This window comes from Bufo gargarizans, unplaced genomic scaffold (genome assembly GCF_014858855.1).
Source record: "Bufo gargarizans isolate SCDJY-AF-19 unplaced genomic scaffold, ASM1485885v1 original_scaffold_2051_pilon, whole genome shotgun sequence".
In the NCBI taxonomy this organism is placed as follows: Eukaryota; Metazoa; Chordata; class Amphibia; order Anura; family Bufonidae; genus Bufo; species Bufo gargarizans.
In genome coordinates, this window is record NW_025334622.1 from 61,818 (window position 1) to 133,906 (window position 72,089).

Here is a 72,089-nt window from a genome sequence, read left to right on the forward strand (position 1 = left end):
TGACATACCATGAAACTGCCTTGACCTCACACATGTTTCGATCACTATAAAAAGAGAGAACACAACATCTACACTTTATTATCTCCTCCGATGTCTCGTCTCATTGTCTCCAGTATTTGTATTTTACATGGGATTTTGAAGGATTTTCCATCGTATCATCTTCTTTCCTTTCAGGTTCCTACAATATAGGATCCTCTCAGTGGATATCTTCTATATGACATCAATCTCCTGATTGACCCTTCAAGGATGGATAGGGACAGGGACAAGATGGCGGAGAGTATAATAAATCTCACCCTAGAGGTCCTCTTCCGGCTTACTGGAGAGGTGAGAGATTATGACTGGAGAGGTGAGGGACTCTGGAGATGTATGGAGTGATATTTATTACTGTGTCTTTCCATAACCAGGACTACACAGTAGTGAAGAAGACCTCTAGTGAGTGCTGTCAGGACCCTGTGTCTGAAGGATGGGGAAGAACCCTGAGCCCAATCATGGGGCCTCCACCTTACCCCCTGATACATGAGGAAATCAATAGAGAGAAGATCCTAGAACTCATCAGCAAGATGATTGAGCTGCTGACTGGAGAGGTGACACTCCTGGGAATGCTGGGATGTTATACAGGAACGTTATGAATGGATCTGGGTGATGACTGTATCATTGTGTTGTCAGGTTCCTATGAGGTGTCAGGATGTCGCCATCTATTTCTCCATGGAGGAGTGGGAGTATTTAGAAGGACACAAGGATCTGTACAAGGGCATCATGATGGAGGATCACCATTCGCTCACATCACCAGGTAATAGACATGACTAAATACACACGTCCTCTCATTATCTGTGTGTAAGGGATGAATTTCAGTCACTGGATGTGTTTCCTACAGTTAAGGAAGAGAGAACAACACCAGAGATATGTCCCAGTCCTCTTCTTCCACAGGATGGTTCAGAAGAACATCACAATGTCCCACAGGATGATCAGGTAGATGGAGATAAGGTCTCATGAAATGTCCCCTATGATCTGTAGAAGGCTGTGAAGATCTTGTGTTCGGTTTTGTTTTATCCACCAGTATTATATGTTTTATCCTTGTATAATGAGAAAGATGGAGATGGCAGGATTACAGCTGACCATAGACATTACATGTTGTCTGGATCTTCTCACAATTTTCTGCCTATGGAGACTTTTAAGATGGCCTCCTCTGTAAACTGCTGCAGACCTTTTGTGGCTGCACAAGAGTGGCACAACAGTTTTCTGAGATTTCCTCGGCTGGGACCATTGAATAATACAAATGGTCAACCATAGTTGTGCTCGGATTGTCAGCTTGAACATGAACATCAGGAGATAAATGCATCATTATCTTCAGGGGTTTTGTAGTCTAGGGTGGCAGCACCAAGGCCATACCACGGATTCCATTCTAGCACATCTAGATACAAGTCACCCTTCTTACTTGCATAGAGTATAATATTGGCAGTTGATTAATGGAAAAGCTGTATATGATTATTTTCATCAGCACATATAACGTATTTTCTGCTTTCTAAGACCCCCCCCCCCCCCCCGAAGGGGGGGGGGGGGGAAATGGCTGTGTGTCTTATTATAAAGCGAATACAGCAGTATTACATGGCCGGCACATCGCAGGATCCCCCTATAACGCTGCCCTCCACAGATCCCCCCCCCCTATAACGCTGCCCTCCACAGATCCCCCTATAACGCTGCCCTCCACAGATCCCCCTATAACGCTGCCGTCCACAGATCCCCCTATAACGCTGCCGTCCACAGATCCCCCTATAACGCTGCCGTCCACAGATCCCCCTATAACGCTGCCGTCCACAGATCCCCCTATAACGCTGCCCTCCACAGATGCCCCCTATAACGCTGCCCTCCACAGATGCCCCCTATAACGCTGCCCTCCACAGATGCCCCCTATAACGCTGCCCTCCACAGATGCCCCCTATAACGCTGCCCTCCACAGATGCCCCCTATAACGCTGCCCTCCACAGATGCCCCCTATAACGCTGCCCTCCACAGATGCCCCCTATAACGCTGCCCTCCACAGATGCCCCCTATAACGCTGCCCTCCACAGATGCCCCTATAACGCTGCCCTCCACAGATGCCCCCTATAACGCTGCCCTCCACAGATGCCCCCCTATAACGCTGCCCTCCACAGATGCCCCCTATAACGCTGCCCTCCACAGATGCCCCCCCCCATAACGCTGCCCTCCACAGATCCCCCCATAACGCTGCCCTCCACAGATGCCCCCCCCCCCATAACGCTGCTCTCCACAGATGCCCCCTATAACGCTGCTCCTCCACAGATCCCCCTATAACGCTGCCTCCACAGATGCCCCCTATAACGCTGCCCCCACAGATGCCCCTATAACGCTGCCCTCCACAGATGCCCCCTATAACGCTGCCCTCCACAGATGCCCCCTATAACGCTGCCCTCCACAGATGCCCCCTATAACGCTGCCCTCCACAGATGCCCCCTATAACGCTGCCCTCCACAGATGCCCCCTATAACGCTGCCCTCCACAGATGCCCCCTATAACGCTGCCCTCCACAGATGCCCCCCCCCATAGACGCTGCTCTCCACAGATGCCCCCCCCCCCATAACGCTGCCTCTCCACGATGATCCCCCCCCCATAACGCTGCCCTCCCACAGATCCCCCCCCCATAACGCTGCTCTCCACAGATCCCCCCCCCCCATAACGCTGCTCTCCACAGATCCCCCCCCCATAACGCTGCTCTCCACAGATCCCCCCCCCCATAACGCTGCTCTCCACAGATCCCCCCCCCCCCATAACGCTGCTCTCCACAGATCCCCCCCCCCATAACGCTGCTCTCCACAGATCCCCCCCCCCATAACGCTGCTCTCCACAGATCCCCCCCCCCCCATAACGCTGCCCTCCACAGATCCCCCCCCCCCATAACGCTGCCCTCCACAGATCCCCCCCCCATAACGCTGCCCTCCACAGATCCCCCCCCCCATAACGCTGCTCTCCACAGATCCCCCCCCCCATAACGCTGCTCTCCACAGATCCCCCCCAAACGCTGCCCTCCACAGATCCCCCCCCCCATAACGCTGCCCTCCACAGATCCCCCCCCCCATAACGCTGCCCTCCACAGATCCCCCCCCCCATAACGCTGCCCTCCACAGATCCCCCCCCATAACGCTGCCCTCCACAGATCCCCCCCCCATAACGCTGCCTCCACAGATCCCCCCCCCATAACGCTGCTCTCCACAGATCCCCCCCCCCATAACGCTGCTCTCCACAGATCCCCCCCCCCATAACGCTGCTCTCCACAGATCCCCCCCCCATAACGCTGCTCTCCACAGATCCCCCCCCCCCATAACGCTGCTCTCCACAGATCCCCCCCCCCATAACGCTGCTCTCCACAGATCCCCCCCCCCCCATAACGCTGCTCTCCACAGATCCCCCCCCCCATAACGCTGCTCTCCACAGATCCCCCCCCCCCCCCCATAACGCTGCTCTCCACAGATCCCCCCCCCCCATACGCTGCTCTCCACAGATCCCCCCCCCCCCCCCATAACGCTGCTCTCCACAGATCCCCCCCCCCATAACGCTGCTCTCCACAGATCCCCCCCCATAACGCTGCTCTCCACAGATCCCCCCCCATAACGCTGCTCTCCACAGATCCCCCCCCCATAACGCTGCTGTCACAACCAGACAGCTGAGAAGCTCTGACAGAGGCCTTTCAGAACCTCCTCCTTGACTTTCTTTGTTGTGGTATTCAGTTTCTCATCTCGTTAGCCTCTCTCAGCTGTCATGTGTTGGACTAATTGCTTCCCTTTAAATTCCTCCCCAGAATGCTTTTCTGGGCGGCTTATACTTCTTCCTGGAGTGTGTGTGCATGCTCATCTGGTTCTCCTCTCTTCTACAAAGTTAAGTGTTGAACATTTATCTGTTATTTTCTGTTTGCTGGATCCCAGGTGACCCTGACTCCCTCCGTATCTTGTGTAGGGAGCTGGTGGTCGTGTCCCCTCACTATTGTAGGGTGCTCAGGGGTTATATAGTCAAGGTACGTGGATATGCAAACCTCCACCATTCAGGATCTTTGCATAGGCTGAGCAGCCAGGGAAAGTGCCAGGTCTTCTGCAGGGGTCTCCCTTTTGTTCCTTAGCTTTTGGATCCAGCGAGTCATTTATGCATGTTGTTTTGCCTTGTTTCCTGTACACCGTCCGTGACATTATAAGCCGCCATAACCGTCTCAAGCATGGATCCGGTTTCACTTTTGGCTGAACGCCTTCAGGGTCTTTCATTGGAGGTAGCTGATCTCCGCAGGACTTTTTCTCAGCTTCAAGTGACCGGTTCAGCTGGCGTTCATGGAGTTTGTTCTGAGCCTAAGATCTCGCTCCCGGATACGTTCTCCGGGGGTAGTGAGAATTTTGTGCATTTTAGAGAGGCTTGCAAACTCCATTTTCGCCTTCTTCCCCATTCCTCTGGTGATGAGGAACGGAGGGTGGGGATCATTATATCGCTGCTCAGGGGTAACGCTCAGTCCTGGGCCTTTTCGCTGCCGGAGGGGGCACGGCCCCTCCGTTCAGTGGATGAATTCTTTTTAGCCCTGGGTCAGATATATGATGATCCGAATCGTATTGCTCTGGCGGAGTCTAGACTACGTCTCTTATGCCAGGGTAAACAATCCGCAGAAATATACTGCTCAGAATTTCGGAGATGGGCAGCTGATACTGGTTGGAATGATGCTGCACTCCGAAGTCAATTTTGCCATGGTCTTTCAGAGGGATTGAAAGATGCAAATGCCTTTCATGAAAGGCCTATTTCTTTGGACTCTGCTATGTCTCAGGCCGTTCGTATTGACAGGCGTCTTAGAGAGAGAGGAGAGATGTCTCCTTCCTGTCATACTCGGTCCCAGGACTGTGCAGTGGTCCCATTCTGTGCGCAGGGGTCTCAGTCGCTGTCAGCCCCTTCTGAGCAGGAGCCCATGCAGCTGGGGTTGATTGCTTCTGACAATAGAAGATTCAGCCCGCATGGGAGGGTTTGTTTTTGTTGTGGAGGTATTAATCATTTGGCAAATATTTGTCCCTCTAGGAGATTCAGGCAGTTCTCTGGGAATAATAAAGAAACAAAGAGGAAAAAATCTTTTAAAAATGTTCCGTCTGTTACTATTGGCAGGGTTGAGGCGGAAATTGAAGGTTTTCCGTTTGCTTGTAGTTCCCGTTTTGTCCTGCCGGCTAGGGTGGCGCTAGAGAGCAAGAACATTTTTTGTGAGATTTTTGTGGATAGTGGAGCAGCGGTCAATCTCATTGATAATCAATTTGCGATAACTCATGGTTTCCAGGTGTGCACTTTGGGAAAGGATATTCCTGTTTTTGCTATCGATTCCGCTCCACTTTCTCAGAAATCATTAAAGGGCATAGTTCACAATATCCGTTTAATTGTGAGTGATGCTCATGTTGAGGATGTGTCATGTTTCGTCCTTAGCGGTTTGCCTACCCCTCTGGTGTTGGGGCTGCCCTGGCTCACTAAGCATAACCCCACCATTGATTGGCAAGCGAGGCAAATAAATGGTTGGAGTGACTTTTGCAGAGAGAATTGCCTCATGACATCTGTTTCTGAGGTTGCTACTAAGACTGTACCATCTTTTCTCTCTGAATTTTCGGATGTCTTCTCTGAACTGTGGAGTTCAGGATTTGCCCCCGCACAGGGAGTACGATTGCCCTATTAATCTCATCCCAGACGCCAAGCTGCCTAAATCTCGTTTATACAATCTTTCCCAACCTGAGAGGATCGCTATGCGTGCTTATATCTCTGAGAGTCTGAGAAAAGGACACATACGACCCTCGAAGTCACCTGTTGCCGCTGGTTTTTTCTTTGTTAAGAAAAAAGATGGTTCTTTAAGACCTTGTCTGGATTTCAGGGAGCTGAACAGTATCACAATTCGTGACCCTTATCCGCTTCCTCTGATCCCGGACCTGTTTAACCAGGTTGTTGGGGCTAAAGTCTTTTCCAAATTAGATCTAAGAGGGGCATACAACCTGGTCAGGGTCAGAGAAGGGGACGAATGGAAGACGGCCTTCAATACCCCTGAGGGCCATTTTGAAAATTTGGTTATGCCTTTTGGTTTGATGAATGCCCCAGCCGTTTTTCAGCATTTCGTGAACAGCATTTTTTATCATTTGATGGGAAAATTTGTATTGGTGTATTTGGATGACATTTTGATTTTTTTCTCCCGATTTCAAAACTCATAAGGAACATTTACGTCAGGTCTTGCTCATCCTGCGGGAGAATAAATTATATGCAAAACTGGAAAAATGTGTGTTTGCGGTTCCAGAAATTCAATTTCTGGGGTTTCTTCTCTCCGCTTCTGGTTTTCGCATGGACCCCGAGAAGGTCCGCGCTGTGCTTGAGTGGGAGCTTCCTGAGAATCAGAAGGCACTGATGCGTTTTTTGGGCTTTGCCAATTTTTACAGGAAGTTCATTTTGAATTATTCTTCTATTGTTAAACCACTCACTGATATGACCAGAAAGGGGGTAGATTTTTCTTCTTGGTCAGTAGAGGCGCGTAAGGCTTTTTCTGATATCAAGGAGAGTTTTGCTTCCGCTCCCATCTTGGTGCAACCTGATGTTTCTTTACCCTTCATAGTTGAGGTTGATGCTTCTGAGGTGGGTGTGGGGGCGGTCTTGTCTCAGGGTTCCTCTCCTGCCAATTGGCGACCGTGTGCCTTTTTCTCAAGAAAACTCTCCTCCGCAGAGAGAAATTACGATGTGGGAGATAGGGAATTGTTGGCCATCAAGTTGGCTTTTGAGGAATGGCGCCATTGGCTAGAGGGAGCCAGACACCCTATTACCGTATTTACTGACCATAAAAATCTGGCTTACTTGGAGTCAGCCAAGCGTCTGAACCCGAGACAGGCCAGATGGTCTTTGTTCTTTTCTAGGTTTAATTTTGTTGTCACGTTTCGCCCTGGAGTTAAGAATGTGAAGGCAGATGCCCTGTCACGTTGTTTTCCGGGAGGCGGGAATTTTGAAGACCCGGGTCCCATTTTGGCTGAAGGTGTGGTGGTCTCGGCTCTTTTTCCTGAATTGGAGGCAGAGGTGCAGGCAGCCCAGTCAGAGGCTCCTGATCTTTGTCCTCCTGGGAGGTTGTTTGTGCCTCTCGCTTTAAGACACAAGATTTTTAAAGAACACCACGATACGGTCCTTGCTGGGCACCCGGGGGTAAGAGCCACACTGGATCTCATCGCTCAGAGATTCTGGTGGCCTGCGCTTCGTAAGTCGGTTGAGGGTTTTGTGGCAGCCTGCGAGACTTGCGCTCGTGCCAAAGTCCCTCATTCACGGCCATCAGGTCCTCTCCTTCCCTTACCCATTCCTTCCCGTCCTTGGACACATCTGTCCATGGACTTCATAACGGACCTGCCTCGTTCCTCGGGGAAGACTGTGATTCTGGTGGTGGTGGACCGTTTTAGCAAAATGGTGCATTTCATCCCTTTTCCTGGTTTGCCCAATGCTAAGACGCTGGTGCAGGCATTTATTGATCACATTGTCAAATTGCACGGTATTCCTTCAGACATAGTCTCTGATAGGGGCACGCAGTTTGTTTCCAGATTCTGGAAGGCTTTCTGTTCTCGCTTGGGGGTTCGGTTGTCATTCTCTTCTGCTTTCCACCCGCAGTCGAATGGCCAGACAGAGCGCGTCAATCAGAATCTGGAGACATATCTGCGCTGTTTTGTGGCGGAGAATCAAGAGGATTGGTGTTCTTTTTTGTCCCTTGCTGAGTTTGCTTTAAATAACCGTCGTCAGGAGTCCTCTGATAAGTCACCATTTTTTGGTGCATATGGGTTTCATCCGCAGTTTGGGACTTTCTCGGGAGAGGGGTCTTCTGGTTTACCTGATGAGGACAGATTCTCCTCGTCTTTGTCATCTATTTGGCAAAAGATTCAGGATAATCTAAAGAGCATGAGTGAGAGATATAAGCGTGTGGCAGATAAGAGACGTGTGCTTGGTCCGGACCTGAATGTTGGTGATCTGGTGTGGTTGTCTACCAAGAATATCAAATTGAAGGTTCCCTCCTGGAAGTTGGGTCCTAGGTTTATTGGGCCTTACAAAATCCTGTCTGTCATCAATCCTGTTGCCTACCGTCTTGATCTTCCTCAGACTTGGAAGATCCATAATGTTTTTCATAAGTCCTTATTGAAACCTTATGTTCAACCCATTGTACCCTCGCCTTTGCCTCCTCCTCCGATTATGGTTGATGGGAATCTTGAATTTCAGGTCTCTAGGATTGTGGATTCTCGTCTTGTCCGCGGTTCTCTTCAGTACCTTGTTCATTGGGAGGGGTATGGTCCTGAGGAGAGGATGTGGGTCCCAGTGACAGACATTAAGGCCTCTCGTCTCATCAGGGCTTTCCATAGGTCCCATCCTGAGAAGGTGGGTTCTGAGTGTCCGGAGTCCACTCGTAGAGGGAGGGGTACTGTCACAACCAGACAGCTGAGAAGCTCTGACAGAGGCCTTTCAGAACCTCCTCCTTGACTTTCTTTGTTGTGGTATTCAGTTTCTCATCTCGTTAGCCTCTCTCAGCTGTCATGTGTTGGACTAATTGCTTCCCTTTAAATTCCTCCCCAGAATGCTGTTCTGGGCGGCTTATACTTCTTCCTGGAGTGTGTGTGCATGCTCATCTGGTTCTCCTCTCTTCTACAAAGTTAAGTGTTGAACATTTATCTGTTATTTTCTGTTTGCTGGATCCCAGGTGACCCTGACTCCCTCCGTATCTTGTGTAGGGAGCTGGTGGTCGTGTCCCCTCACTATTGTAGGGTGCTCAGGGGTTATATAGTCAAGGTACGTGGATATGCAAACCTCCACCATTCGGATCTTTGCATAGGCTGAGCAGCCAGGGAAAGTGCCAGGTCTTCTGCAGGGGTCTCCCTTTTGTTCCTTAGCTTTTGGATCCAGCGAGTCATTTATGCATGTTGTTTTGCCTTGTTTCCTGTACACCGTCCGTGACAGCTGCTCTCCACAGATCCCCCCCCCCCCCATAACGCTTCTCTCCACAGATCCCTCCCCTATAACGCTGCTCTCCACAGATCCCCCCCCTATAACTCTGCCCTCCACAGATCCCCCCCCCCCATAACGCTGCCCTCCACAGATCACTAACTGAACTGCCCCCCCCCCCCATTAGTTCAAAACCCACCAAAAGCACACCATTTAGTAAAAATATTTTTTTTCTTAATTTTCTCCTGATAAGACCAGGTCTTTTTATCAGTTACGTCGTATAAAGCGGAAAATACAGTAATTCTAACTCGCCAGCAGTTTTCTAAAGTTGCCCACACACACCCTTCCATCAGGAGGTAGATTCTGTAGGTCTGTCTGTCAGTAAGCACTATCCCGTGCCAGCGGTAGAATAGCGGTTCCCTGCCTAAAAAGGATGCCCAGGAGGAAACCCTCCTACATGTTTCACCAGGGCACTGGCTTCATCAGGGGAGTTTGGGTTGTGCTAAGGGGAAGCTCAAGGACCTGCCACATTTCATTGTAATCCTGCGCCCGCCTTTTGTTTTCTCAGCCAATAGTGAAGCCCCCAGGGCTCGGGAACCATTGGGAAAGCAGTATAGGATTATTTGTATCAGCACATAGAACCTCAACTCACCAGCAATTTTCTAGATGCTCAGATGCATCTGTACACAATGCTCTAGATTGCAACCAAAATGGTCGCCAATGCGACTAACAATTGCAAAATGGCGACAACACTGGCAGTGAATGGAAACCTTCAAGGTTACATTCGCAGACTGAATGTCCAGCCACAGTTACACAGCGATCAGCTTTAGAATTTGGGCAATCTTTCCTCCCTCTGAGAACAAAGAGAGGTTTTCATTCACTGACAGGCAAGCAGAGGTGTTGAGAATAAAGAGTAAAGCTCCTGAAGTATTATAATATTTTTTAAAATCTGCTTTAAATGGCTCATTCAGACGACCGTATGCTGTGCGCAAAAATGCGGATCCGTTTTTTTGCAGACAGTTCAGCATGTGCTCAAACAAAACGGATTGCATTCCGTTTTTTTGCTGATCCATAGACTTCAATAGGGCCATGTCCTGATTTTCACGGTAAAGTATAGGACATGTTTAATTTTTTTGCTGAGCCGTGCAATGGAAGAAAAGGACCCCATAGAAGTGAATGGGTCAGCATCTAATCTGCAAAAAAAACGGATCTGCATTTTTGCGGACAGCATACGGCAGTCTGAATGAGCCCTTATTATATTTTTTCTAAATGTAAAAAAGAAAAAAAAAGCTGTGTCTCCAGCCCACTGTCACGCTGGTCCTGTCAACACGTGATGCCCGCTGATGTCACTGGTTGCCGTGGCGACTGTGATTGGCCTTTTAAGGAGTGCAGTGGGGATAGTCCATTTTAACCCATTTTGTGTCGCATGTAGAATACTGGTTTGAAGCCCCCTTAAAAAATATTAACTCCTTAAAGGGTTTATATCCACTCATACTTACCTGATCCCCAGTGCCAAGGCCCAGCACCTAGGGATCAAGGAAGCATGGTCAGCAACACGAATCTGCATGTCTGAGAGGTCATGGAAATCGGTGCACAACCCCTTTAACTGTTGCTCCTAAGCATCCCAGTGTTTTTATTTATTGGAACACTACAGTAGCCATGTGGGTGAGAGTAGGTGGAGGAACAGTGAGGGGGTGTAATGACGTACAGTGAGCCTCATGATTGATGGGGTTAGACGAACGACTGAAAAGGAGAGACATGTGGCCAAGTACACAAGGTATGACATGTCTATTTTTTATTATGCCATAATTATATGTATTTTAAATTTGGCGACTAAAAAATTCATTTGGCTCCTAAATTATTCCGGCTACGAGCCAATGGCTCCTTGATATTTTATTTTAGTCTGGAAAACGGATCCATTTTATACCCTTTGATTATGGACACCTGTGATCTCCAGTCTGACCACCAGTCCGAGGCTTGCTGTCCTGTCCGACAGGAGATCAGTCTGTCCTGTGTGGCTGACGTCCTGTGAACTACAGGATCACAGCATCATTTATCAGATCCCTCTGGAGAGCTCCCTCCCCACCAGCTACTCCTCCTTGTCTTCTGTATCTCCCTAAACATAGCATGCTGCTGAAGATCTCATTCCTACATTATCCAATAACCTGGTGCAGCACGCCAGACCTGCAGGGTATTGCGATTGTGAGGTCACAGTTATGGGCAATCGAGGGTTTCTCACTTTTTAGAGAAGAACCCTGGGCAGGCATGCGGCAGTGAAGGAAAGGTAGACACAAGTTCCTCTGGGGCACACTCTAGATGTAGGGACCAGACCTGATGGTGTGTGAGGTGCCCTGGATGTTGCAGGTGTTTTGAGTGCCTGAGGCAAGGTCCCTTTAAGGATCGTGGTGCCAGTGCCTGTAACGGTGGCACACCGATTTATAGGAGTAGTAATTGAGGTACACAGCTGGTATGGTAAACCAAACGTTGCTTTACTTGGTAACAGTCCAACTTTGTACATACAGATGTTCATGCAGTCCCTTGAACCATACAGTTCACAAGCAGGCTTACTTTCAATAAATGGCAGGTAACAATCTTGCAAGATACTTGGAGGGTAAACAGTTAATGCTTCGCAGAACTAGGCTCCACTATCCCCTCAGCTGTTCTAGCTGGCTGGATCCCAAGGCCCGGATGCCTAAATGCTGGCTTTAATCCTTGGTAATAATTCTTCCTCCCGTATTGACCCTTGCTTCTATTTTGCAGTACCTCTGCCCATCAGCTTACTTATCTGAGCTGGTTGTATTGTTCCTGTTGTGAGGGAAGCTGCAGGTTTCTCCCAGGAGGTAACTTCTTCTGCTGGGGTGCTTCTTCTGAGCTAAGCTTAGACTCAGGAACTTCAGGCTGACTAGGTTACACTACTAGCCACCTGGACTGGACTAACTCTCCCCTGTCTGGGCCTACCTATATATACTTAGGGCTCTCTAGCTCCCTCTAGCGTCTAGGAGGCTAAACTACACCCTGACAGGCCTGACACCCAGATAATACAGGGAAATGAACAGTAAACATTACTTTAATGCAATAGACATGTTAAACCTTGTGTAGTGCCCACCTTTACCTAGTGGGACACTACATAAGGAAAGCACATATTTAAACGATAAGTCCCTGAAATTATTTCTGATCGGATTCAGTGAGAATTTAGCAAAAATTAATCTGCTTAGGGGTGTAGGAAAAGAGCAAGGGGAGACCCCAGTCGTGGAGGAGATCTCTCTTCAGACCTAGGTTCTGATAGGAGTTTGTATGTGTGATCTGAACGTACCTACTTCCCCTCTCTCCTTCCCCCGCTTAGGGGTGTAGAAAAGGAGTAAGGGGAGACCTCCGGAGTGGACACTCTCCACTATGTATGACTGCTCACTAAAGCGAGTATTCACTAAATTGAGTGCTCCGCCACTATTTTGGGAGAATCCAGTAGGTATCCTGCAGCCAGACCACACAGAGACCACAATTTTCTGGGTTATCAATCCTCTCATTCAGTTTTTGTCAAGATCCCCTCTACCGTGGAGCGCTCGTCCCTGCTGTGGTCACATGGTATACCTGGACTGCTTCAACTGTATCTATACCATGTGACCGCATGGAACTGGAAACATGTGACCATAGCGGGGACGAGCGCTCCACGGTAGAGCCACCGACACTAGTTTAAAAATCGTCTACAGAGTCCTTGGCGACGGAGACGAAATGTATTTGTTACGGGCAGTGGATGACAAGTTCAGGGACTGGATCACATGATCTTTGTGTAGAATTTACGCAGGGAAGAGAACGGAACCGGTGAATGAAGTATTAGTAGGTTAACATGAACAAACAAACCGCTGAACAAACAGCAGGTGGCATGAAGTACATTAGTAAGATAACATGAATATGAGGCCCTTCCAGTAATGTGCAATTGCTGAGCATAGCAGCAGAATGCTATTTGGGGTGCTGTGCTGGCAATAAGCCTATGTAGCAACTTGAGGTTTTAAAAAAGAAGTTATAACTATGCACTTACACAGTCCATCTGAGTGAAAGAAAAGTTTAGTTGCTCTATAATTGTGCCTTTATCTTTAAATTACAGAAAACACACTTGCAATTTTGCTAGTACCGTTTAATAATCTGTGTACAGAACCCCTGACTTTTCATTTATAGGTCTCATAATAATATGTCTGGAAAATGGGAGAGTTCAAAACGAAAGACCCATGCCTCGTCCTCCCAGAGTTAGAATGTGGGTGGTAGCAGCGGTATCAGTACCGGCCAGGAGTAGTAGTAGTAGTAGTAGTAGTTGGCCACAGTTCTCCCTGGCTCATTAAAAGTGCTAAATTATTATTGAGGACAAAGAGGATGGGATTGTGGACTGGGGGAAGTATGGGGGGCATTACTATTACTATTAGGTATTTTTAATACTGGTAACACAACCAGAGCATTATTATTGCTGGGTCCACTATAAGGGGACATTTAACTACTTGGACACCGTAGGGGGCTTTACAGGGGCTTTATAGCTATAAAGGTTTAGACGCTGTGAGTTTGTGTAGTGATCAGTGTCAGGGTACTACAACCTATTCAAACTTATTATGGGGAGAGGAAACCCTATCCAAAGTTTGCCCTGGGGCCCTTAGAACTCTAGTTACACCACTGTGTTCTCTCCTGTCCTTATACTATAGACAGTGATAATCAGGATGATCTAGTGGTGATAGATAATCAGTTCTCACCTCTCCTGTGTTCTCTCCTGTCCTTATACTATAGACAGTGATAATCAGGATGATCTAGTGGTGATAGATAATCAGTTCTCACCTCTCCTGTCTTTTCTCCTGTCCTTATACTATAGACAGTGATAATCGGGATGATCTAGTGGTGATAGATAATCAGTTCTCACCTCTCCTGTCTTTTCTCCTGTCCTTATACTATAGACAGTGATAATCAGGGTGATCTAGTGGTGATAGATAATCCGTTCTCACCTCTCCTGTCTTCTCCCCTGTCCCTTATACTAGGTACAGTATCTTCATGCCTGCAGTCATCCCAAAACTGGTAGACAGAACAGGAAGACCGTAATAAAGGGTTTGTTCAGGAATAAGTAACTTTTCACATCTGCCCGCAGCCTCTACTATGGAAAGAGTCATACGTACCTGCTACCCTCAGCTCTGGTTATGTGTGCCAGCTCCTGTGTGTCCATCTTCCAGTAAATGTTGTTTGCTTCCTCGCCGACACAGGCATGGTCACCTGCTTCCAGTCATTGGCTGCAGCAGAGCAGATGATTATGTCCATTCCGAGGAAGTAAACAAGCCATGGACCGAAAGAACTTTGGCTTACCGGCTTCACAATCCTGGGGCGGCCAGCAAGGGCAACAGGTTCACAAACAATGTAATGGTATATACACACAATGTAACATAGTACATAAGGGATGGAATATAAGGGCTCCTCTCCCTGCATTGCAAACTGGTTGTAATAACGAAGCTATCGGATTGGATTTATACAGGAGACCTGCAGATATTTGGGTCAGATAACTCCTGCTGTCCGGTCATTTTTGGTTGTCTTTTCAGGTCATATAAAACCTTCCACACGACTTCTCCAATTGTCTGGTGACTTCTACAATATTTCTTTCACAGCTTGTGAATCCGGGTGAAGATCTGAACAATATTAATCCTACAGAGACATATGTGATTGGTGATGAGCAGAGTACAGAGGACATTCCTACAGATAACCGCCCAGGTGAGTAGTGACCACTAAGTAAAGCAGAGAAGACTCACAGATTCTACTCCTTCACTGGATGATACCATTTTATGTTACATTTTTAGGTTTTCTCTTCTGTCTGTTTATTTTCTATTTTATTATTTATTGTTAACGCTTCTACAGTGACATATAAACATTCATTACAAATGTACAAGAGTATGAAATGCACAGATCAAATATTACTTTACAAATACAATGCATTACATGAAATGTGGTCTTTTGTTTCCGTACAACACTGTGTCAAATATATAGGTAAATTAGTCAACTAAATTTATTCAACAATTCTCTATTGCATATTACATAACTGAACTAAAGTGAACTATATGTCTCTACCATGACATTACTTTCATGATCAGTTGAATGATATGTTTAGGGCTGCAGTAAACGAATATTTTTGTAATCGAGTATTCTATCGATTATATTTCTCGATTCATCGAGTAATCTAATAAGAAAAAGCTACTTAAAATAACGTACGTAATTAGGTATGTATAAAGTTATTGGTTTGAAGGGGTTAATAACTTTATACATGCCCATTGGGTTTGGAGGGGTTAATGGAAGCACCTTGGCATTAGGCATGTATAAAGTTATTGGTCTGAAGAGGTTAATGAAAGCACCTTGGAGGTGCCTTCATTAACCCCTCTCTAAACCAATAACTTTATACATGCCAAGGTGGTGCTTGCAGCCTCCATTAACCACTCTCCATCTGCCTCCCCCCAGCCTCTGATCTGCTTGCTCCCAGCCTCTGATCTGCCTCCCCCCCCTCCCCCCTCCCCCCAGCCTCTGATCTGCCTCCCCCCTCCCCCAGCCTCTGATCTGCCTCTCTGCCTCCCCCCAGCCTCTGATCTGCCTCCCCCAGCCTCTGATCTGCCTCCCCCCAGCCTCTGATCTGCCTCCCCCCAGCCTCTGATCTGCCTCCCCCCAGCCTCTGATCTGCCTCCCCCCAGCCTCTGATCTGCCTCCCCCCAGCCTCTGATCTGCCTCCCCCCAGCCTCTGATCTGCCTCCCCCCAGCCTCTGATCTGCCTCCCCCCAGCCTCTGATCTGCCTCCCCCAGCCTCTGATCTGCCTCCCCCAGCCTCTGATCTGCCTCCCCCAGCCTCTGATCTGCCTCCCCCCAGCCTCTGATCTGCCTCCCCCCAGCCTCTGATTTACCTCCCCCCAGCCTCTGATCTGCCCCCCCCAGCCTCTGATCTGCCCCCCCCCCAGCCTCTGATCTGCCCCCCTCCAGCCTCTGATCTGCCTCCCCCCAGCCTCTGATCTGCCTCCCCCCTCCCCCAGCCTCTGATCTGCCTCCCCCCAGCCTCTGATCTGCCTCCCCCCAGCCTCTGATCTGCCTCCCCCCAGCCTCTGATCTGCCTCCCCCCAGCCTCTGATCTGCCTCCCCCCAGCCTCTGATCTGCCTCCCCCCAGCCTCTGATCTGCCTCCCCCCAGCCTCTGATCTGCCTCCCCCCAGCCTCTGATCTGCCTCCCCCCAGCCTCTGATCTGCCTCCCCCCAGCCTCTGATCTGCCTCCCCCCAGCCTCTGATCTGCCTCCCCCCAGCCTCTGATCTGCCTCCCCCCAGCCTCTGATCTGCCTCCCCCCAGCCTCTGATCTGCCTCCCCCCCCCTCCCCCCAGCCTCTGATCTGCCTCCCCCCCCCTCCCCCCAGCCTCTGATCTGCCTCCCCCCCCTCCCCCCAGCCTCTGATCTGCCTCCCCCCCTCCCCCCAGCCTCTGATCTGCCTCTCCCCCCTCCCCCCAGCCTCTGATCTGCCTCCCCCAGCCTCTGATATGCCCCCTCTGGTAACACAACCCCCCCTCCCCAGTATTAATCATTGGTGGCAGTGGCCACAGGGTCCCCCTCCTCCCCCCCATCATTGGTGGCAGTGTCAGTTCCGATCGGAGCCCCAGCAGTGTAATGCTGGGGCTCCGATCGGTTACCATGGGAGCCAGGACGCTGCTTAAGTCCTGGCTGCCATGGTATGTTAGTAGTGAGCAGCGCATTATACTCACGTGCGCTGTGGCCGCCGGTCGCTCCTTCTGTCTGTGCGGCGGATTGCTAATGCTTACAGCATTAGCAATGCGCCGCACAGACCTATGAGAAGGAGCGACCGCCGGCCACAGCGCACGTGAGTATAATGCGCTGCTCTCTGCTCACTAACATACCATGGCAGCCAGGACTTAAGCAGCGTCCTGGCTCCCATGGTAACCGATCGGAGCCCCAGCATTACACTGCTGGGGCTCCGATCGGAACTGACACTGCCACCAATGATGGGGGGGAGGAGGGGGACCCTGTGGGATATGGCTGGCACATTCATTGGTGGTGCAGTGGCCACAGTCCCTCCCCTCCTCTCCTCCTTGGTCTTCAGCGGCAGCCGCGCACAGTGGGGAGGGAGAGACTCCCTCCTCCTCCCTCCTCCTCCTCCTCCCCCCTCAGCTGTGCCGGCCGCTCAGTCCTGCCTCTCTGGCTCCGGAGGACACGGAAGCGGTGAGTGAGACGCTTATTTCACTCCCGCTCCGTGATCACGTGATCTGAACGATTCATCGATGCAGGGAAACTGCATCGATGAATTTTTTGACTCGATTTAATAGAGTTATTCGAATAATCGTTTCAGCCCTAGATATGTTGGTGTACTTGAGTTCAGTGTAGGTTTCTATATTTTCTCCAAGCGCCCCATGTTCTCTCAAACACGTATTGTTTGTTTCCCAATGAGCTATCTGTTCCATACGATACACCTGATCACATTTGACAAGCCAATGTGACAATTGCGGGGAGTACTGAGCTATTAACAATCTCGCCGTTGCTAACACATGCTGGTGTAGGCGGCTCTCGTAGTTGGAGTTGTATGGTGGAGCCAACATACCCAGCAAACACATCTGTGGCTGACATGGGATCATCCTATTATGCAATTTGGCTAATGTTTCATACACTATGGTCCAAAATGGGACAAGCATCGGACATGTCCACCATACATGATGAAAGGTTCCCATGCTCCTTAAACGCCTCCAACATGTTGGAGAGGATGCTGGAAACATTTTATGTAGTCTCTCCGGGGTATAGTATCACCTGGTGAGTATTTTGTAATAATTTTCCTGCAGACGGACGCATTTAGAAATTTTGGGTGTTTGTGCTAGTAAAGATTTGACGTCTTCATCTAAAAAAGTTATTTTTAGGTCTTCTTCCTATTTGACAATGGAAGCTGGTTTGCTTAACCATCCTGTATGGAGAAGAGATGTGTATAGTTGGGATATTTTCTTGATAGGTTCTCTAGAATCCATTACCATCTTCTCGAAGCTAGTGTATGTGGGATCATCTGGTGTCTGTATTTTATTAATATGTATCAGGTGGGTTCTCTGAAAATGAGTGAGATCTTGGTAAACCAATTGATCTGTGGTTTCTAGTTGATCTATATTTCCCCTTAGTATTTCCCATAATGTTGTTTACTTATGTTTACAAGCCTTACTTAGCGATGACCTAAACTCCGAGGACAAGTCCCACATTACATCTCTAACTTGTAGTAAGGGGGTCAAGGGGTTTGTAAGCAGGGTTGTTGCAGGTTCTGTAAACCATAGCTTCACGGTATTTTGAGTTATTGAATTGGAAATAGCTTTAGGGAGATCTGACCTATGCGTTCGTGCTAATACCAGGGAGCGTAGTGGTATGTTAGTCATTGGTTGTTCTTTGGATATGTCTAACCTACCTGGAGGGTTACATATCCATTCAAAGACTTTTCGGCCCCTTTCACACGGGTGAGAATTCCGCGCGGGTGTAATGCGTGAGGTGAACGCATTGCACCCACACTGAATCCGGACCAATTCACTTCAATGGGACTGTGTACATGAGTGGTGATTTTCACGCATCACTTGTGCATTTCGTACAAATCGCAGCAAGATCTATATTTTGTGTTTTTCACACAATGCAGGCCCCATTGAAGTGAATGTGGCTGCGTGAAAATCACAAGCATCCGCACGCAAGTGCGGATGTGGTGTGATTCTCACGCATGGTTACTAGGAGACTATCGGATGGGGACCCGATCTTCATTATTTTCCCTTATAACATTGTTATACGGGAAAATAATAGCATTCTTAATACAGAATGCTAAGTAAATTAGGGGTGGAAGATTTAAAAAAATATAAATAATTAAACTCACCTCATCCACTTGTTTGCGCTGCCCGGCTCATCTTCTTTCTTTTTTCTTTGAGGACCTGGGAGGAAAAGGACCTTTGGTGACGTCGCTGCGCTCATCACATGGTCCATCAAGGACCTTTGGTGACGTCACCAAAGGTCCTTTTCCTCCCATGTCCTCAAAGAAGAAGAAAAAAGACTAGCTGGGCAGTGCGAACAAGTGCATGAGGTGAGTTTTTAATTGTATTTTTTTTAAACCCCCTCCATCCCTAATTTACTTAGCATTCTGTATTAAGAATGCTATTATTTTCCCTTATAACCATGTTATAAGGTAAAATATAAAAATCTACAGAATACCTAACCCAAACCCGAACTTCAGTGAAGAAGTCTGGGTACCACATTCAGTTTTTTTTCTTGCGCGCGTGCAAAATGCATTGCACTCGCACGGAACAAAAACTGAAGAATGCAACGCAATTGCTATACAAAACTCACCCCACTTGCAGACAAAATCGCACAATTTTCCCGTGACACACCCGCATCCTATCCGGCTCTCACACGCTTTGGATGGCCATGTAATATAAGTGAAAATCTGGGATTCCCAGTTCCCCACGTCCAACTGTCTGTACCACCTGGGCTTGAGACAGTCTAGATCGTCTCCCATTCCATAAGAAGTTGGTGAGTGTTTTCCTCAGGTGTGTGAAGAAAGATCTAGGAAATTGAATTGGTATTACCTGTAGATAATATAGTATTTCCCTTACGCCCATGACAGCACCCTCGAGAGACCGCCTCTATCCAGGACAGGGCCCCCGTATTGTGGTGGAGAGAGGTTACCTGGTCCGGCGATAAAAGTTGATGAATCCAGAGATCCGAAATCCATTCAGGATATTATGTGTGGCGATCTAGGACAGAGAAAATCCAGAGTTTTTCCCGTAAATGAAAACATAAAGTTCCTGATCCAAAAGGAGTGGAAAAAACCTGATAAAAAATTTGTTGTTCCACAAAATGTAAAAAGGAAATATCCTTTTGATGAGGCGGACTCTAATTGGGACAGGCCTCCTAAACTGGATGCACCAGCTGCTAAAATCTCGAAGAAAAAGTCGGCCTTACCATTTGAGGACCTTGGCACACTTAAGGACCCCATGGATAGACGAGCTGACGTTTACCTCAAAAATGTTTGGGAGACCTCAGCTCAGGCCTTCAAGTCGAATATTGCCGCCACATCCACCGCTAGATCTTTACAATTATGGCTACAAGAATTGGAATCTTGCATCCAAAATAAAACCCTGAGAGATCAATTGCTAGCTGTTTTTCCCACTATCCTTAAAGCAGTTGAATTCATTTCAGACGCCTCAGCAGATGCGCTGAAATTGAATGCTAGATCAGCCGCACTCTCTAACTCAGCAAGGAGAGCTATCTGGCTCAAACGATGGTCTGGAGACACAGGATCTAAAAATAGACTTTGTGCCATACCTTTTCAGGGCGATTATCTTTTTGGGTCTGTTTTTAGATGACCTTTTGGATAAGGCATCCGATAATAAAAAAGGATTCCCTGTCTCCAGACCCCCCCCCCCCCCCAAAAAAAGCAGCGTTTTTTTCGGAATAAACAAAAAGGAATTTTATAAGGGGCAAAGAAAGGATTTCAGAGCAGGAAATAAAAATGGGAAAGATGAGGGTTTCCTGTTCAATTCCCAATCTTCCTCAGGTTCCAGACCCACTCAGCAATGATGGTTTCTCTCCTGTGGGCGGCAGACTCTCTCATTTCCTTCACGCTTGGGAGGAAATCTCAAGCCTCTGGATTTTGGGCATTATAAGGGAAGGTTTTCGTCTAGAGTTTGTCTCTCGCCCACCGGAGAGATTCAAAGTCACAAATATCTTAAGAGATTTGGTAAAAAATCTAGCTTTGCAACAGGAGATTCTTTCTCTTTTAGAGAAAAATTTCCTGGTTCCAGTACCAGAGTCAGAGAAAGGAAAAGGTTTATATTCTTCCCTTTTTCTGGTTCCCAAACCAGATGGCACGTTCAGAACAATTATAAACTTAAAAGGTCTAAATCCGTTTCTCTCTTGCAAGAAGTTCGGAATGGAGTAAATTCAGTCAGTTTTAAAACATCTATTCGAGGGCTGTTTCATGGCCACAATAGACATGAGATGCATTTTACCATATCCCAATGCACGCAGACTATCAAAAATATCTCAGAGACGCAGTTTCAATAGGGAATCCGATTCATCACTTACAATATACAGCTCTTCCGTTCGGAATTTCTCAGGCTCCCAGACTCTTCACAAAAGTAATGGCAGAAGTCATGGCCCACATGAGAGAAAGAGACATTCTAGTAATTCCATATCTAGACGATCTTTTGGTGGTGGCAGAGTCAAAGAACCGTCTGGACTTGCATCTCAATAAGGTGGTGCGGATCCTAGAAAAACTCGAATCTAATATCCTCCCAAAAATGTGTTTTTCTAGGAATGATCCTGGACTCAGTGGAGTTCAGTCCCTTATAGTGGCAAAGAACCGTACTATTAGGCAGGCAATGGCAGTGTTGGGCAAAATGATTTCCACCATACCGGTGGTCAATTAGAGTCAGCTTCACTCCAGACCCCTCCAATGGCAAATCCTGAAAGAATGGCAGGGCGCCCTTTTTCCGCTGGATGCTCTACTCCCACTCACCCCTCAGGCAATTCAATCTTTACGCTGGTGGCTGAATCCTTTTAAATCTGTCCCAAGGTCTCCCTTGGAATCAACAGAATTTCGTAACCCTAACCACGGATGCAAGTCCTTTCGGCTGGGGGGCATATTGTCAGGGAAACTTACGACAAGGGGTATGGAAAAGGGAGGAGAGTCAAGACTCTAAAAACATGAGAGAACTGAGAGCAGTTCTTCTTGCCTTAAAATAATTTCTTCCTTTACTTCAGGGGAAAGCTCTAAAGATTTTTTCGGACAACACCACAGTCGTATCCTATTTGAACAGACAAGGAGGAACCAAATCAGAAAGTCTTATGTTGGCCGCAGACATTTTTTCTCTTGTAATACCTTGCGTTCCGTCTATCAAGGCGGTACATCTAAAGGGAACGGAAAACAAGGTAGCAGATTTCTTAAGCAGAAACACACTGGACCAGGGCGAATGGTATCTGAATTAAAAAATCTTCAACCAAATAACTCTCCTCTGGGGTCGTCCGCAACTAGATTTGTTTGCAACCAGGGAGAACAGAAAATGCCAACTTTTCTTTTCCCTCAGGTCAAAAGACTCACCAACGGGGAAAGATTCCTTCTCCCCCTATTGGCCGAATCAGCTACTCTATGCTTTTCCTCTACTAAGAAAGTCCAGCAGTAGAGATACCAATATATACAGAATAAGGGTAATAGTAGAGAAATCAACAAGTCCAGCAGTAATACCCTGTTCAATGATTAGATAACTCATCTCAATTTAATGAGGATAAACAACCTTATACATAGTCATTAGGGTGGGCCATGACACCGTAAGACACACTAAAGTGAGTGGTGGGGAAATTGTCCCTGCCACTGCTGCCCTACTCTGGTCCTCTGCCCAGGGACGTCCCCTAATGGTGGGGACTCCCTGTCCTCGTGCCTAGCCTCACCTCCTGTCTAACCCTGATTAGGTGACAGGTGGAGAGAAACTAGTGTCAGAATGGTCCCCCAATGGATGACCAGCACAGATAAAAACGAAAGGAAAGAAGGTGTACCACTGTATACAGCCCTCGTGACGGATCGCCAGGAGGTACAGGGTCAACCTAGTGGGTAAAAATACGCAGACAAACACACGCACAAAAATACACTAATAAGATAGTTTTATGATGTAAATATGATACACTACAACCCCGACGCGTTTCACCCATCGAGTGGGATCATCAGGGGGTAATACGAGGTAGGTATACTACAGACAAGGGGCCAATCATGATAAAAAGAATAGGCCTTGTCCAATAATAATGCGTAATTTAAAATTGCGTTTGGAAATTACGTAAAGACAACAGACCCATATGTTATACGCCGAAGAGTAGATAAATGTATGCCAAAGGGCGAAGTACGTACGGTCACTTGACAAAGGAATTGACGATGGAGAATGACCTATGCACGTAGAGTGCAAATCTCTGAAGTCACAGAGGGCACCAAGTCAAAAAGTGATAACCTGTGTAAGTGCTCATGGGAGGGCGTCAGGGATAATAGCCCTGAATAGCCCATTCATAGATACGACTGAGAGTGACTGCCAGTGCAGAGCGGTCCCGCAGAGTATGGCCCCTACAGTCTGGAGCTACCCAACATCTAGTGCATGGTACCACCGTCGATGTGGAGCAAAGGGTCTGAGGCCTTAGACCCTTTGCTCCACATCGACGGTGGTACCATGCACTAGATGTTGGGTAGCTCCAGACTGTAGGGGCCATACTCTGTAGTCACTCTCCAGCGCAGGGCAAGGGAGCACATCGGAGCATGACATGCTCCGATGCTAACATCATTGGGGCTGACTGGGTGAAATTATGGGTATGTCCGGGTTAAGCTCTGAATCAGGACAACCCCTTTAAATAATTTTTCCATTTCGATAAAAACTGATTTACCCAAATAAATGGGGCAATTGCTAATAATATATAATAATTGAGGTAACAGAACCATTTTAATAAGACCGATCCTTTCTTTAATTCTCCTAAACAGCGGCATGAGGTTCAGATCTACAAATCTAGCAGGGTCCTTTTGCTACTACTAGTCCTAAGTATTTAAAGCTATCATAAGGCCCAATATCCTTAGCTTCTCATCTGTTACCACAACCTTATCATTCAATGGCAGCAAGGTTGATTTACTCCAATTAATTACTATGCCTGAAAGCATACCAAAATTATTACCATTGCCATAACATGATTTAAATCTCTATCAGTATCACCAATCAAGAATAGGAAATCATCTGCATAAAGTGATATTTTTATCCTCTATCCCCCTAACTCCAAACCCATGAAAACGCAGATCTTGTCTTCAACAGCTAAAGCAAAGAGTATGGGGCAGAGAGGACATCCCTGTCTTAGAGGTGGAAGGTGAGAAAAGTGTTCACAAACTCTATTCGGTTAATCCTATTTGGCCTAGGCCTCATGCACACGACCGTTGTGTGCATCCGTGGCCGTTGTGCCGCTTGCCGTTTTTTTTCGAATGTTAAAACATTCAGACAGCTTACCATTAGCAGATATACGTGCTCTCCGATCACTATAAATAATCTTCAACCATTTTATAAACTCAGAACCAAAAGCGAATTGACCCAAAACTTCCCATAGATAACCCCATTCTACACTACCAAAGGCTTTTGTCGCATCTAATGACAAGATAAAGCACCAACCAGTATCATATACCCATTGAATATTGGCAAAGATTCTAAAGAGGTTTAAAGACGTAGATCGTCCAGGAATAAATCCATTTTGATCATAATGTACTAAGCTTGTAATTACCCCTTTTAGTCTCTTTGCCAAAACTCTAGCTAGAATCTTACAATCATTATTCATTAAGGATATTGGGCGATATAAACCCGGGTCTAAACTATCCTCTTTAGGGATTAAGATAATCGTTGCTTCCCCCATTGAAACAGGTAGACGGGTCGTTTGCTTTGAATAGCCAAAAACCTCCATTAATCTATTCACCCAAAACTCCCTGCCTCTCTTATAGAATTCTACAGGGACACCATCTGGACCTGCCACTTTACCAAGTGGAGACTCAGCTATTGCTGATAACACCTCACCTAATGAGATAGGTAGATCCAAATCTTCCTGTTGAATAACACTAAATTTTGGAATATTAATATCGTCAACCTACAAAAATCTGTTGGAATCTTTGAATACAAGTATTAAGAGTAATCCCTAAACGCACCCAATATCATACCTGGATCATTATATACTATGCCCTCCTGATCTCGAATTGCAGAAATATTTACCACTGTCTCCATCCTTTTAATTATACTAGACAGGAATTTACCTGGTCCCAATAACTTCTAGATCTAACCGATAAATCCATGTTCTGAGCTTTTTCTCTAAGATAATTTTCATAATTGTTAGAAGCCAGGAGCCAAGCTTTCTTTGTTTCCTCATTTTGTAATCTCTGAGATCTTTTTATTCAATAGGCCTCTCACGTAAGCTTGGCAGCAACCCAGACCACATTAACCCCAGCTGAGTCCTTATTTATTTTAAAGAAGAGAATTAACTCTATTACAAATTGTTCCTCTCGCCCCATTAAGTTAAGGCCTCATGCACACGACCGTTTTTTTTTTAAGGTCCGCAAAAACGGGGTCCGTAGGTCCGTGATCCGTGACTGTTTTTTCGTCTGTGGGTCTTCCTTGATTTTTGGAGGATCCACAGACATGAAAAAAAAGTCGTTTTGGTGTCTGCCTGGCCGTGCGGAGCCAAACTGATCCGTTCTCAATTACAATGCAAGTCAATGGGGACGGATCCATTTGACATTCACACAATATGGTGCAATTGCAAACGGATCCGTCCCCCATTGACTTTCAATGTAAAGTCAGGAGTCCCATTTTTTACCATCGGATCGGAGTTTTCTTGAAGCATCCCCATCATCATGGAAATGCCTCTGTTAGAATATTCCATCGGATTTGAGTTAGATCGTGAAACTCAGATCCGACAGTATATTCTAACACAGAGGTGTTAGTATATTCTTCAGGTTAGAATATACTAAAAGAACTGTGTACATGACTGCCCCCTGCTGCCTGGCAGGTGCTGCCAGGCAGCAGGGGGCAGACCTCCCCCGCCCCCCTGTATTTAACTCATTGGTGGCCAGTGCGGCCGGCCCCCCCTCGCTCCTCTGTAGTTAACACATTGGTGGCCAGAGCGGCCGGCCACCCCTCCCTCCCCTGTAGTACTTTAGATTTATTGGTGGCCAGTGGGCTCCCCCTCCTAATTAAAATCTCTCCCCTATCATTGGTGGCAGCGGAGAGTACCGATCGGAGTCCCAGTTTAATCGCTGGGGCTCCGATCGGTAACCATGGCAAACAGGATGCTACTGCAGGACTGGTTGCCATGGTTACTTAGCAATTTTTAGAAGCATTATACTTACCTGCGAGCTGCGATGTCTGTGACCGGCCGGGCGCTCCTCCTACTAGTAAGTGAAAGGTCTGTGCGGCGCATTGCTTATAGCACAGACCTGTCACTTACCAGTAGGAGGAGCGCCCGGCCGGTCACAGACATCGCAGCTCGCAGGTAAGTATAATGCTTACCTGCGAGCTGGTGAAAACTCAGCTCTGAAAAAGCTTTTATGCAGACGGATCTGCGGATCCGTCTGTGTGAAAGTAGCCTACGGCCACGGACGTGGATGCCAATATTGTGTGCATCCGTGTTTTTTCACGGACCCATTGACTTGAATGGGTCCGTGAACCGTTGTCCGTCCCAAAAATAGGACAGGTCATATTTTTTGGACGGACAGGAAACACTGATCATGGATGCGGCTGCAAAACGGTGCATTTTCAGATTTTTCCGTGGACCCATTAAAAGTTAACGAGTCCGCGAAAAAAAAACGGAAAACGGCACAACGGCCACGGATGCACATTACGGTCGTGTGCATGAGGCCTATGCCAAATAGGATTAACCGAATAGAGTTTGCGAACACTTTTCTCACCTTCCACCTCTAAGTTCATCTTTATTAACATTGGGGAATGATCTGAGATCATACGAGACCACAACTTTCCTTTGAAGGGTCAACTGATTTCCAAATGCCAAATCAATCCTAGAGAGAGAATCATACGTTTTTCTATAATAAGAAAACTGTCTTAATAGCGGATTATGAATCCTCCATATATCCCACCAACCAAACTCTTGAGTGATCCTCTTCAAGGGCGTAAGACCAGGTTTTTTTTACCTTATCTTTCTTTGTTAATCTATCCAAGTATTCATCCATCGTACAAATGAAATCTCCCAGCAATAGTAGTGGACAGTTATGTTTATCCTGTAGGAACTCATTTAATTTTAACAACACCTCGTGTCTATAAGGTGGAGGGATATAAACCCCTGCCACTACACATCTTACAAATCGACCCTCAGCATCAATCTTTTGAGAAATTATTGAACATAATCTATCTTTGTGAATAAGAATACTAACCCCTCTACTATACCCACTATAAACAGAATGAAATTGATATGCAATCCATTTTCTTTTAAAAAGAACCAATCTATCCCTCAACATATGAGTCTCCATTAAAACACTATAGCTGGGAGATAGCTACCTATTACATTGAAAACAGCATAGTTCTTTACTTTCTCCCCCAGACCTCTTACATTCCATGACAAGATTTTAATTGCAGGAATCCTTTCTGATAATACATATCACAATGAAGGAGAATCAAAAAGAAGAGGAAAAAAAACAAAAACAACGCCACCCAATTCCCTCTTGCTCTTTCCCGCCCCGTCCCCCTCCCCAATTTTGGCGACTTAACACCCTTTTATCATCCATCATCCTTAGAAGTTAAGTGTTCCGCTTGTTGTGTTTTGTATTCCCCCCCATCCTTTGTTATTTACTAGGCCTGAGCGAGACGCTGGTTCCTTCACCAGGGAAGGAGCGGGTTGTCTCTGCCCTGTCATTACCTTTAGGGCATTCGAGGGCCACCAGGGTTTTCTAGGTCCCTGTGTATGGGCATCTCTACCATCGAGAGGTGCCCATACGGATAGGAGTTAGGGCCAGGAGCAGGGTTTTATTTATAGGTGGTGACCCTTTTCCTTCCCTAGCGGTGAGGCCTAGTGTCTTTTCCCTTCCTTCTTATTGTCTTTTGGTGTTCTCCCCTACTACATCCGTGACGCCTCCCTAGTTAAAGCACACCGTTTGTTAGCAATTCAATGATGGATCACAACTGGGGTTAAACATATAGATCATTAAAGGGAACCTGTCACCCAAAAATCGTCTATCAAGCTGTTTACAGTACCTTATAGTGCTGTGTCCTCGTTTCTCGATGCACTTTTTCTTTGTTTTGCCGCATGTCTGCTCATTCCGAAATCGTAGTTATATTCAGCTGCTGCCCCGTGCTTCAAGTCAGGCTTGAAGTCACGGGGGCAGCGGCCTCGGCGTCTTCCATGGCCCTCTCCCCGCCCCCTGCCTCTGTGACTGACACCCGAACATCCGAATCCGGGACCGCGCTCAACGGCCGCATGCGCAGTAAAGGGCGGCAGGAGCGCGGTCCCGGCTGCCGCGCGTACTACGCGCCGTCTTACTTTCGCCGCACTGCGCATGCGCCCGACATGCTGAATCAAACGCGCCCGCGCCCGGCATCTTTACGCAGCCTACGCGATCTCCAGCACGCAAGCCGCAGAGGCAAGGCGCACAGGGGGTCACACTCCTGCTATAACTCAAGACTTCTAAGGTATATAATGGACGTTTTAGGTATTCAAGGACGTTTTGGTATGAATTAAGTGTAGGTAAAACGGCTCATTATAATATTTGAATTAAATCATGGGCACTTTTTTTTTTTTTTACATTGCATCAGGAACCTGGAAAAAATCAATCCGCTCCTACCACCTCAGCTTTCAAGTACCCCACTAAAATGCCCTAAAATAAAACACTACCCACAATTTTTCGATTCAAAGTAATGTAATAGCAGCATTCAATAAGAGGCACGTTTTTTAATCAGTGCAACAGTATTAAGAAATATTCTCCCACAGTCAGTGTAAAGGGGCACTCTCACCAGCGTCAACACATATTCTCCCACAGGCAGTGTAAAGGGGCACTCTCACCAGCGTCAACACATATTCTCCCACAGGCAGTGTAAAGGGGCACTTTTATAACCCCCGCTCCTCCTGCATCCTTTATTCTAACCTACAGTGAAATCTGGCAAATATTGTAATCAAGCATTCTTGGGGACAAAACGGTACCCAGGACAAAGGGAAATTGACGCTAAAACTCTCCATCACCACCTCCACAGTGTCCATGGGCTACCACTGCTGTATGACCGTGTAATCTGCATCACCACCCCCGCAGTGTCCATGTTGTTCCGCTGCTGTATGACCGTGTAATCTGCATCATCACCCCCGCAGTGTCCATGTTGTTCCGCTGCTGTATGACTGTGTAATCTGCATCATCACCCCCGCAGTGTCCACGGGCTACCACTGCTGTATGACCGTGTAATCTGCATCATCACCCCCGCAGTGTCCATGATGATCCGCTGCTGTATGACCGTGTAATCTGCATCACCACCCCCGCAGTGTCCATGTTAATCCGCTGCTGTATGACCGTGTAATCTGCATCACCACCCCCGCAGTGTCCATGTTGTTCAGCTGCTGTATGACCGTGTAATCTGCATCATCACCCCCGCAGTGTCCACGGGCTACCACTGCTGTATGACCGTGTAATCTGCATCACCACCCCCGCAGTGTCCATGATGATCCGCTGCTGTATGACCGTGTAATCTGCATCACCACCCCCGCAGTGTCCATGTTGTTCCGCTGCTGTATGACCGTGTAATCTGCATCATCACCCCCGCAGTGTCCACGGGCTACCACTGCTGTATGACCGTGTAATCTGCATCATCACCCCCGCAGTGTCCATGTTGTTCCGCTGCTGTATGACCGTGTAATCTGCATCACCACCCCCGCAGTGTCCATGTTGTTCCGCTGCTGTATGACTGTGTAATCTGCATCATCACCCCCGCAGTGTCCACGGGCTACCACTGCTGTATGACCGTGTAATCTGCATCATCACCCCCGCAGTGTCCATGATGATCCGCTGCTGTATGACCGTGTAATCTGCATCACCACCCCCGCAGTGTCCATGTTGATCCGCTGCTGTATGACCGTGTAATCTGCATCACCACCCCCGCAGTGTCCATGTTGTTCAGCTGCTGTATGACCGTGTAATCTGCATCATCACCCCCGCAGTGTCCACGGGCTACCACTGCTGTATGACCGTGTAATCTGCATCACCACCCCCGCAGTGTCCATGATGATCCGCTGCTGTATGACCGTGTAATCTGCATCACCACCCCCGCAGTGTCCATGTTGTTCCGCTGCTGTATGACCGTGTAATCTGCATCATCACCCCCGCAGTGTCCACGGGCTACCACTGCTGTATGACCGTGTAATCTGCATCATCACCCCCGCAGTGTCCATGTTGTTCCGCTGCTGTATGACCGTGTAATCTGCATCACCACCCCCGCAGTGTCCATGTTGTTCCGCTGCTGTATGACTGTGTAATCTGCATCATCACCCCCGCAGTGTCCACGGGCTACCACTGCTGTATGACCGTGTAATCTGCATCATCACCCCCGCAGTGTCCACGGGCTACCACTGCTGTATGACCGTGTAATCTGCATCACCACCCCCGCAGTGTCCATGTTGTTCAGCTGCTGTATGACCGTGTAATCTGCATCATCACCCCCGCAGTGTCCACGGGCTACCACTGCTGTATGACCGTGTAATCTGCATCATCACCCCCGCAGTGTCCACGGGCTACCACTGCTGTATGACCGTGTAATCTGCATCACCACCCCCGCAGTGTCCATGATGATCCGCTGCTGTATGACCGTGTAATCTGCATCACCACCCCCGCAGTGTCCATGTTGTTCCGCTGCTGTATGACCGTGTAATCTGCATCATCACCCCCGCAGTGTCCACGGGCTACCACTGCTGTATGACCGTGTAATCTGCATCATCACCCCCGCAGTGTCCACGGGCTACCACTGCTGTATGACCGTGTAATCTGCATAATCACCCCCGCAGTGTCCATGATGATCCGCTGCTGTATGACCGTGTAATCTGCATCACCACCCCCGCAGTGTCCATGTTGTTCAGCTGCTGTATGACCGTGTAATCTGCATCATCACCCCCGCAGTGTCCATGATGATCCGCTGCTGTATGACCGTGTAATCTGCATCACCACCCCCGCAGTGTCCATGTTGTTCAGCTGCTGTATGACCGTGTAATCTGCATCATCACCCCCGCAGTGTCCACGGGCTACCACTGCTGTATGACCGTGTAATCTGCATCATCACCCCCGCAGTGTCCATGTTGTTCCGCTGCTGTATGACCGTGTAATCTGCATCACCACCCCCGCAGTGTCCATGTTGTTCCGCTGCTGTATGACTGTGTAATCTGCATCATCACCCCCGCAGTGTCCACGGGCTACCACTGCTGTATGACCGTGTAATCTGCATCATCACCCCCGCAGTGTCCATGATGATCCGCTGCTGTATGACCGTGTAATCTGCATCACCACCCCCGCAGTGTCCATGTTGTTCCGCTGCTGTATGACCGTGTAATCTGCATCATCACCCCCGCAGTGTCCACGGGCTACCACTGCTGTATGACCGTGTAATCTGCATCATCACCCCCGCAGTGTCCATGGGCTACCACTGCTGTATGACCGTGTAATCTGCATCATCACCCCCGCAGTGTCCATGATGATCCGCTGCTGTATGACCGTGTAATCTGCATCACCACCCCCGCAGTGTCCATGTTGTTCAGCTGCTGTATGACCGTGTAATCTGCATCATCACCCCCGCAGTGTCCATGATGATCCGCTGCTGTATGACCGTGTAATCTGCATCACCACCCCCGCAGTGTCCATGTTGTTCCGCTGCTGTATGACTGTGTAATCTGCATCACCACCCCCGCAGTGTCCTTGGGCTACCGCTGCTGTATGACCGTGTAATCTGCATCACCACCTCCGCAGTGTCCATGTTGTTCCGCTGCTGTATGACTGTGTAATCTGCATCACCACCTCCGCAGTGTCCATGGGCTACCGCTGCTGTATGTCTGTGTAATCTGCATCACCACCTCCGCAGTGTCCATGTAGTTTCACAATGTAATGTTATTTAGCCAAAAATGTATATATTTTATTTTCCCTAATTTTTTAATCCCTTTTTTTTAAAATAAAATTAATTTATTCAGGTTTCTGTTTACCTTTCCAAAATCGGATGGACAAGAAGTAATATTTTAGTGTTCATGCTTGCAGGTAATTACCAGTTCAACTATTATATCATTATTATAAGGTCGAATTCACACGGACGTATGTCTTTCGTGCTACGTCCAACAAATTGCGTGGCACAAGGTACGGACACATACCGGATGGAAGCGGGAATGGGATTGCAAGATCCATCCTTTATACAAAAAAATAAAGCAAAAGGATGGAAAGCAATCTCTGATAGCACTCTATAGTTTTTCTGTACTGTTCTTCCCATCCTTCATTTCCGCAGTTTATGATTTATAGTCCTAATTTGGATGCGTTAATGTGGCATTGAAATGAACTTATCCCCTGCCGTGATTTAAAATGGCTTTGCACCCCTGTCCTTTTTTTGTTGCTATGCAATTGTGGCTAATGAAACTGTCCTAGGGAGAGTTACGCCCTTTTGAATTTGACCTTTTTTTTTTATAATTAAAAAAGTTAATAATTAATATTAATTCTTTCCTTTTTTTATATTTAAAGGATAGGTTGACTGGAATAAAACCGTAGGTATTACTGTATCTTTTAGTGAAAGGTAAGTTTCGAATATTAAATTGAAAGACACTCAACAGCCAAAACCATACTTGACAGATGGTAAGAAAAAAAAAACATTTTAATATATATGTATTTGGATAATTGGTTTAGTAATTTAAATATTTCTCAACTGTGAGAGGAAAAAAATATTACATGATGGGTATGAATGATAGTCACAATAAACAGAACACAAGTTGAGTATAGGATGTAAATCATCCATCCATATTTATAGTTGAGGGAGGCATTTCTCAAGTCTAATGTTTTATCTGGCGAATCACTGGAGTTGTGATGACTATCTTTTGTCTAAAAGAATGTAAATGTTTGTTTTTCAATTGTACATATGGACAAAAAGCCTTCTACAACCTCTTAGTCCATATAGATGTTATTACTGTTGTGGACATAGATACACAATGTGATTGCGCGAAAATAGAATATTGAATGCTTTCGCTAGCAAAAAAACGGCAAGGCACTAATTTCTATTTACTAATTAAAATGACTACATAATTTACATCCTATTAATCATTGTTGTTTAGAGCGCTATGAAGTTAAACTGTCACCAGAAACAGTGGTTCAAAACCCTCGACACGACCGTCAATAGTACAGCAGGGGGATTCTGTTTCTGTATATGTTACAGAATTCTCTGTTAGGAGAAGCCAGCCTGCTGTTAGGCCTAAGCGCTGGCAATCACAGTGAAGGGATGGGAAATGGGGGAATGGTAAGCGAGACGTGAAGCAAGTAGGACCCTGCCCCCTTGACTCCAAGCCTGGACATAAAGTAACGCTGGCCGTGTATTAAAAATAAATTATCTCACTACTGCAGCATCATATTTAGTAACATATTCTAAGAACTGAATGCCCCGGCTGTTCTCCTGTTTGTCTTATATGTGTTTTTGAACCCCCAGATTGTGGTTCGATTTTTACCTCAGTTTTTTTTTACTTGGCCAGTTATGAATATAGTTACAACCCTCATTCTAATAATTTTTTTTTTTTTTTTTATTTATTTATTTATTTTTAGGTCAATTTCATTGAAAAAAATGCCTAGCTGTGTTATCCAACAGTGCAGTAGCCGAACTGTAAAAAAAAAAATTGGGGATGACGTGATACTTCATACCTTTCCAAAGCAAAAAGATAGTATAAAACTCTGGCTCCAACAGATACCGCAGGATTTTTTGGATATTGACCAACTAGCCCAAAAAATTCTAGAAGAAAACAAAAACAATAAATATCGCCTCTGCTCCCTACATTTTACTGAAGACAGCTACAAAATTACACACCATGGTCGTGTACTTTATCCCAACGCTATTCCAACAATTTTTTCTTTTGAAAAGGGAGACATATTGTTATCCGAAAATCTACAACTGGCTAGACCATCAAAAAGGAAAAGATGTCTGCAATCAAAAACAGGTAATCCAGAGGAAGATCTGACAGGACAAATCAGAAGTGATGCCTCCTTGGAAATATCTTCGGGAAGAACAATGGATGTCGCCACTCAAACAGAGTTATCTTTGCTAAACAGCGTCATACTTCCTAAGTCTGATTTCGAAAGTGTCAGTCCACGTAAGTATATTGAAGTAGGTAGTGAACGGAATATTCATTCAATTTCGACTCCAAACCCCCGGAAGCAGAGGGACGAATCAGAATCTCCACTAAAGAAGAGGCAAAATAGGATGTCTTTCAATCAAGATTTTGTCCCTCAAATGGATGAAGATTTTTCATCTTGTTTTACACCTCTATCGCCGATTGCTGAAGATTGCATTGAGGATGAAGACAATGATAAAGAAGATTCGGAAGACGGACAAGACAATAGTGATTATGTACCAAACGTGTCGAGCTTTTTCGAATCAGAACTGGAAGAATTAGCGCCAATAATCTACCAGGACACTGTTATCAAAGCACCAGAACTTACAGTACAAGACGAAAAAGAGCAAGTGAACCAACGAAAACTACTAGTTTTTGAATCCCATCTTGAAAATCTAATTTACAAAGTGAGATGTCAAGGTCAACCTAATTGCAATTATCTTGTCCAAAATTTTAAAAAAACCTTTGATGGATCATATTGTAAGTATACAGGAAAATGCTATGCAGGTCATTATTTTCAAATTTTTGAAACCCAGCCACGAGTTGGTAAGTATGCTTCTGGCAATATTCAACTAGCTGCCTCCCTATTACTTAGCGGTTCAAATTTCCAAAAAATTAACGAATTTTTTAACTTATTGTATGTGGTAAGTATTTCAGAAAAAACATATTACAGGTATCAGACCAATTTTATTTTTCCATCAATTGACAAGGCATGGAAACAGAACCAGCAGTCTAACCTTGACGCCCGCCAAACTAAGAAATTGAGCATATCTGGAGATGGTCAGTGTGACAGTCCCGGCCACAGTGCAAAATACTGTGTTTACACTATGATGGACTGTGTCACAGATACTATTCTTGATTTTGAAGTGGTTCAACGTAGCCAGTGTTCATCCTCCGTTGCAATGGAGAAACATGGATTTGGAATCGTCATGGATCGTCTACTTGAGAAGGGCATGGAAATACAGATATTTGCATCGGATCGACATGTCGGGATTCGAAAGATGATGAAAACCAATTACCCCCAGATCAACCATCAATTTGACATATGGCACTATTCAAAATCCATTAAAAAAAAACTCACTAAAGTTTCAAAAATGAAATTATGCAAGCAAATAGCTCCCTGGATTGACAAGATCGGTCTTCACTTCTGGTGGTGTGTCAAAACAAGTCAGAATAACGTCGACCTATTCAAGGAAAAGTGGTTTTCACTGATGCATCACATCTGCAACCAGCACCAGTGGGAAGCAAATCTATACAGCAAGTGTGCTCATAAAACTATTGAAGATGGTGATGAAGAAAAACGCTACTTATGGATCATCAAAGACACTCCTCCTTTTACAAACATAGAGAAGATTGTGACAAGTCAGCAATTTCAAAATGATATGCCGCATCTTATTCATGGATGTCACACTGGTGCACTGGAGAATTTCCACAGTTTGGCGTTGAAGTATCGCACCAAGCGGATTCATTTCGGGATGGATGGAATGGAGGCTCGAACAAAGTTAGCGGTTTTAACCCATAATAACAATACCGGAAGAAAACAGGCCACAGTCAAATTTTCACGTTCCAACACTGAAGCGGTCGGAGCAAGAAGAACAAAGTTGTTTGTCCCAAAAGGAAGATCTCGTTGGATCGTCCGCAATGTATACGAGAAGTTATCGGTTGAATTTATGTATGATATTATTGATGATGTACTCAAGATGGCAGGTGGTAAAATCTCACACGATTGGGAAAGTCGAACTGCATCACTACCTCCTAACATAGCAAATATGGAGCGGCCTAATAAAGCTGAAATCAGGCGAATGCAAATTAATCGATTTCGTTACAGCGAAAAATAGAACCTCTTTCTAAAAAATTCAAAATAATGGTTCTTCACAGTTAATTTACAAAACAATACCGGTTTAAAAAAAAAAAAAAGTTATTGTTTATGGTGTTATGGTTATCTGGTTATGGTTATGGTTATGGTGTTATGGTTATTTTGTTAGTGTCTTCCAGGAGAGAAATCAAGTCTCTTATGGACTGACCACACTTGATGCCTGTTTCTACTTAGAATGAACAACCATGATTGTCTTTTTTTGGTTCTTATATTCCAACGGTGAGTACAGACATGTTATATAGTTCTACATTTGGATTATACACACCATATTAAAAAAAGGCCTCTTTCAGACTAGCTTTTTTGTTATCCGTCCTAGAGATCCGTCCTCTGCTCTCTTGGACACAAATCTATTGACCAGGATAATCCCCATGCATCCGCAATGGAGAGAAATCCCTTCACGATGCATCAGGATGTCCTCAGCTTAGTACTGATATGTTTTTTGGCCGCATCAATATCCGCAGCATGTTATGGATTTTTATCCAGCCAAAAATCATGAATGCATGTTGGAAGAACGGATCCAGAATTAATGCCCATTGAAATTCATTATTCTGAACCAACCCTTTAGTTAAACGTTGTTTCCTCGCATCGTCTTATCCAACGTTTAGCTATATGTGAATGGTTACTAAGGAAGCTTGGACGCTAAAGTCCTGGTTGCCATAGAAAAGAGTAGGGGGAGCGACATACTTGCATTCCACGTTGTGCTCCCTGGGCGCTCCAGGATGACATCAGGGCGGCCCAGTGCATAGATCAATTGATCCATGCGCGTGGGGAGCTCTGACGTCATACAGGAGCACCACGTGAGCCGCTCGGACTCTAAGTATGCCGCTCCCTCCCTCCCCACCACTACTATTGAATCCTGGACGCTAGTAGCATCCTGGCGGCCACGGTAACACTGAATTTGTTTTGAAGACTGATACGTCTTCAAATGTTTTCAGTTCACTAGCGTTGAGCTGGATCAGGCGTGCACTTCCGGCCACTGAAGTGCTCGCCTCATCTTCACAACACAAGAGTGAAAGAGGCCTAAGTGTGAGTGTGATACTCTTTCTCTCTCTCTCTTGCTCATATGTATACATATATATGGATATATATTTATATATATATATATATATATATATATATATATATATATATATATATATATATATTTATTTTATTTTCTATTTTTTCTCTTATAAGTTAGATACGTTTTATATCACGAATGGAACTACAATCAATCATACTGTGTTATGATAATGCAGTTACTGTTGATGGTGAGTGATGTTTTAAAGTCTTACATACCTTCCTTAAATTTTGCAAAGAGGCAAACATCTTTTTATTTTTTTTTCTTAGGAATGCAAGTGTCCGAATACGTTCCTCTCCCAAGCAACCATAAATTTGTTATATTTATTACTAAGAATTTTTTTGTTAAAAATGTTTTTACAATAAAAGTGTTTGTTTTTAAATTTTTTTCAGATGAATTAGTCGGCAGTGTGAATCAAGTTCTATGTTCCCGTGAATGTCCGTTTCTATACGCAATCTTAACCATATAAAAATATAAACTTCAATTTGACTAATAAAGTTCAGTTATAGACTTCCGACATTTACTATGAGTTTGAATATTTTGGATAAACATTAAAGGATCCCACTCTCACTTGGAGCTTGATTCACGCCGCAGACAGATGCATGTGAAAAAAAAAAAAAATTTTTATTATTTATATACTGTGTGTGTTATTTTTAGATGAAACAGAGAAATGTGAATTTGTTACCAAGCAACCAGCAGGAACAGGTTGTAAGTAGCGTCACGTCTCTAATACGCCGGGTATAATTTCGAGAATCTTTTTTTATAGGGAACCTGTCTCCAGGATTTTGTGTATCGAGCTGGGGACATGGGCTTCTAGACGGCCGTTGGCACATCTAGAAGCCCCCAGTCCCCATAGCTCAATGTGCTTTTTTCTTGGCTGAAAAATAATTTTAGAGATAAGCAAATTAACCAGATATCACTCCCGTGTCAGGAGATAATGAAAATATGACTCCTCTCCGGACATTGGAGTCATATCTAGTTCATTTACATATCTCTAAAAACAATTGTTGGCCGCCATAGAATCACATAGAGCAATGGGGACTGGGTACTGCAGATGTGCCACCGGCCATCTAAAAGCCCATGTCCCCAGCTCTATAAACCAAATCCTGGGGAAAGGTTCAATTCAAAAATTGAATTCTTAATAAAACATGTTAAGTCAAATTATTTGGTTATTTAGTTAATTGGCAATTCAGAAGGTTCACTTATTGACTTGGATCCAGAATCCTGCATCATAGGTGACTGAAAAAAAATTTTCTTTATAGCTTTTAAATTTTTTATAACCAAATTTCGAACCAGATTATTAAAGACATGCTATCGCTGCACCCTAACTGGCCCTGCCGGTATCTTAGTACAGAATTCAGAGGTGACTGGTTCATACAACACAGTATACCAATAGTAAAAATAATTGGTGAGTGACAGGAATGGCTAGAAGGGGATGGTTGGAGGCCATTTTAAAAAAATAATATATATATATATATATATTATTTATATCGATATACACATGTATGTGTGTATATATATGTATGTGTGTGTGTGTATATATATATATATATATATTAAAATAATGATTATAACAAATAAAATTCAAATAATATAGTTTAATTTGTCAAAAAATGTTTGGTGTTAACAAATAGCATTTTCAAATTTTTGTCCACCTGTTTTCAAATAAATATTGTGAATTATGTATACAAATAACAGAAATGTTTGTTAATCTTTATTGTATGTCAATAAAAAAAAAAATTTTTAACCTTATTTTTAACATTTATTGAACTACTATATAACATTTACTCGAATGCCATAAATTCAGCGGGGTGATCGTTGCATTCCTTGAATCCAGTATATTCACTATCAGGGTCAGGAAAACAAGTACGCACTTTATTAACTACACAAGAAGGTATAGGTCTGCGATTACCAATGCCTAGGTATCCATGAACCCAGGCTGTGAAAGATCTGTAGGCAATTTTACGATGGTGCCTGTAAAGATTAAAAAATATAACTTAATAAAAATTTCTTTACATAATTAGTTTAGAACATAATCTATTTTTGGTTGAGTCTTCAAAAATCAATCACATTAATGTAATGTTTTACTATAAGTATGATGGCATTGTTACTGAAGGATATTTTTCCCGTGCCATGATTGTGGATCAGCAATTGCTGTTCCACTACATAATTGGTGGGTTCCTTAGCCCTTATGCATCTCAGATGGGGACAAATTTACATCAATGGGTCAGCATATTCTGACATGTGGAACAGAAGTACTGAATGAACACTACAGAAGCACTATTGAGTGCTTTAGGCCCCTTTCACACTTGCGTTTTAGCTTTCCGTCCAAGAGATCCGTCCTTTGGACTCTAGGACGGAAAGCTACTGATCAGGATTCTCCTAACGCATCATGAATGGAGACAAATCCGTTCAGGATGCATCAGAATGTCTTCGGTTCAGTACTGAGACATTTTTTGACCAAACAAAAAGCACAGCATGCTGCGCTCAAAAAACGTTCCGGTCCAGAACTGAAGACATCCTGATGCATCCAGAACTGATTTCTCTCCATTCAGGGTGCATTAGAAGAATGCTGATCAGTAGCTTTCCGTCCTAGAGACCCGAGGACGGAGCTCTAGGACGGATAGCTAAAACGCAGATGTAAAGTGAAAGTGGCCGGGATCCCCTTTGTGGGGGCTTTCATGCAATATGTCCCTTGGCTTTTTGGACCGCAATGTGCATTCGTGTGAAGGCGTCCTTACACTAGATAAATTTGGAAATTAGCCAGTGTACATCTATCTAAACAACTATTCTCAAGACCGGCCATTCTAGGGCCGAAACGATTCCTCGATTGAGTCTTTATTTGTGTCAGATGACCACAGAGCAGAACTAAATAAGTTCTAATTCGAAATGCTCAACGGTTCCTCATCCGGTCAAAGTTAATAAAAGTGAACCCTAACATTAGAGATCTAGTACTGCAGGTGCACGCAGATAACACAGGGAACAGAGGAGAAAAAGGAGTTGCCCTCGACTTCTACTATTATTCCTGTTCGCCATTACAGTGTTCACCATTGTTTTCAAGTTAAATTCTCCGGCACCATGTCAGAATTAATTAACGCTTTACATTTAAAAATTTCCTGTGTACTGCAGCCATACAGCCAAACACCTCCCATGGATAACATTACACATATTGAAAATACAGGCTATAGAACAAGGCAAATAAAATAATTGCACGTTGGACTTTGGAGTACCCAAGAGTACAATAATTAGTGGCCCATACCAATGGACATTTTTCCCAAAAAAAAATTTTTTTTGTTTTTTAAAATTGACTCCCACCCATGTTTACTGGTGCTCCTTCTGATGGTTGATTATATATGTGGCCAAGTGTAAAATATTGGCCAATGTTCGTTTTACGATCAATTTCAGCAAAACATATTAAAATTATCGCGTTAAACATTTGCATAACATGAACGTTTGCCAATGTTAATTTTTTTTTTCACAATGTACTTTTAGCGCAGAATTTATTTTCTCAAATCAGCAGCTCCCGTCAGCTGTCCCTAATAGAAATCCCTTATTGCGTCACAGCCTCAACCATACTTTGCCTCCTATAACCAACAGGTAAATTCAGTTTGAGACCGCTGCTCTATAACGTAAAATAACATAATCACTAGTGTCCACTAGTGATTCTGCCAGACCATGAAAAAGTAAACTAGGAAGCAAAAAATATTTTTTCAATACGTTACCGATTTTCTTGTTTTTTGGGAGGTGGTCTTTGTAACTGTCCCACAATTCGTAAAACTACGTTGACTGTGTCTTCTCTTTGACAAAAAATAGAAAAAAATTCATGCTGTGTGATACATTGGAAACTACAGATGTACGGAGTTGCATTTTCAACTTCTTTGCAACATATCGATTCAAGGTTGGTGGGCATTGTCACACAATTTTCACATGTACACCAGTCGACTCTGCCAATTCGGCTCTCTGAACATAATGGTAAGAAATCTTCATAACCTAAATTCTCATTCATTAGCGGATTACTGGGGAAACATTCCTCTTCCCCGGAATATAGTCCAAATTTTGATCTTAGCTCTTGCAATAACTCGTCCATCTTTTAAGAGAAAAGAAATTTTAGTATAATGTATTAGTATCATCGGAATATCTCGCAGTGTTCTAATTTTATTGAGCTAGGGACAACAAGACAAGCATCGTTTGGCACCAACCAATTTTTGGACATTAAAATAATCTTATGATAATGATTGTACAAAAATATAAAAAGAACAGGAGATACAATATCCATTGCACCTTGTGTCATCCTCATGACTTACACTCTTCCCCTTTTCTACCAAGGCACAGTTTTAATATATAGCATATATAAGGGAGGAAGAGCCCTGGATCAGGCTGCGTATCTACTACGTCCATCCTTACAGTTGACTTATTGATTCTGTCAGCCAACAACAGCCCTGCACGACTGCCAAATACTTTCTCCGCATTGCTCATTACCGAAAAATGACCAAATATTATTTAATAATCAAATAAAAAATTTGAAATTTTTTATTTACCTGAATTTCGTTATTATTGGAATTTAGGGAAACATCTCCGCTTATTTCTTCACATGCGTTATTGTCTGGTTCTTTCCCGTCTTCAATATTAATTTCCAAATTATCTTCAAATAGTGACTATTTAAATATAAAAATAAACCATTTGAAATTACATCAAGAGTTTTTTTAATATACACATTACTAAAAAAAGGCAATACCTGTAGATTTACTATTTCACCATCTATGTAGTCCTCTTCAAAGCAACCTACAATGTCGTAATTACTTTCAATAGACACAGTGGAATCGGTGAGCTGTACTATGGTTATGGTACATGGTTCCTCATCGGAAATAAAGTTGCGGTACTGTAAATTAAACCAACAAATTAATACATTGCCTGGTAGAATAAAAAATATAATTGTTTTAATATAGAGACTCACCTGGTCCATCTCTTTACGGTTTCTGTAAAGATATTATTCTAAAAAAAAATATTACAAATTTCGATTATTGTTTTAGTGATGACCATTTTACTACATGGACAGTGCGGTGTGGCTGATGCAGATTACACAGTCATACAGCAGCGGAACAACATGGACACTGCGGGGGTGATGATGCAGATTACACGGTCATACAGCAGTGGTAGCCCGTGGACACTGCGGGGGTGATGATGCAGATTACACGGTCATACAGCAGCTGAACAACATGGACACTGCGGGGGTGGTGATGCAGATTACACGGTCATACAGCAGTGGTAGCCCGTGGACACTGCGGGGGTGATGATGCAGATTACACGGTCATACAGCAGTGGTAGCCCGTGGACACTGCGGGGGTGATGATGCAGATTACACAGTCATACAGCAGCGGAACAACATGGACACTGCGGGGGTGGTGATGCAGATTACACGGTCATACAGCAGCGGAACAACATGGACACTGCGGGGGTGATGATGCAGATTACACGGTCATACAGCAGTGGTAGCCCGTGGACACTGCGGGGGTGATGATGCAGATTACACGGTCATACAGCAGCGGAACAACATGGACACTGCGGGGGTGGTGATGCAGATTACACGGTCATACAGCAGCGGATCATCATGGACACTGCGGGGGTGGTGATGCAGATTACACGGTCATACAGCAGTGGTAGCCCGTGGACACTGCGGGGGTGATGATGCAGATTACACGGTCATACAGCAGCTGAACAACATGGACACTGCGGGGGTGGTGATGCAGATTACACGGTCATACAGCAGCGGATCAACATGGACACTGCGGGGGTGGTGATGCAGATTACACGGTCATACAGCAGCGGATCATCATGGACACTGCGGGGGTGATGATGCAGATTACACGGTCATACAGCAGTGGTAGCCCGTGGACACTGCGGGGGTGATGATGCAGATTACACAGTCATACAGCAGCGGAACAACATGGACACTGCGGGGGTGATGATGCAGATTACACGGTCATACAGCAGCTGAACAACATGGACACTGCGGGGGTGGTGATGCAGATTACACGGTCATACAGCAGTGGTAGCCCGTGGACACTGCGGGGGTGATGATGCAGATTACACGGTCATACAGCAGTGGTAGCCCGTGGACACTGCGGGGGTGATGATGCAGATTACACAGTCATACAGCAGCGGAACAACATGGACACTGCGGGGGTGGTGATGCAGATTACACGGTCATACAGCAGCGGATCATCATGGACACTGCGGGGGTGATGATGCAGATTACACGGTCATACAGCAGTGGTAGCCCGTGGACACTGCGGGGGTGATGATGCAGATTACACGGTCATACAGCAGCTGAACAACATGGACACTGCGGGGGTGGTGATGCAGATTACACGGTCATACAGCAGCGGATCATCATGGACACTGCGGGGGTGATGATGCAGATTACACGGTCATACAGCAGTGGTAGCCCGTGGACACTGCGGGGGTGATGATGCAGATTACACAGTCATACAGCAGCGGAACAACATGGACACTGCGGGGGTGGTGATGCAGATTACACGGTCATACAGCAGCGGATCAACATGGACACTGCGGGGGTGGTGATGCAGATTACACGGTCATACAGCAGTGGTAGCCCGTGGACACTGCGGGGGTGATGATGCAGATTACACGGTCATACAGCAGCTGAACAACATGGACACTGCGGGGGTGGTGATGCAGATTACACGGTCATACAGCAGCTGAACAACATGGACACTGCGGGGGTGGTGATGCAGATTACACAGTCATACAGCAGCGGAACAACATGGACACTGCGGGGGTGGTGATGCAGATTACACGGTCATACAGCAGCGGATCAACATGGACACTGCGGGGGTGGTGATGCAGATTACACGGTCATACAGCAGCGGAACAACATGGACACTGCGGGGGTGGTGATGCAGATTACACGGTCATACAGCAGTGGTAGCCCATGGACACTGTGGAGGTGGTGATGGAGAGTTTTAGCGTCAATTTCCCTTTGTCCTGGGTACCGTTTTGTCCCCAAGAATGCTTGATTACAATATTTGCCAGATTTCACTGTAGGTTAGAATAAAGGATGCAGGAGGAGCGGGGGTTATAAAAGTGCCCCTTTACACTGCCTGTGGGAGAATATGTGTTGACGCTGGTGAGAGTGCCCCTTTACACTGCCTGTGGGAGAATATGTGTTGACGCTGGTGAGAGTGCCCCTTTACACTGACTGTGGGAGAATATTTCTTAATACTGTTGCACTGATTAAAAAACGTGCCTCTTATTGAATGCTGCTATTACATTACTTTGAATCGAAAAATTGTGGGTAGTGTTTTATTTTAGGGCATTTTAGTGGGGTACTTGAAAGCTGAGGTGGTAGGAGCGGATTGATTTTTTCCAGGTTCCTGATGCAATGTAAAAAAAAAAAAAAGTGCCCATGATTTAATTCAAATATTATAATGAGCCGTTTTACCTACACTTAATTCATACCAAAACGTCCTTGAATACCTAAAACGTCCATTATATACCTTAGAAGTCTTGAGTTATAGCAGGAGTGTGACCCCCTGTGCGCCTTGCCTCTGCGGCTTGCGTGCTGGAGATCGCGTAGGCTGCGTAAAGATGCCGGGCGCGGGCGCGTTTGATTCAGCATGTCGGGCGCATGCGCAGTGCGGCGAAAGTAAGACGGCGCGTAGTACGCGCGGCAGCCGGGACCGCGCTCCTGCCGCCCTTTACTGCGCATGCGGCCGTTGAGCGCGGTCCCGGATTCGGATGTTCGGGTGTCAGTCACAGAGGCAGGGGGCGGGGAGAGGGCCATGGAAGACGCCGAGGCCGCTGCCCCCGTGACTTCAAGCCTGACTTGAAGCACGGGGCAGCAGCTGAATATAACTACGATTTCGGAATGAGCAGACATGCGGCAAAACAAAGAAAAAGTGCATCGAGAAACGAGGACACAGCACTATAAGGTACTGTAAACAGCTTGATAGACGATTTTTGGGTGACAGGTTCCCTTTAACAATCAGCATAACCAGATAGTAAGCGATCATTAGTATATCTCGATTAATAAAGATATTGATGCTAGTCCTCAGTCCTCCATATTTAAGACACACAGTCCGTTTAGTAGTTCATTCATAAACCACAGCTGGGGGTTAACCAGTCATGAATAAATTAGAGAGTTAGTAAATCTTCAAATGCATGTTATCAAATATGAGCTTTATGGAGGTTGTAAAGATCCAGGGTTAGTTTGCCCACCTCCGCACAAATAAAGTAAAGCAAAGTTTCGCCATTCAAAAGGGTTCACTTCACTTGACCAAAATACCATATTGTGTGCACTACTTCTCCAAGCCACTATAGCACATAATGTTACACAATTTGAGTCACAAGAATATGGTTTCTCACCAGGTGAACCCTTTAATATATCCCATCAGTTAGTAAATAGGATAGTTAATAGTAATGCTACAATGTGAGGCAACACTTATAAACATGCCGGGGAAACTGGCTTCATGGGATATTACAGCTGCTTTCAGAATTTCATCCATCCAGCTTTATCAAACAGAGCCCACTCTCCAGTACCCCTAATTCTAACCCCTCCATTAATCCTCAAAGGGATGTAGACAATTAATGTGTATGCCTCCAATACCACTTCCACACCAAATATCAGCCTCATACATAAGGAGAGACAAAAGGATTTTTATTCACCCACCAGGCGTCCGGTTAATCATCAAAGTTTCAACAGCTCCAGCCCAAAAAAGACTCTCCCGCAATCCTCCAGATGGCCTTCACTCCCCTCCTCATTCCATCCTTCTTCCCCGCTGCAACCGGAGATCAAAGGAGACCTCCACACATACTCCTGCAGGAATGCGACTCAGCAACACAGTGGGATTACCCGTCTGATAGCCATGGACGCAGGGGATCAAGGCACTTGGAACGTCCACACCAAGCATCAGGCGACTCGCATATCGCAGGCAGGGAAGGGAGGTGGAGCTACGGGCTGACGTGTCACGCACACCACGTCATGCCGGCACGCCTCCCGCCCCAGAAATGGGAATATTTTTAATGGCCATTTAGACAGGAGAGCATCCATGTAATGGCCGTTTAAAATGGGTACACTAGTGGAAAATGGCCTTTTAGGGGTTAAAATAAATTGCCTTATCCGCTTGCGCACACACAAGGCAGTCTCTCTTGGTGATGGTTCAGGAGCGCATGGTGACATCATCCCACTTAGAATGTAGGTCCTTTAGCACCAAATCAAGAGCGACTTTTCTCTACGTGTGCAAGTGGATTAGAGGAGTAAAAAAATAAATAAATAAAAATTCCCCATGAAAACAAAACCCTGCACATTATTAACTATAGCCACCCTGGGGTTCATTTTTACTAACTGGGGCCACTACGGGGGACATTATGTGTACTGCAGGGATTGGTGATTAAATAAAAATAAAAATAAATAATCTAAATCGTCCTCAAATAATGGCCATTAAAAATAAATGCAAAACGTCCAGGCGACCAAGAAAGGGATGCAAAAAATGGTTGAAAAATGGCCATGAAAAACTGAGCATGTCCGTTTTTTATGGCTTCTTTTTCACATGTCAATGTAGTCTTAAGAGGTCATACAAAAAAGTCTCACCACTGAACATCAGATATTTGCCTGCTGCTGGGAAGAGCGTGATGTGCTCGGTTTTACTTTTTTAACTTTTATTCATAGTACAGGAGCTTCACTGATGTAAAGGGGACACTAAGGGACCGCACTACTGCAGGGGGCATAACTAGTGTGTGGGGCACTTAGGGGGCATAACTAGTGTGTGGGCACTTAGTGGGCATAACTACTGTTTGGAGACCTCAAGAGGACATTCTACTGAGTGGGGGCACTTAGGGAGCATCAGTACTGTGAAGAGGACACTAAAGGGGAATTCAACTGTGAAAGGGACACTGAGGGGAGATTACTATTGTGAGGGGCACGAAGAGGGGATTCGTGGCCTCTTGTCCAGAGCTAGGAAATGTTTTATTTATATATCTTTTAAATCACTGATTGGGTGGGGGTTGCAGGGAAGTTGCTCAAGGTGGGAGCCAGCATTTTCTAGTTATGCTCCTCTGTCTACTATTAGATTGTGGTCTGTTTGGCCACCACTGTTTGTCATTTAATACTTGAATTTTCAAGTAGTGCCATGCCTAGTCATTTCTGTGGATTTTTTTTTACAAACCGGATTCCCAAAAAGTTGGGACACTAAACAAATTGTGAATAAAAACTGAATGCTATGATGTGGAGATGGCAAATGTCAATATTTTATTTGTAATAGAACGTAGATGACAGATCAAACGTTTAATCTGAGTAAATGTATCATTTCAAAGGAAAAATACGTTGATTCAAATTTTCACGGTGTCAACAAATCCCAAAAAAGTTGGGACAAGTAGCAATAAGAGGCTGGAAAAAGTAAATTTGAGCATAACCAAGAGCTGGAAGACCAATTGACACTAATTAGGTCAATTGGGTATAAAAAGAGCTTCTCAGAGTGGCAGTGTCTCTTAGAAGCCAAGATGGGTAGAGGATCACCAATTCCCACAATGTTGCGCAGAAAGATAGTGGAGCAATATCAGAAAGGTGTTACCCAGCGAAAAATTGCAAATACTTTGCATCTATCATCATCAACTGTGCATAACATCATCCGAAGATTCAGAGAATCTGGAACAATCTCTGTGCGTAAGGGTCAAGGCCGTAAAACCATACTGGATGCCCGTGATCTCCGGGCCCTTAAACGACGCTGCACCACAAACAGGAATGCTACTGTAAAGGAAATCGCAGAATGGGCTCAGGAATACTTCCAGAAACCATTGTCAGTGAACACAATCCACCGTGCCATCCACCGTTGCCAGCTGAAACTCTACAGTGCAAAGAAGAAGCCATTTCTAAGCAAGATCCACAAGCTCAGGTGTTTTCACTGGGCCAGGGATCATTTAAAATGGAGTGTGGCAAAATGGAAGACTGTTCTGTGGTCAGATGAGTCACGATTCGAAGTTCTTTTTGGAAATCTGGTACGCCATGTCATCCGGACCAAAGAGGACAAGGACAACCGAAGTTGTTATCAATGCTCAGTTCAGAAGCCTGCATCTCTGATGGTATGGGGTTGCATGAGTGCGTGTGGCATGGGCAGCTTGCATGTCTGGAAAGGCACCATCAATGCAGAAAAATATATTCAGGTTCTAGAACAACATATGCTCCCATCCAGACGTCATCTCTTTCAGGGAAGACCCTGCATTTTTCAACAAGATAATGCCAGACCACATTCTGCATCAATCACAACATCATGGCTGCGTAGGAGAAGGATCCGGGTACTGAAATGGCCAGTCTGCAGTCCAGATCTTTGACCTATAGAGAACATTTGGCGCATCATAAAGAGGAAGGTGCAACAAAGAAGGCCCAAGACGATTGAACAGTTAGAGGCCTGTATTAGACAAGAATGGGAGAGCATTCCTATTTCTAAACTTGAGAAACTGGTATCCTCGGTCCCCAGACGTCTAAGTGTTGTAAGAAGGAGAGATGCCACACAGTGGTGAAAATGGCCTTGTCCCAACTTTTTGGGGATTTGTTGAGACCATGAAATTCTGATTCAACATATTTTCCCTTAAAATGGTACATTTTCTCAGTTTAAGCTTTTGTTCCGTGATTTATGTTCTATTCTGAATAAAATATTAGAAGTTGGCACCTCCACATCATTGCATTCAGTTTTTATTCACGATTTGTATAGTGTCCCAACTTTTTTGGAATCCAGTTTGTACTTGGAAAAGTTATAAAACTTCAATACAATTTTAATGTTATTCATCAATAATAAAATGTGTTTGATTCTTGGCAGATGACTGTACCAGGAACTTAGAGAAACATTTGGTATCTTCAGATTTTGAAGTAGATGATTGTGGTATCACACGAGATACATTTGAAGACCATGCCAATATGCAAGATAAACCCTCATCCAATCACAGCAACAATGCATCATTTGATTCTTTTAAACAGGTCGGATCTTCTGATTCATCACAGAATATAACACCTAATAAAGTAAACAGAAGAGGTGCTAAACATCAAACAGCTCACGTAAGAGGGAAGCCAGTTTCATGTTCAGAATGTGGAAAATGTTTTCACAATAAATCAGGTCTTGTTATACATCAGAGAAATCACACAGGAGAGAAGCCATTTTCATGTTCAGAATGTGGGAAATGTTTTAACCGTAAATCGGATCTGGTTATACATCAGAGAATTCACACAGGAGAGAAGCCATTTTCATGTTCAGAATGTGAGAAATGTTTTACTACTTCATCATCTCTATTTAAACATCAGAGAAATCACACAGGGGAGAAGCCATTTTCATGTTCAGAATGTGGGAAATGTTTTAAGACGAAATCAGAACTTGTTATACATCAGAGACATCACACAGGAGAGAAGCCATTTTCATGTTCAGAATGTGGGAAATGTTTTAAGACGAAATCAGAACTTGTTATACATCAGAGAATTCACACAGAAGAGAAGCCATTTTCATGTTCAGAATGTGAGAAATGTTTTACTACTTCATCATCTCTATGTAAACATCAGAGAAATCACACAGGAGAGAAGCCATTTTCATGTTCAGAATGTGGGAAATGTTTTAACCGTAAATCAGATCTGGTTATACATCAGAGAATTCACACAGGAGAGAAGCCATTTTCATGTTCAGAATGTGGGAAATGTTTTAAGACGAAATCAGAACTTGTTATACATCAGAGAATTCACACAGAAGAGAAGCCATTTTCATGTTCAGAATGTGAGAAATGTTTTACAAATACATCATCTCTATGTAAACATCAGAGAAATCACACAGGAGAGAAGCCATTTTCATGTTCAGAATGTGGGAAATGTTTTAACCGTAAATCAGATCTGGTTATACATCAGAGAATTCACACAGGAGAGAAGCCATTTTCATGTTCCGAATGTGGGAAATGTTTTAAGACGAAATCAGAACTTGTTATACATCAGAGAATTCACACAGGAGAGAAGCCATTTTCATGTTCAGAATGTGAGAAATGTTTTACTAATACATCATCTCTATGTAAACATCAGAGAAATCACACAGGAGAGAAGCCATTTTCATGTTCAGAATGTGGGAAATGTTTTAACCGTAAATCAGATCTGGTTATACATCAGAGAATTCACACAGGAGAGAAGCCATTTTCATGTTCAGAATGTGGGAAATGTTTTAACAGTAAATCAACTCTTGTTAAACATAAAAAAAAACACCTATAAGAGAAGCCATCTTCATGCTTAGCCCATTAGTGACCTCCCTTATGTGTTTTTTATGGTGGTCATTAACCTGGTTTTATTCCATTAGATACTCCTTTTTACAGGGAGATAAAACAGCGCCTTGCTTTCAGTTACCAGAGTTAGCCGAGGGCTTGGAGCGATGATTGGGACTGCTGTGAGAGCTCCCCAAACAAACATGGTCTCCTGTATTGAATGAATATTGGTAATCAAAGGACAGATCCAGTAAAAAGTGAAACTAAATTTATTTATTTTTATATATCTCCTCTAAACACAAATGTTTGGCGAGAGATAATTTAAGAAAAAGAACCTTAGTTTCCCACGCTGCCTGTGATCGGTATGGGGACCCTCCATTCCTGTAAAACTGCAAATACAGGGGCCTGTATGTGAAAGTCCTAAAAATAGAGCTGGATTCCCACAAGAGCTGGTGTCCAGACATGTGGAAAAAGAGGCAACAATGACACTTGTAAATGTCCAGTTATTTGCAGTCAAGTGGAATGACAGATAGGATGTAACATAGTTTATAAGGCTGAAAAAAGACATTTGTCCATCCAGTTCGGCCTGTTATCCTGCAAGTTGATCCAGGGGAAGGCAATAAAAACCCTATGGCCCCTTTCACACGGGCGAGTATTCCGTGCGGATGCGATGCGCAAGTTAAAAGCATTGCACCCGCACTGAATCCGGACCTATTCATTTCTATGGGGCTGTGCACATGAGCGGTGATTTTCACGCATCACTTGTGCGTTGAGTGAAAATCGCAGCATGCTCTATATTTTGCGATTTTTCATGCGACGCAGGCCTCATAGAAGTGAATGGGGTGCGTGAAAATCGCATAGCATCCGCAAGCAAATGCGGTGCGATTTTCACGCACGGTTGCTAGGAGACGATCGGGATGGAGACCCGATCATTATTATTTTCCCTTATAACATGGTTATAAGGGAAAATAATAGCATTCTGAATACAGAATGCATAGTAAAACAGCGCTGGAGGGGTTAAAAAAAATAAAATAAATTTAACTCACTTTAGTCCACTTGATCGCGAAGCCCGGCATCTCCTTCTGTTTCCTTTTGTTGAATAGGACCTGTGGTGAGCATTAAATACAGGTAAAGGACCTTTGATGACGTCACTCCGGTCATCACATGGTACATCACATGATCTTTTACCATGGTGATTCATTATATGTATATATTCAGAATGCATCAATTTGGCTGCCTTTGGCCTCCGTTGTGTTTTTTAGACGATCACTAAAACGCAGCTTGCAGCATTTTTGTGACCGTCTGACTATGCGGGGCCTAACAGATCCGTCTAGACTTACAATGTAAGCCAATGGGGACGGATCCGTTTTTCACTGACACAATATGGTGCAATTGAAAACGGATCCATCCCCCATTGACTTTCAATGTAAGTCAAGAAGGATTCGTTTTAACATTTTTTTAAATGAATAATGCAAATGGGTCTGTTATTAACGGATACAAACGTTTGCATTATTCGTGCGGAACCATCTGTGCAGATACAAGACGGATCCGCACAGAACGCAAGTGTGAAAGTAGCCTTAGTTTGCTGTTCACTAAAATTCCTAGGTCCTTTTCCATGTCAGTATTACCTAGTGTTTTTACGATTTAGTATCTACTGGTGACTTGCATTACTCCTTCCTATGTGCATAACCTTACATTTGTTAGTCTTAACCCCTTAAGGACTCAGCCCTATTTCACCTCTAGGACTTGGCCATTTTTTGCAAATCTGACCAGTGTCACTTTAAGTGCTGATAACTTTAAAACGCTTTGACTTATCCAGGCCGTTCTGAGATTGTTTTTTCGTCACATATTGTACTTCATGACACTTGTAAAATGAAGTTAAAAAAATCCTTTTTATTTATAAAAAAAATACCAAATTTTCAAAAAATTTGTAATAAATTGCAAATTTCCAAGTTTAAATTTCTCTACTTTTATAATACATAGTAATACCTCCAAAAATAGGTATTACTTTACATTCCCCATATGTCTACTTCATGTTTGGATCATTTTGGGAATGATATATTTTATTTTTTTGGGATGTTACAAGGCTTAGAAGTTTAGAAGCAATTCTTGAAATTTTTCTGAAATTTTCAAAAACCCAATTTTTAGGCACCAGTTCAGGTCTGAAGTCACTTTGCGAGGCTTACATAATAGAAACCACCCAAAAATGACCCCATTCTAGAAACTACACCCTCAAGGTATTCAAAGCTGATTTTACAAACTTTGTTAACCCTTTAGGTGTTCCACAAGAATTAATGGAAAATAGAGATACAATTTCAAAATTTCACTTTTTTGGCCATTTTCCATTTTAATAATTTTTTACAAAGCAAGGGTTAATAGCCAAACCAAACTCAATATTTATGGCCCTGATTCTGTAGTGTACAGAAACACCCCATATGTGGTCATAAACCGCTGTATGGGCACACGGCAGGATGCAGAAGGAAAGGAATGCCATACGGTTTTTGGAAGGCAGGTTTTGCTGGACTGTTTTTTTTTTTTTTTTTATACTATGTCCCATTTGAAGCCCCCCTGATGCAACCCTAGAGTAGAAACTCCAAAACAGTGGCCCCATTTTAGAAACTACGGGATAGGATGGCAGTATTGTTGGTACTAGTTTAGGGTACATATGATTTTTGGTTGCTCTATATTACACTTTTTGTGAGGCAAGATAACAAGAAATAGCTGTTTTGGCACCGTTTTTATTTTTTGTTATTTACAACATTCATCTGAGGGGTTAGGTCATGTGATATTTATATAGAGCCGGTCAATATGGACGCGGCGATACCTAATATGTATACTTTCTTTTTTATTTATGTAAGTTTTACGCAATGATTTCATTTTTGAAGCAAAAAAAATCATGTTTTAATGTTTCCATAGTCTGAGAGACATAGTTTTTTCAGTTTTTGGGCGATTACCTTGGGTAGGGTATGATTTTTGCGGGATGAGATGACTGTTTTATTGGCACTATTTTGGGGTGCGTGTGACTTTTTGATCACTTGCTAGTACACTTTTTGTGATGTAAGGTGACAAAAAATGGTTTATTTAGCACAGTTTTTATTTTACATTTTTTACTGTGTTCATCTGAGGGGTTAGGTTGTGATATTTTTATAGAGGCGGTTGATACGGATGCGGCGATACCTAATATGTATACTTTTTTTATTTATGTAAGTTTTACACAATAATATAATTTTTGAAATAAAAAAAAATGATGTTTTAGTGTCTCCATATTCTGAGCCATAGTTTTTTTATTTTTTTGGGCGATTGTCTCAGGTAGGGGCTCATTTTTTGTGGGATAAGGTGACGGTTAGATTGGTACTATTTTTGTGGGCAAATGCTTGCTGTTGTACTTTTTGTGATGTAAGGTGACAAAAAATTGTTTATTTAGCACAGTTTTTATTTTTTAAGGTGTTCCTCTAAGGGGTTAGGTCATGTTATATGTTTATAGAGCCGGTCGATACGGACACGGCGATACCTAATATGTAAACCTTTTTTTTCCCCCCCTATTTTTTTTACCAATTTAACGTTATTTGGGGAAAATGACGTTTTTGTTTATTTTTACTTGAAACTTTTAATTTTTTGGGTGGAAAACTTTATTTTTTCAACTTTTTTTTTTCACTTTATTTTTTGTCCCACTTTGGGGGGTATATTCCTTTACAATGCATTCCAATATTCTGTATTGGAATGCATTGGCTGTATGAGTAATACTGTGAGTATTACTCGTACAGCTTCCTGCCTGTGAGATCCAGGGGGCTGGATCTCACAGGCTCGTCACCGGAAGGCAGCGCGATGCCTTCCTTAGACATGGCGCTGCCTTCCATGCCATCTGGTCCCCCCCCCCCCCACAGCCTCAATGGCACGCCTACACCCGCCGCAACCGCAGGTAAAAGCCGCAAACAGCAGGACTGAATCGATCTGCGGTTTGCAGCGATCGCCGATACGGGGGGGGGGGTCACATGAAACCCCCCCTGGCATTGTGACAGGATGCCGGCTGAATGATTTCAGCCGGCATCCTGTTCGGATTAACCCCCACGGCGCCGCAATCGCGATTTAAACTTAGGACGTACCGGTACGCCCTGAGTCCTTAAGGATTCGGGAAATAGGGCGTACCGGTACGCCCCTAAGTCCTTAAGGGGTGAAACCTCATCTGCTACTTCTCTGCCTAAGTCTCCAATCTACCCAGGTCCCTCTGTAGTAGTATACTTTTCTCTTCCATGTTAATTACTTTACACAGTTTAGTGTCATCTGCAAAAAATTATATTTTACTGTGCAAGCCTTCTACAATATCATTAATAAATATATTGATGAGAATAGGGCCCAATACTGACCGCTGAGGTACCCCACTAGTGACAGTGACCCAATCTGAGTGTGTACCATTAATAACCACCCTCTGTTTTCTATCACTGAGCCAGTTACTTACCCACATGCAGACATTTTCTCCCAGTCCAAGCATTCTCATTTTATATACCAACCTTTTATGTGGTACTGTGTCAAAAACTTTGGAGAAGTCCAGATATACGACATCCATTGATTCGCCGCTGTCAAGTCTAATACTTACCTCCTCATAGAAACTGATTCAATTAGTTTGATATGACCGATCCCTCATGAAGCCATGCTGATATGGCATTATTTGCTTATTTTCATTGAGGTACTCCAAGATAGCATCTCTTGGAAAACCTTCAAACAGTTTACCCACGACATTAGTTTCTAGGCTCTGTTTTTGGACCATTTTTGAATATTGGCACCACATTTACTTTGTGTCCATCCTGTGGAACACTCCCTGTCAATATAGAGTCCTTAAAGGGGTTGTCCAAGTTATATTTATTGATGACCTATCCTCAGGATAGGTCATCAATATCAGATTGGCGGTGGTCCGATCAGCTGTTTGAAGAGAAGGCGTGCGCTGTGTCAGCGCTGCCTCCTCTTCACTGTTTACCTTCTAGCCGTTGCATCTGCAGTGGTGAGCAGGTGTAATTACACCCAAGCCTTCCTATTGAAATGAATGAGACGGCTTGGGTGTAATTACACCTGCTCACCACTGCAGATGCAACGGCTAGAAGGTAAACAGTGAAGAGGAGGCAGTGCTGACACCGCGCACGCCTTCTCTTAAAACAGCTGATTGGAGTGGGTGCCGGGTGTCGGACCCCCGCCGATCTGATATTGATGACCTATCCTGAGGATAGGTCATCAATAAATATAACTTGGACAACCCCTTTAAATATCAGAAATAATGGTCAGGCTATATTACTTAATTCTCTTAGGATATGTTAGTGTTTGCCATCTGGTCCCAGCAATTTGTCTATTTTTTTATTTTATTTTTTAAGACGCCGCTGTACTTCTTCGTGGGTCAGACAGGGCACTTTTAATGGGGAATTTACTTTTTTGCATTTAATCTGACAGTTTATTTTCTTCAGTGGAGAAGAAAATATTTGCTTTTTCCTCATCGTTCTCTGCAACTCCCCCCTTATTACTCTGTAGAGGGCTGAAACCTTCAGATTTATACTTTTTACCATTTATATAATTGAAGACCATTTTTGGGTTAGTTTTACTCTTTTTGGCAATGAATCTCTGTCTCGACTTTTGCTGCTTTTTTTTGTCTTTTACATATTCAATATTTTTCCTTGTAGTTTTTTAATGCTTCCTCGCTACCCTCCTGTTTTAGTTATTTAAATGCTTTCTTTTTGTCATTTATTGCTTTCTTTACATTTATATTTATACACATTGTTTTTTTTATTGTTCCTTAACCTTTTATTCCCATAAGGTATGTACCTCTCACAATTAGATTTTAGGATGGTTTTAAAAATGTCCCATTTTGTGGCTGTATTTTTATTTTTGAGGACTTTGTCTTAGTTAGTTAGGCCTATGTCCTCTCTCTTAGTTTGCTAAATTTTAGCTTTTTTGAAGTTTGCTTTTTTTGTTCCTCCCTGAAGAAACACTTTTTTGAATGACAATTGCAAGGTTATTACTTTATGGTCACTATTTCTCAGGTGTCCTTTAGGTGGCCGTCCTTTTAGTCGGGGCGTGAACCAGTTGGGTAAGGTAATTGTCTTTGGTTATTGTCTAGAACCTGTTTCCTTTATGAGATGTACAGCTTTCAGTTTCCCAGTCTATATCTGGGTAGTTGAAGTCCCCCATAATAACAACCTCATTATGATTTGCCGCCTCATCTATTTCATTTAGTAGTGGATTTTCGTTGGACTCTGGTATATTAGGTGGCTTATAATAAACTCGTATTAGTATTTTATTATTGGGTTTTTTCTCCATGTATTTCTACCCACAGTGACTCTACATGTTCATAACCCTCACTTATATCTTCTCGGACTGTGGGCTTTAGACAAGACATTACATACAGGCAGACCCCTCTCCGGCTTTTGCCATCCTTTCTACAGACTGTAGCCCTGTACGTTAACCGCCCAGTCATAGCTATCATCCAGCCATGTCTCAGTTATTCCCACTATATCATAGTCCTCCTCACACATCACTAATTCCAGTTCGCCAGTTTTATTAGCCAGACTTATGGCATTAGTATAAATACAATTAAGAGGTTTATGTATATTTTTACCCTACACCATTCCTTACGAACTGTTCTACTCCCTCCTTCCATTCTTCCCCCAGTTCTATTACCTTGCCCCAGGTCTCTACCTGTACTATCTTCCCCTCCTATAACGTAATTACCCCCCCCCCAGTCCCTAGTTTAAACACTCCTCCAACCTTCTAGCCATCTTCTCCCCCAAAACAGCTGTCCCTTCACCATTGAGGTGCAGCCCATTCCTACGATGGAGCCTGTAGCCAACAGAGAAGTCTGCCTAGTTCTCCATGAACCAAAACCCCTCCTTTTTACCAGGGCTGTGGAGTTGGTAGATAAATGCTCCGACTCCTCAGTTTTTTGTACTTCCGACTCCGACTCCCCGACTCCTCTGTATTTAATATGCGAATGTATTTTATACATTCCTTGAAGGAAAGAAAGAAGTTCTTCTAAGCTCTTCTAGCACAGAGAGGTAGTTGGGCAGAAGCTGCTGCCTTCTCCTTTGTGTGCTGATCTTCTGCTGAAGACAGGGCAGTAGGAGGATCCAAGAAGGGACATTTATTTTAAAACATGATTTCCCTAGAAGAATCCCATAGTCATGTTTAAAGTTTAAGATAACATTCTGAGTTTACACGTTTTATAGCCTTAGCTGAATGACAGCAGTTTTTCCAATGGTTTACAGCAGGGATGTCAAACTCGTGGCCCTCCAGCTGTTGCAAAACTACAACTCCCATCATGCCTGGGCATACTACAGCTATCAGGGAATGATGGGAGTTGTAGTTTTGCAACATCTGGAGGGCCATGAGTTTGACATCCATGGTTTACAGCTTCAGTCTTGAACTATTGACCCTCCATTCCCTTCACTTATACAAGTGTCTCTAGTCCTGCAAAACACATATTTACTTAATCCCTTATCAGTGAGAGGCTAGGTAAACCATGGGCATTGTGTTCCCTGTAACATCAGAACACAACACAATGGAAAGTATATGTATTGCCACTCCTAATTGTGCATTGCGTGCCATATAGTGAAGCATATGAAAAGCATGCTTCTTCACATCACTGAACGCGTTTGTTTTGCGGTTACGTGAGGCACTGCATGTATTGGCCTTTATTCTTACAGTAGAGAAGTCATTAATTATAACTGTTTATGAATTCGGACATTTAAACTTGCTTTTTTATTTTTTTATTCCAATTTAAATTTAGTAGGAGTCGGAGTCGGTTCATTTTTTGCCGACTCCGACTCCAGGTACCCAAAATTGACTCCGACTCCTCGACTCCGACTCCACAGCCCTGCTTTTTACACCAGTTCTTGAGCCAGTTGTTAACCTCCCTAATCTCCCGCTGCTTTTCTTGTGTGGCTCGTGGTACAGGTAGTATTTTGGAAAACACTGTGTTTGAGGTCCTTTCCCTAAGCTTGTGACCTAAATCCCTAAAATCATTTTTAAGGACACACCACCTACTTCTAACTAAGCATGGGACAGCACAGGGGTAGTAATAGAGAGAGGGGCCACCACTGATAAGAGTAAGCCTATCTGCGTGACATATCCTAAATCTATGGGAGTAGTGCATCTTTCAACCATACCTGGTGAAGCACAAAACCAGGGCCTGATATAAAAGGATAACAATCTTCCTATTTCAGTCCTGGTCTGTTCTACTTCTATAAGTATTTGTAACATTAAAAAACTGTCAGCTCTGGTCTTACTGGGCACATTTCATCAGTAACGTGCAAGTTCTGCCAAAAAGTGACCCAGGCTAGGATTGCCTAATTACATAGAAGCCATTACTCGTCTTCCTAGAGAAATATCTTCTTAATCTGCACACCCTGACCAAAATGTACCTGTAGATAAATCCAAGTAGTGACCCCGCCGCCCCTGTATTTGTAGAAGTCATATGGTTCACTTATCTCGCATGAATTTACCAGTGGGGAAATCCTTGGTTATTCTTTATTGTATGTCCCACCAGCTCTGGATTGTTTAGTTTTATAATTGAAGATGACATGATATAAAATATATTCATTGGATATGTTGCATTTGTGACCATTTTGAGTTAAGAGTTTGTGTGGTAACCCTGCTACATCTGTACTTCTAGAAGTAATGACAATAGCTTGGATGGGGAGGGTGGTAGTGATTCTTTACTGTTCTTATGGATGGTTTTGGACGCTGCCCCTTATATATTCTGTCGGTGATTGCTTGTTTTGTGCACATAGTGGTTTCTACCTTGCCAGCTAGGGCCGTTATGCTGCACAAGCTTCACTTGCCACATGTGGATGCCCCAGTTACAAAGAAAATTGCAAAATAAACAAAAATGCGTAAATGTCCAACCTGCTAAAATATATTTTAAAAGTATCAAAATATATATTAAAATATAAGTTAGAATGAAATAGAAAAACAGTCCACACCTGCTGAAACCGTCAGCATGGTCGGCCGTTTCACATGAAACAAAAAAAACCTATTAAAATAACCAAAACAGGGAACCAATTTTAACCATTTATTTTGGTGTCAATTAGCATATTTAAAGAATAATCAGCTGGAGTTTGAGAAAAAATGACTTTTTCCCCCCAAATAAAACTAAAAAAAGATTTTAAAAAATCTCTAAAAACATATTAATAAAGAACCCCTATGTGACATGTAAAAACAATAGCAAAAATTTGGTGGGTTGCACAAGAAGTAAAAATGATGTTTGAACCATTAAACCACCCCATGCTCTAAATGACAATAATGCCTATGTTATTAAAGGGGTTTTCCAGTAATGTGATCTCGGTGGCCTGTTGTCAGGATAGGCCAGAGGGTAGGCAACCTCTGGCACTCCAGCTGTTGTGAAACTACAACTCCCAGCATGCATACTTGTTTTTCTCTTCTCAGAACTGAATGGAGCATGCTGGAAATTGTAGTTTTACAACAGCTGGAGTGCCGAAGGTTGCTGAACCCTGGGATAGGCCATAAGTATCAGATTGGTGTGGGTTCCAGGTGTCAGACCCCCCCAACCAATCAGCTGGTCTACAGTAGCTCTGGCACCAGAACTCTACAGATCCATCCATTGTGCCTTAGAGGTGGTGACCAATCTCTTCAGTTGAAGCAGCTCCAACATAACCAGATTCATCCACTACGCCATGTTGGAAAAGTTTTTTTAATTCATATCATTTTAAGGGATAACAAAGTGATTTTTGTAAAGACTCTTGACTTGGGTAATAAAGCACAACTGCAGAGAACATCTGGGTCAACAGTTTTTAGAGCATCCTGCCTCATCACCCTGTCATATTCTATAGAAACATCCTGTTATATGTTCTATGCAAAGTATCAACTAACCTGTCTAGCTATAGCAATTATTATTATATAGCTTACCTCGTTATTGCTTACATAAGGAACCTTATATAAAGCCTGGACAGCGGCTTAGCAGAGCTTGACAACATTTGTATTGTGTGTTATTTGGTTCTCTCTGCCAGCAGGAAATAAAGATTGCCTACCTTTTGATTCAAGTGACTTTGTGCCTCAATTTATAGATATTTAACATAAAACTAAGCAGATGGGAATATATTTCTAAAAAAGATTTAAAAAATAAATAAATATATATATTTACTGCCTGCCTATTTGCTCAGGTGAAGGGAATTGGTAGAGAAAACAGGCTCCAAAGGTGGCCCTGCTTCAAAGCAGACCCTGTGGTTACATGTCGCACTCGGCTCAGACAAGCTGGCATCTCAGCTCCACTGATAGGGGCTGAGTTGGTCAACAACTATAACAAAAACTCCCCAGACATCATGGAACTGGGAGTTCATAAGAAATTTCCCATACATCTCATAAATACACCGTTAATGTTTTTGGGATCGAGGCGGACGTTCTCCTGGTCTTCGTTTGCCTGTGGGACATAGGTCAGGGGAGATACGGAGAACTACTTCCGGTAAGGAGCTAGGATCCATAATAGCTTTTTGGATCTTTGGCTGCCAAACAAAAATGAGGGGGAGTGGATCGTCCGGGGGCAGGGGGGGGGGGGGGGTGTGACCGCCTGAAGTTTAAGTGCCCGTGCAGGACAGAGGTGATTGTCTTTCTCTAAAGGGAGGTCACGGGGTGTCTTGTTTAGAGAGACCTAGAAACTCGCTGTCCTCACTGCCTTCCATGTGACTAAAGCTAAGGATTATATCATCCAAGAATTCTGCAAGATTACAACTTTAATGGACCACATATGTATCTGGTAACTGACTTTTATCTGTTAGCTCTTACTGTACCATCACCTTATTTGCGTAGCTGACCATTGTATATAATCTGTGTAGATAGTGTTATGTCTAGTGCGCCCTTAACGCCTTAAGGACACAGCCATATTTCACCTTAAGGACCAGGTCATTTTTTTGAAAATCTGACCAGTGTCACTTTAAGTGGTAATAACTTTAAAACGCTTTGACCTATCCAGGCAATTCTTAAATAGTTTTTTCGTCACATATTGTACTTTGTGACACTGGTAAAATGAAGTAAAAATTTCATTTTTTATATAAAAAAAATACAAAATTTACCGAAATTTGGGAAAAAATTGCAAATTTCCAAGTTTAAATTTCTCTACTCCTATAATACATACTAATACCTCCAAAAATAGTTATTACGTTACATTCCTCATATGTCTACTTCATGTTTGGATCATTTTGGAAATTACATTTTAGTTTTTGGGGACGTTACAAGGCTTAGAAGTTTGGAAACAAATCTTGAAATTTTTCAGAAATTTTCAAAAACCCAATTTTTAGGGACCAGTTCAGGTCTGAAGTCACTTTGTGATGCTTACATAATGTCACGGCTGAGAATGGGGAAAACCCTCAGCCGTGCGATGTTAAAGGAAAGTCAAGCTGCTAGGCCAGAACCACAGGATCAGGGAGCAGGTCACCTCCTACAGCGTCCCTAACTCTGACCCTGACTCCTAGCTGTATGAGCCGACCCTGATGGTAGGAGGGCTCATACTACGGAACCTGGGGTCCCTATTAGCCCTCAGGGTGGCCCTGAACTAGGAGCAGGGTAAGACGACCTGTTCCTCCTAGATACGGAGGAACAGGAGTCTCACAGGCTGAGCTGCAAGGAATGGGGAACAGATACAGCATATAGATATGGCAAGTGAGTGAAACTACTTCCACACCTACCTGCCACAGACACACTGACTGGATCCCGTGCTCACAAGCTGATGTCCACACCCAAACATAAATGGACACAGCACACACACAAACGCACAGGAATCCAGATCCATAGCTGCAGTAAGAATAACCCAAACATTTAGCATAACATCACCACGACATTCTTTATGACCACAAGGGTGGCCCTCACTGGAGAGATGGCATAAGGCTACCAGGAAGATGACTCCAGCAACATGCTGGAGTACCCCTCAGACCTCAGGCTTCCAGCAGGAACTAAATAGGCCAAGCAGCCACACCCACACACACTAGGAAAGGAGTTAACCCTTCCATCACCAAACAGGGTAGTGTAGCCACTTAAAAGGGAAGTGCAGACACACATAAACCCCATGCACACCTAACAGGAAAAGTGCACACATATAAACACAAATTGCCATAGGCAACCGCATGCATAGACAGTGAGCAGCGCAGCAACAAGCTCAGGCAGCTACACTGCCAAGAACACCATGTTGCCAGCGGCAACCGCACGTGAGGCCAAACACTCACAGCTGCGGTGAACAACAAAACGACCGCTGACAACTGCATGCGGACTCTAAGAGTTACGACCACAGCATAGTCGTGACTCATAATAGAAACCACCCAAAGATGACCCCATTCTAGAAACTACACCCCTCAAGGTATTCAAAACTGATTTTACAAACGTCGTTAATCCTTTAGGTGTTTCACAAGAGTTAATGGCAAATGGAGTTAAAATTTCAGAATTTTAGAAATGCTATATTTATTGCCCCGATTCTGTAGTTTGCAGAAACACCCCATATGTGGTCGAAACTACTGTACAGGCACACAGTAGGGCGTAGAGGGAAAGGTGCGCCATGTGGTTTTTGGAAGGCAGATTTTGCTGGACTGTGACCCTATCTAAGAAACTACACCCCTCAAGGTATTCAAAACTGTTGAGCGTACAGGTTCGTCTGCTCCACCATCAGATTTACAAATTGGTTGTATTCAGTGAAGCCCACTGTGGAAATCTGGATTCCTGGTTGGCCTACAAAATCAGGAATCACAGGCTCCTAACGCTCTGGGGTATACCAGATTAGTTCACCGGCAGGGGGCTCCGGTGGATTTAACTGGTGGGCCGGAAAACTAGTACGAGCCCCAAAGCTGCTCTTACTAGGGTGGGTCACAGGGTCCCTAGCATGGCAGTCCCCTTCCTCTGCCTGGCGGCGTCTTTGCTGCCTTGGGGGCTCATCATCATCGCTAGATGATGAGGAGGACGCGGATGACAAAAGGAAAGTGGGGTCATCCTTGTCCTCACTGGGACTCTCGTACTTGGAGGCAAGCTGGGTGTGTGCTTCCTCGGCCGAGAACATACGGCGGGCCATAGGGGAGTGCGTGGAAAACTTTTTTTGGTGTGCGTGTGTGTGGGGGCACGGGTGTTCGCAAACTCGCCCTAAACCTAACAGACAAAAAAAAAAAAAGACTAACTAAAATAAGGGCAAAAAATGTGAAAGAAATTTAAATAAAATTAAATAAATTTAAAATCACTGATCAACCATCCGAAGTTGATCAGCGGTGGGGTGTGTGATGCGCTAACAGTGGCCGGACTCTAAGGTCCCTTTCAAACGGGCGAGATTTCCGCGCGGGTGCAATGCGGTAGGTGAACATATTGCACCCGCACTAAATCCCGTCCCATTCATTTCAATGGGGCTGTTCAGATGAGCGGTGATTTTCACGCATCACTTGTGCGTTGCGTGAAAATCGCAGCATGCTCTATATTCGGGATGGAGACCCGATCATTATTATTTTCCCTTGTAACATGGTTATAAGGGAAAATAATAGCATTCTGAATACAGAATGCATAGTAAACTAGCGCTGGAATTTAACTCGCCTTAGTTCACTTGATCGCGTAGCCCGGCATCTCCTTCTGTCTCCTTTGCTGAACAGGACCTGTGGTGAGCATTAATTACAGGTAAAGGACCTTTGGTGACGTCATTCCGGTCATCACATGATCTTTTAACATGGTGATGGATCATGTGATGACCGGAGTGACGTCACCAAAGGTCCTTTACCTGTAATTAATGCTCACCAGAGGTCCTGTTCAGCAAAAGGAGACAGAAGGAGATGCCGGGCCGTGATCAAGTGGACTAAGATGAGTTAAATTTTATTATTTTTTTTAAACCCCTCCAGCGCTAGTTTACTATGCAGTCTGTATTCAGAATGCTATTATTTTCCCTTATAACTAAGTTATAAGGGGAAATAATACAATCTACAGAACACCGATCCCAAGCACGATTTTTCTCACGCAACGCAACGCACCCGCACATTTTCCCGCAACGCCGGTGTGAAAAGTTTTATTTTCCGGCGCATTGAGCCAAGGTTCCTGCTCAATGATTTCAGCAGGCACCGGGTTCCGATCACCGCCCGCTGGGCGGCGGTGATCAGAACTATACATGACATACCGGTACGTCATGTGTCCGGAACAGGTTAAAGGGGTTGTCTCACTTAAGCAAATGGCATTTATCATGTAGAGAAAGTTAAAACAAGACACTTACTAATTTATTATTATCATCCGTATTGCTTCCTTTGCTGGCTAAACTAATTTTTCCATCACATTATACATGTCTCGTTTCCATGGTTACGACCACACTTCAATCCAGAATTGATGGCCGTATTTGCACACTATAGGAAAAAGTGCTGGCCTATGTGCGTTCCTATGGTCCCGGCCACCAGATTAGCCAGTCCTTGTTTCTTTAGTGTGCAAGCACGGCCTCTGATGCTGGATTACAGGGTGGTCGTAACCATAGAAATGAGACATGTATAATGTGATCCGTTCATGACTGATGCATGCGGTTGTATTATTGTAATGGAAGCGTTTTTGCAGATCCATGACGGATCCGCAAAAAACGCTAGTTTGAAAGTAGCCTTAGCCTGTCAGGGTTGTGAGCGAGTGTTGTGCCATGCCACAGGTAGCCTGGGCCGCCCTCTCTCAATCCCTGTGCCCGTGTGGACAGGGCTGTGTAAAACTGTGCCAAGCTGACCTTACGTACTCCCAGGGATGGCGTAACAAGTCTCCCGACGTACAGTGACGTCAGGCGGGGCTGCGAGGTGCGGTACGTCACTATATATAATTTTTTATAAAGTTAAGCAATTAGTTTCAGTATAATGAAGTACAATATTTGACTAAAACAAAGTCAGAATTACTTGGATGAGCAAAACTACTGGAGTTTAGTTGTTCTCTGCTAAAGTGAGACATGACAGATTTCCAACAGGCCATGAAGTGGTGAGAATGTAAGAAATCAGATGTTGTTAGATGTCACAACACTCACAGGGGAGAAGCCATTTTTATGTTCTGAATTTGGGAAATGTTTTATCCAGAATTCAGAAATCACACTGGGAAGAAACCCTTTCAGAATTTGGGACATTTTTTACACTAAAGTCCACCCTTGCTGACCATCATAGGAGAGAAGCCATATTCACGTTCAGAATGTGGGAAAAGTTTCAGATGGAAATCATATCTTTTTGACCATTTTAGTTTTTCCTGCTTTTGGAAAAATAGTACAATAAACAATAGAACAGTAGATGAAAAGTAAAGCCGCCAGTCATAGAAGAGGCAGAAAAAGCAATTTACATCGCTGAATGATGAGTACGTTCATTCTCCCCAAAAAACTAATATAATCCAGAAAACCCCTATGTATCAATCACTTGAATAGAATATTGTTTAAAAAATCAAATAAGTGCATCTTAATACCAAGCAGTGAATTAATATTTAGAATGATTTTTTTATTTTATTATTGAAGCAGAAAAGTATTACATTGGGCCTCACCTAAAATGGCTGCTTCAAAGAAGTCTGCGTTATCCGTGTCACCATAAAAGTGTATAGAGGCAGCGATGATCTCATCAAAAATAACAGAGGAAAGAAACGGCAAATGTGGGTTTTGGTCCCATCACAGACACCGGACTTCTTAACCAGTGATGTCACTGTTATTACATGGGACACACTAGGGGCTGGGGCACATTCACATTAGAACAGAGAACACAATCCTCACTAACCCTTTGTGGACATTCATTTTGTGGATACTACAACCAGTGGATTATCTTCCTCTCTAGAAGGACCGATAGTACACTCCTTGACAAAACAAAATAACACTACCTGATAGAAATGTCAGATTGCTGCTAAACTTTGCATTCGGTAATGTCTCGGGCAGATATGTAAATAATTACAGTTGTGATCTGATTAGATACTGGGTCTTGCCACAAGAGGGCATAAAAGTGCTTCCCAAACTGATCTATAGAACAGTTCTCAGAGGCTACTTTTGGGTAGTGCACCGTTTGGTGAGCTGTCGGTGACTGCTAGACATGCCTCTACAATATACCTAGTTGATAGACTTTCAGAGGAGGTACGTCATTGGACTAAGACAGGGATGGGCAAACTGTGGCTCTCCAGCTGTTGTAAAACTACAACTCCCAGTATGCCCAGTCTGCCTACAGCAGGCATCCTCAAACAGCGGCCCTCCAGCTGTTGCAAAACTACAACTCCCAGCATGCCCGAATAGCTTACAGGTATCAGCCTACAGCAGGGCATTGTGGGAGTTGTAGTTTTACAACAGCTGGAGAGCCGCAGTTTGCCCATCACTGGACTAAGAGAAGCAGGATGGTCATTTTGACGAATTGACAGCCATCTAGGCTTGCTTGACCTAACTGTTCGGAGGTGTTGAGAGTGTTTTGGATATCATTGGGGCCGGACTTAAATCTGCTAAAGTGTTTAAGGGCACAGCCAATAATGGATTGTCTGTTTCCTAATCTTGGTCTGACTTTTCCTCCTCACCTGTCTTTGTGTCGTCCTCCCCAGCCATCCCTAAAACCTGTGGGGGACAGTGATCTGGGCACAGTCAACACCGAATACAATCCTCTTGTGTGGTGTGGACGAGGAGCACCACACACAGCACAACTCTCTCCCCAGTCTAGGTTCTGGGTCCCGCAGACTCTGCAGGTCCATCCCCCAGGACCATTAGAGGGTGGCAGACTTACTATTTCCTTTCTCTGTTGGGGAGGTGGTTTAACATGATCATGATAACCTTTATAATACTACTTCCCACTTCTTCTGACTCTCTCCACCTCCTCTAGATACTTCCCTCTCTACTCGCAGCCGGACTTCTGCCTGTTCTGTGAGCTTTTAGCCATCCCTTGTTTTCCCCAACCTGCTGTTTCCCACTACTCTGGATTCAGTTTACCATCAAGGGGGCATGTCTACACCTTTCATTAGCTGGCTGATGTTCTTCACTGCCTGTCCTTGGGTGTTGCTCATCTCTAAATGAGCTTAGTCTTCACAGGCCCCATTGGGGACTCCTACCAGTCACTAGGGGGCCAGAAACCTGTAGTTCTCCTGACTACCGCAAAAACCATCGGCTTCAGCGTGTACGCAAACCAAACGCTTGCTGCACATTACTTCTCTTGAACATACGTTCAGTACACTAATACAACAGGCAAACCAACAAACACAATGCAAACAGCCCACAGATGGAAGCAAGATCCATACACTCACAAAGTACCCAGACTTTTACTTTCTTCACACCACCAGGGCTGGGAGGGCCCTAGAGTTCTTAGTCACCATAAAGTGGACTGAGCTACACAGAAACTAGGCTTATAGCACTAGCGAACTCTTAGTGGACATTACCTGGGATGAGAGTCGCATGGAAAAGAAGGAACAGAGGGCAGTGTAAGAATCAAACATACAGTCTTACCGGTAATGGATGAAACTAGTAATTTGATTAGTTATTGTAACGGATCTCCTAGCACCCCGACCGGGTAACTCTGTCAATGGATGCTCCTAGCTCTTCCAGAAGACTGTGAGCACTGCAGACCCCACGAACCGCCGAAGCTTGGTTGAGGTCTCACCGTCTCCTACCCACCCTGGGCCTACGACAACTCTCCAGGTTCTAGTGGGTGAACCTCTCCTAAATCCAGAGAGCAGGAACAGCTCTTACAAGAGCTAATAGTAAAGCCAGGGGAGTAGAGCAAATGTTCAGCGTATAGCAATCCCCAGTGTCGATTAGTTACCCAAACACCAGCCTCAACATGAAGGGTAAAACAGGAACTCTTTATTGAACACATAAACATTGACTTGTAAACATTTTCCAACAAGGTTACCACCCACAGGGTTTTGTAAAAACAACCAATAAACAAGTCCAATACACTCAGACACTCCCACACAAAATCCTCCCATTTGCCTGTGATACAATTACCTTACAAAATGATGATGCAATTGTATCACAGGCAGGAGAACACACAGTGTCTTCTGTCCTGGAGACAACCGAGGAGTAATTCAATTATCTCTCAGGACAAAGGGAAATCGCCAATACACACGTGGGGACAATTGGACAGACATCACTACTCAAATATACAATGTCCCACCCTTTACAGTACACAGACATTTAACATATCCCAAAATGGCACGAATTAGACCAGGGGTTCAAAAGTTAGTAAAAGTCCTTTGTGAACAAAGGAAGTCTGGCTGATGAGAGGGCCCATAATCCTTGGGCAAGAGGCTGGTAGCCAGGCCTCTCCACTACCCAGTGGCGAGGTTGGTTTTGTCACAGTTATTAATATAAGGCAATACTTCCAGACCACACTAACGGCATTTTAGTAGTTAAGCTTCTGCAGAATCTTATCTCAAGGTTAGCATTCTTCAGCAACATTATATGTAAGACAGAAAGAACAGTCTGGCCTTAAAGCTACAGTTTACCACAGTTGAGACCATTTCCATCAGAATCCCCTCCTTTTGTGATTTTAGCAGATGGGCAGGACCCCCGGGGCCGAGTACTTCACTTGACTTTGTATCAAATGCAGGACTTAACCTAATATCTTCACCCCATTCCCCTTGACCGGGAGTCCTGAACATCTGCACCAACCACAACAACCTGTTATGAATCGAGATGAAGTTGCCTCCAAGTGCTGACTTAATCCCAGCAAAGGAAAAAACATAGAAGTTGAGGCATTTCATCTAATTAAACAATACTGCAAGTAAGTCATGGATCTGCACAGACGGATCCGTTCAGATAATACAACCGTCTGCATTCGTTCAGAATGGAGCCGTTTGCATTATCTTTAACATTAGCCAAGACGGATTTGTCTTGAACCCTATTGAAAGTCAATGGGGGACGGATCCGTTTTCTATTGTGCCATATTGTGTCAGTGAAAACACGGATCCGTCCTGACACACAATGTAAGTCAATGGGGACGGATCCGTTTAACTCAGTTTCGTCAGACGGACACCAGAACGCTGCAAGCAGCCTCCAAAGCAGAATGGAGACGGAACGGAGGCAAACTGATCCATTCTGAGCGGATCCTTTTCCATTCAGAATGCATTAGGGCAAAACTGATCCTTTTTTTTTACCGCTTGCGAGTGCCCTGAACGGATCTCGCAAACGGAAAGCCAAAACGCGAGTGTGAAAATCGCCTAATAACTAATTATAGGTAAATGTGTACTTAGTACTTAGTGCAGGGAGAGACCTCAGCAGGCGCTAAGGACAGTGCTAGGAAAAACCTTATTGTGCTAAAAAAGCGATTTACAAGCGCAGGGTAAGATTATTCAAGGTGTAGGGAAAGGATAGGGAGGAATCATTCCACAGCATTTATGTAGAACAGGGTTCAGTAGGGGAGGTTACATCCTGGGTAATAGGAACAATACTATCACACCTTGCTGCACTGACTGGGGATCCAAATAACCATTATACAGCTCTGTAATTCCAGCAAACTGTTCTTGTTATTGGGGTGCAAGTGCTGTTTGTTACAGCCATTAACAGGGTTTGTTACAAGGAAATATTTCAACAGTATATTTTATTTGCCCTTACGCCGTGCACTTATATGTTGAAAAGCCTTTAGTGGCGTATATCAGTGGAAAATGAAAGGTATATTTGCCGTTCAGCGTTGCACTTATACAGGTCCTTCTCAAAAAATTAGCATATTGTGATAAAGTTCATTTTTTTCTGTAATGTACTGATAAACATTAGACTTTCATATATTTTAGATTCATTACACACCAACTGAAGTAGTTCAAGCCTTTTATTGTTTTAATATTGATGATTTTGGCATACAGCTCATGAAAACCCCAAATTCCTATCTCAAAAAATTAGCATATCATGAAAAGGTTCTCTAAACGAGCTATTAACCTAATCATCTGAATCAACTAATTAACTCTAAACACCTGCAAAGGATTCCTGAGGCTTTTAAAAACTCCCAGCCTGGTTCATTACTCAAAACCGCAATCATGGGTAAGACTGCCGACCTGACTGCTGTCCAGAAGGCCATCATTGACACCCTCAAGCAAGAGGGTAAGACACAGAAAGAAATTTGTGAACGAATAGGCTGTTCCCAGAGTGCTGTATCAAGGCACCTCAGTGGGAAGTCTGTGGGAAGGAAAAGTGTGGCAGAAAACGCTGCACAACGAGAAGAGGTGACCGGACCCTGAGGAAGATTGTGGAGAAGGACCGATTCCAGACCTTGGGGGACCTGCGGAAGCAGTGGACTGAGTCTGGAGTAGAAACATCCAGAGCCACCGTGTACAGGCGTGTGCAGGAAATGGGCTACAGGTGCCGCATTCCCCAGAAACAGCGGCAGAAGCGCCTGACCTGGGCTACAGAGAAGCAGCACTGGACTGTTGCTCAGTGGTCCAAAGTACTTTTTTTGGATGAAAGCAAATTTTGCATGTCATTCGGAAATCAAGGTGCCAGAGTCTGGAGGAAGACTGGGGAGAGGGAAATGCCAAAATGCCTGAAGTCCAGTGTCAAGTACCCACAGTCAGTGATGGTCTGGGGTGCCATGTCAGCTGCTGGTGTTGGTCCACTGTGTTTTATCAAGGGCAGGGTCAATGCAGCTAGCTATCAGGAGATTTTGGAGCACTTCATGCTTCCATCTGCTGAAAAGCTTTATGGAGATGAAGATTTCATTTTTCAGCACGACCTGGCACCTGCTCACAGTGCCAAAACCACTGGTAAATGGTTTACTGACCATGGTATTACTGTGCTCAATTGGCCTGCCAACTCTCCTGACCTGAACCCCATAGAGAATCTGTGGGATATTGGGAAGAGAAAGTTGAGAGACGCAAGACCCAGCACTCTGGATGAGCTTAAGGCCGCTATCGAAGCATCCTGGGCCTCCATAACACCTCAGCAGTGCCACAGGCTGATTGCCTCCATGCCACGCCGCATTGAAGCAGTCATTTCTGCAAAAGGATTCCCGACCAAGTATTGAGTGCATAACTGAACATCATTATTTGAAGTTTTGACTTTTTTTTGTATTAAAAACACTTTTCTTTTATTGGTCGGATGAAATATGCTAATTTTTTGAGATAGGAAATTTGGGTTTTCATGAGCTGTATGCCAAAATCATCAATATTAAAAACAATAAAAGGCTTGAACTACTTCAGTTGTGTGTAATGAATCTAAAATATATGAAAGTCTAATGTTTATCAGTACATTACAGAAAATAATGAACTTTATCACAATATGCTAATTTTTAAAAAGGACCTGTATGTTGAAAAGCCTTGTGTAGTGTAAAAGTGGGAAAAAACTAGGGCCTAATTGCCGTTCAGCGGTACAGTTATATCTTCTAAAGCCCTTTTTGCCGTGTATTAGTGGCAAAACAAAAAAATAGATATATTCGCAGTTTTTGGGGGTGTTTAGTGGCAAAAGAAAAATATATTTTCAGTTTTTTGGGGTGTTTTAATTTCCTTTTTATTTCTTTCTTTCTTTCATCTAACATGATGTCAGACCGAGAAGTGCAAGGCCCTGCACAGGGGAGGGAAAGAGGCGTAAATGTTTGGCGCAGGCACAGGTCGCAGCAGGGGGCATGGCAGCAGGGGTCACTTCCAGAGGCCTGAGCTCCCAGTGACAGCTAGTGGTCGTGTCTTGACCAGCAACCCAGCGGTTCTTGAATCATTGGCATGGCCATATGTAGAATCTGTGGGCAGAAGGTAAAGCGTGGCCAGGGTGCCAATGTTGGCACCACGGGCCTGCGTCAATATATGCAGCGTCACCATAAACTGGCCTGGGAGAACCGTGGGTCAGATGTGGTGGTCCAGTCTGCTGCATCACCCAGTGGCACGCAGCACCCAATTTCAGGCAGTCAAGGCTCCACAACCTCAGCCGAAGGGAGCTGTCTGTCCTTCCCATCATCTGCTGGTCCCGATGCTCCTGCTCCACCTCCTCCTCCTCATCAGTAATTCCATCAGCAATAGATCACTGAAGCGATTGCCAAGAGACAATATTATGCACGCATTCATCCAACGGCGCAGAAGCTGAATGTGCTCCTGTCCAAGTTGCTGGTTCTGCAGTCCCTCCCTTTCCAAGTGTTGGACTCTGCACTAGAGTTGAGCGGACACCTGGATGTTTGGGGTCGGCCGAACTTCACAAAAAAGTT

The 72,089-nt window shown here is 44.3% G+C and overlaps 2 protein-coding genes and 1 long non-coding RNA gene across 4 annotated transcripts in view; 2 read left to right on the forward strand and 1 right to left on the reverse strand.

Moving 5' to 3' along the window:
• Positions 1-465, forward strand: part of LOC122923906 — a 4,508-nt gene extending 4,043 nt beyond the window's left edge. The window contains exons 2-3 of the long non-coding RNA XR_006387338.1: positions 175-324; positions 405-465. This is a non-coding gene — a long non-coding RNA (uncharacterized LOC122923906). The remainder of the gene's footprint in view (positions 1-174; positions 325-404) is intronic.
• Positions 466-14,626: 14,161 nt separating this feature from the next.
• On the forward strand, positions 14,627-37,119 carry LOC122923905. 2 transcript variants are annotated; one of them, XM_044274766.1, is made up of 5 exons: positions 14,627-14,688; positions 31,676-31,739; positions 32,211-35,933; positions 36,891-36,964; positions 37,044-37,119. In XM_044274766.1, the coding sequence occupies exon 3, from the start codon at positions 33,208-33,210 to the stop codon at positions 35,674-35,676; it is 2,469 nt and encodes an 822-aa protein (XP_044130701.1). In that variant the 5' UTR covers positions 14,627-14,688; positions 31,676-31,739; positions 32,211-33,207; the 3' UTR covers positions 35,677-35,933; positions 36,891-36,964; positions 37,044-37,119. The 2 variants fall into 2 exon arrangements, with proteins under 2 accessions (XP_044130701.1, XP_044130702.1); XM_044274767.1 differs by having other exon boundaries at positions 36,895-36,964.
• Positions 37,120-38,558: 1,439 nt separating this feature from the next.
• LOC122923908 lies at positions 38,559-45,709 on the reverse strand. Its single transcript, XM_044274769.1, has 6 exons — positions 45,464-45,709; positions 41,729-41,766; positions 41,510-41,653; positions 41,313-41,429; positions 40,497-40,861; positions 38,559-38,748 (listed from the first exon to the last, which is right to left on the reverse strand). Exons 2-6 carry the CDS (start codon positions 41,735-41,737, stop codon positions 38,559-38,561), a joined length of 825 nt encoding a protein of 274 aa, XP_044130704.1. The 5' UTR covers positions 41,738-41,766; positions 45,464-45,709.
• Positions 45,710-72,089: the final 26,380 nt, after the last annotated feature.

Coding starts and splice junctions, on each gene's coding strand:
- LOC122923905 (XM_044274766.1), top strand. CDS start 33,208: ATGAATATAGTTACAACCCTCATTCTAATAATTTTTTTTTTTTTTTTT.
- LOC122923908 (XM_044274769.1), bottom strand. Junction 41,430..41,509: donor GTGAAATAGTAAATCTACAG/GTATTGCCTTTT, acceptor ATATTTAAATAG/TCACTATTTGAAGATAATTT. Junction 40,862..41,312: donor CCAATAATAACGAAATTCAG/GTAAATAAAAAA, acceptor TTCTCTTAAAAG/ATGGACGAGTTATTGCAAGA.